This window comes from Anser brachyrhynchus (genome assembly GCF_964034855.1).
Source record: "Anser brachyrhynchus genome assembly, chromosome: 1".
Classification (NCBI taxonomy): domain Eukaryota; kingdom Metazoa; phylum Chordata; class Aves; order Anseriformes; family Anatidae; genus Anser; species Anser brachyrhynchus.
Window position 1 is genome coordinate 174697834 of NC_137694.1, and position 72089 is coordinate 174769922.

The window sequence follows — 72089 nt, forward strand, 5'->3', positions numbered from 1 at the left end:
TACACATATAGACATATATACACATATATATGTGTATATATATATGAGTAAGCTTAAAATGGAACGGGATTGTTCCAGTAATCAATAAATAAATAGTAAAAGACAATTAAACGCTCTTTAAAAAATAAAAAATAGAATTTGTCAGATCCCTGACAAATATTCTACCAGCTCTCTTTGAGAAAAATGAGAACAAAGTTAAAGGCCTTATTTAAACACACAAAAGGTAGGTTTTATAGTCGTGATGAGACTGCCATCTGTTAATTCTGTTGCTGTGGTATACAATATATAAGTCCATAAATTTTAACAAACGTGGCTAGGCAGGATGGAAAAATATGAATTTAACAGATAACTTTGTCTGAAAACTTATTTTTGTAGTATGTTACATCTTAGCTTCTTTGCTTCTAAAGGTTTTTCTTGCAATCTTCTTTAAGTCTACCATGGCAACTGAACTGCAAAGTATTGCATATATTTATTTAAGTTGGCTTTATTCCTGCAGTGGGTCAATGTTTTGCGCTTTTTTGCTGTGAAATATCTTAGTTTCTTTTTTTCTACAGATTTGTATGTATTTGAGTATGCTTCATTAATCTGGATGTACCATCAAAATAATTAAAATAAAAATCATTTTGCTCTAAATAGATGCTTATAGTCTTATGCAGTGATGATCTAGATGGAGCTCCAGGAAAGAAGGTAAATTCATTGTTTGATATTAAATACAGCTCCAGATTTAGGTATGCAAGTTTGCTGCCTACAGCTCGGTTTCCTATATGTGTGCAATGTATCTAAACTCCCATTACAGTCAATGAAGAACTATGTTTGCAGTCAATAGAGCTTATCTTTTTTGAAAGTTGGCATATCTGATCAGAACCAAATATGGTTCTAGTGGAAGGAGTCCTTGCCCATGCCAGGGGGGGTTGCAATTAGATGATCTTTAAGGCCCCATCCAATGCAAACCGTTCCATGATTTTACATGGAAAAAAAATCAAGCAGGCAAACAAGCAAAAGCAACACCTGATCCTCAGAACTAAGCTCTGTGATAGAATATGATCCAATTTCTTGTTCTCCTTTTCTTCAGAAAGATCACCGTTTTAATTCTAAATCGTAAGTAGAATTATAGAATCACAGGAGAGCTGAGGTTGGACAGCATCTCTGGAAATGGTATAGTCCAATGCTCCTGATGAAAGCAGAGCAGATAGATTATGTTGCTCAGTATTGTGTCCGGTTGGGTATTGAATATCTCCAAGGATGGAGACACAATCCTCTCTTCCAGTGGTTGACCCCTCTCACTGTAAAAAGTCTTTTATAATATGATGTGGTGTGATATGATGGTAGCTTTTTGTTTATGTTTTGTTTTGTTTTGGTAGGAATTAGGGTTCAGAACAAAACATTGCAGAACAGAGTTCTTATAATGTGGATTGCCACTCCTTCAGCTATGACAGACTTCTGTGAAGGCTCTTGAAGCATATTGAGTATATCCTTAGAGTCAGGTAAGACATTCAGGATTTATGCCATTGTTATGACATTGTTATGTTTTGGAATCAGTCTCTATATGCATCTTAATAACTGAATTGGATCAGAGATTATGCCTAGTTTTGAGTTTTGGAAGTGCTTATTCCCATAAAATTAACTCTTACCTCTCAAAATACACGGGTATATTCAAACTGCCCTGCTGCTAACAAAACTTTGTTTTGGGGGAAAGTGTAAGTTGGCCTTAGCAAACAAGTGCCAGATAAGCATTGAACAATTTCAGAATGGATGCTAGTGCTGAGCCCCGTACCCTTTTCCTATTTAGTTTACTATTATAAATGTAAACAGCAAAGCTTAGACAGAAGCTAGGATTCTTGTTTCTTAAGCAATACAATTATGTATATTTAAAGATCTTATTACACGGATTTTTTAGTATAAAGAAGTACTACTTAGGTTGTAAAGGTAAGTATTTTTCAGACTGTAAATTTGAACTCTGTCTTTCAATTCTAGCTATCTTTTTTTCTTCTTCTTCTTCTTCTTCTTTTTTTTTTTCTTTTTTTTCCCCAATCTGTCTTTTTACTCTTTAAATAGTTTTATGTTTTTCTTTAAGTTTTTAACAGAAAACAGGTCCAGTATGCTGTGGACTTCAGGAGACCTTGACTATAATCCCTATTGGATGCAGGATTCATTGCCTTGCTCAAGGCTCTTGCAGAGCTGCCAGAGATCACATCATTTTCTATTAATCTCTTAGGGGTGCTCAAAGGATTAATTAGTTAATGTTTTGTGAAGCACTTTGAAGATGAAAAGTGCTGTGTAAATGCTAAACATTATGAGAAAAAAGTTAGAGAGAGGAACTGGGGTTTGATGAGTAGCTCAAGTATAGCTTCAAAATTTCTCATTTATTATTAAGAAAAGAGCCTTAATTCTTTCTGAACTATGATCCGGTTTCCAGGACTGTAAGAAAACCTTTAAAACATCAACCTACTCCCTTTGAACCTAATGAAGATTACACATTTCCTCTATGTTCCTTCCTTTTAATTAATTGTGATAAATACTACCAAACTTGTTGGAAGGGCTTCAGCTGCCTAACTGTTACCTTGTAATGAATATAAAACACTGTATACTTGTGTGACTTTCTGACAGCTTTTGGAAAGGAGAAAAGAATTGGAAATGTTCTCCAAGGGTGAATGACAAGACTTTGAAAATGCCACTATTGCAGCTGGAGCTACTTCAACGTTGTCTCACATTTTGCTTGAAGTTTCTTAAATCAAAAGAACTTAAATCTCTTTATAGTCCCTCAGAAAACTTCTGCTTTTTCTGTGGGTGGACCATAGCATTTTGTTCAAATGCTCAAGTTATGACCACATGCTTCTGTCTCACACGTGACTGGTCTGAGTCAAATCAAATGTGCCCTCAGCCCAGAAATTTAACTCTAACTGTGACAGACAGAAGACTCTTGGGAATTGTCTTGTGTTGCTGACCTATTAACTCTAGGATGAGTTTTCTGAATGCACTCAAGATGAGTGAACCTGAACTGTTTTTATCTTCTTCCTATAATGTAATGTCTATATGGGATCATAGAATCACAGAATGGCTCAAGTTGGAAGGGACATTAAAGATCATCTAAATCCACCCCCCCGCCATAGGCAGGGATGCTAACAAATAGATCAGGTTGGCTAAGGCTCCATCTATCCTGACCTTGAAAACCTCCAGAGATGGGGCAACCACAACTTCTCTGGGATGCACCTTCCATTTCTTTTGAAAATGAATCACATCCTGTCTCTCAGATACATCTTGTCTCAGATTCTACTGGAGACTTTAATAGATGTAAAATCAATTAATGCACCATAAATCATGATATATTTGTAAAAAAAAGATAAATATTTTCTGTTCTGCAAGATGACTTTTTTTTTTTTAATATCATAAGTGAACTTCAAATTATGAATTCTTCATCCTTTTAAACGTTACAGAAAGACCAAAATTAAAATGAAAAGGCAGGAACTTTGGATATTCCCACATTACATAAACATAGACTTTTTTTTTTTCTTTTTTTTGTAGGTAGTGGCTATAATGTGGCTAGAAGCAGGCAAAAATTATTACTGAAAACACTTTGAACAATCACTTCTAATTTGTTCACAAGAGACAACAAGAAGACTATCACACCTCAGCCTGCTTAGGTGATAAATGCACTGAGTTTTTAATTGGGTTACAAGTAACACCACTACTAAAATCACATCTGTAAAATAATGATGTGTTTGAGTCAGTGAGCTGGTTATGATGACAAAAAAGCTACCCCTAAATAATGCTAAACAGTGAATTAAGTTAGTTTTACAAATACATCCTATCATTTTTGGATGGCCATGCTTTCCATCTGAGAATAGCTTAAGACCCTCTGTTTGCAAACCTATTAAGTTCCCACTACAGAAAAACAAAACAAAACAAAACAAAACAGCAGTTCTTATATTATTATATGTCCTCCTAGGCATTTATTTGTTTGGCAGCCTGGAAAATGCTTTTGTCCTATTAATTTAATTGGTGTTTTGAAATACACAACAATTATTTTATTGTCCGTAGTTTTTGTTTGTTTGTTTGTTTGTTTTATCTTTGCACAGTTTGGGAGATTTTATTTATCATTTATAATTATATTAACCAAAAATGTTGCTTTGTTCCAAGCTCAACAGAAATGCTAGGATAATCATATATAAAAAAGAAAGTCACATTATCATGTTTTCAACTAACAAAATAATGTAGGATCTAGAGAAAGATAACTTAAGCTATTTATGAAAATTTGATCTGTATGGTCTTGCATATCAAGAGATAAAACAGATAATTCATTAATATTAGAATGGTAATACAAGCTCAACAGAATAATTATCTGGCCTGCTGACTTTTCTCTAGCTTTGATCAGTAGCACTGAGTACAAGAACAGGCAATTACCCAAAGATAATTTCCATCAGTTTGCAGTCTAGGCACTTCTTGAACACTAGATGCTATAGCCCTTTGTGATTTTTTCTTTCATTAACTTGCTTGGTTCCTTTTTGAGATTACAACTTTGCTACCAACTGTATCTTCTTGACAAAATGCTGTGTGAAATACATGAAATCCCTCTGGTAGTTTTCTGTCTCTTGCATGTTACCAATCTACGCAGTCAAAGCTCTCATAAAGAAATTCAGATAAGTAAAATTATACAGTCATAGAATCATTTAGGTTGGAAAAGACCTCTAAGATCATCTGTTCTAACCATTACCCTAGCATTACCAAGTCCACCATTAAGCCATGTCACTAAGAACTACATCTGCACTTTTTCTGAAGACCGCCAGGGATGGTGATTCAACCACTTCCCTGGGCAGCTTGTTCCAATGCTGTACAACATTTTCAGTGAAGATTTTTTTTCCTAACATCCAATCTAAATCTCTCCTGGCACAACTTAATACCATTTCCTCTTGTCTTATCATTTAGTGCATGGGAGTAGAGATCAATCCCCACCTCGCTACAGCTTCCTTTAAGGTAATTATAGAGCACAATAATGTCTCCCGTGAGCTTTCTTTCCCCAAGCTAAACAACCCCATCTCCCTCAGCTGCTTCTCAGAAGACTTGTTCTCTAGACCCTTCACCATCTTCATGGTCCTTCTTTGGACAGGCTCCAGCACATCGATGTAGTGACAGGCCCCAAACTGAAGAGAGTATTTGAGGTGTTGCCTCACGAGAGCCAAGTACAGAAGGACTATTACTTCCCTAGTCCTGCTGAACACACTATTTCAGATGCAAGCCAGGATGCTGTTGGCCTTCTTGGCCACCTAAGCACACTGCTGGCTCATATTCAAACAGCTATTGACCACTACATCCAGGTCCCTTTCTGCTGGGCAGCTTTCCAGCCACTCTTCCCCCAGCCTGTAGCGTTGCATGGGGTGGTTGTGACGTAAACGAGGACCCAGCATTTCACCTTGTTGAACTTCATACAGTTGACCTCAGCCCATCAGTCCAGCCTGTCCAGATCATTCTATGGAGCCTTCCTAACCTCCAGCAGATCAACACTCATGCCTAACTTGGTGTCATCTGCAAACTTACTGAGGGTGCACTTGATCCTCTAAAATATACCCTTCTCATTAAGAATCACCAAAATGACCAAATGTTAAGTCAATTTCATACTAAGCAAAAGACACAAAGCTCAACAATGTAAAAGCATTCCTTTTCTTCTTTATTTTCTTTGTCTATCTGGTCAGTATTGATAATAACAGTAAACCACACTTTACAACTCATTGAGCAGTATGGCCTATTCCTGTCAAACATTTTACCTTGATGTCATGACCCCTACCTTCCTTTCCAAGTATTTTCCTTTCCAAAAATATGCCAAGGTCCAGTATTTCTCAAAGGGAAAGTACCATACATACCAGCCTGATGGATGAGAGGAGAGCAATGGATATTTTCTTGGACTTTAGTGATGATTTTGACACTGTTGCCAATAGGTCCTCATAGAGAATCTATCAAAGTATAGGCTGAATGGGCAGACAGTAATGTGGATTGAAAGCTGTCTGAACATCCAGACCCAGAGGTCAGTGACACAAAGTCTAGTTGAAGGCCAGTAGTAAGCAGAGTACCCCAGGGGTTGATACTGGGGTACTGTTTAACATCGTCATTAATGACCTGGATGATGGGGTAGAGTGCAATCTCAGCAAATTCACAAACAACATGAAACTGCGGACATCAGGGGATCATGTTGATATTTAGAGGACGTGGAAAAATGGGCTGACAAGACAAGCTGGAGAAACAGGCTGGAGAAATGGGCTGATAAGAACCTCATGAAGTTCAACAAGGAGAAGTGCAAAGTCCTGCACCTCAGGAAGAACAATCAGTACATGCTGGGGGATACCCAGATGGAAAGCAGACTGGCAGAAAAGGACCTAGGAGTCTTGCTGAGCATCAGCTTGAACATGGGTCAGCATGGTGCCCTTGCAGCTACGGTGGCTACAGCATACATACTTGGCTGTGATAAAGTATTTTCAACAGGTTGAAGGAGGTAATTCTTCTCTCATACTCAGCATTGGTGAGGCTGCACCTGGAGTATTGTTTCTAGTTGTGGTCTCCTCAGTACAAGACAGATGTGTACTATAAAGGGCTATAAAGATGATTAAGGGACTGGACAGTTTCTCCTACAAGGAAGGCTGAGAGAGCTGGGACTCTTCAGCCCAGAGAAGAGAAGTCTCAGGTGCAAAGAAGACAGATCCAGGTTCTTTTCAGTGGTGGCCAGTGACGGCCAGTGACAGGATAAGAGGCTATAGGCACCAACTGAAACACAGAAAGTTTCTTCTGAACATCAGGAAGCACTTCTCCACAGTGTGGATAACGGAACACTGACACAGGTTGACCAGAGTAGTTGTAAAGTCTCCCTCTTTGGAGACATTCAGAAGCTGGACATCATCCTGGGTGAGTGGCTCTAGGTGGTCCAGCTTGATCAGGGGATGGACCAGATAACCTTCAGAGGTCTCTTCCAACCTCAGCCATTCTGTGATTCTGTGATTAATGCAATGTCTTTCATCTCCGACATGATATCACAGATGTTTTGGGAAATAGAATATTATAATGTAATGTAATGTGAAGTAATATATAATATAACAATTTAATGTAATGTAATATATAACATAACATAACATAACATAACATAACATAACATAACATAACATAACATAACATAACAAACATAACTCATATCATCCAAATCAATTTGATGAAAATTTCCAGGCCAAAATATAAGGACCATACTAGATTAGTTGCACAAGACTGTATGAGTAAATGTGCAGACATGAATTGTAAGTTCCATATCCCCACATTGTTCCACAGTCTGCCTTTACCCACAACCGCCTATGCTGTTTGAAAACAGGAGTTATCTACTGTAGCAAATATTATAGATATAGCATATCTGAATCACTGTGCATGCTAAAGCAACTGAAGTTCCATGTATTTTAGTAATTGACTTAATTAATGGGTGCTAAAATATTAGCCAATATTTTAGGTCATTGTCATCATAAATATAACAAAAAGTTATTTCATCCGAATCAAGCAAAGTTTGATTCAGACAAAAACTTTTTTTTTTTCCAGTTAAGATTTCACTAACACATTTTAGTCTTTTACCTTATTATCGCCACAGATTCTGAAAAGATATTTGACAGAATTGACTGAATGTTCCTGTTGAAATTGGAATTTTTTAAGAGTCTAACTCTGGGAAAGCATTTTGCTCTTGTGTTGACAGCTTTATTCCAACCCTAAGGCATCCATGATAATTATTAATTGTGTCAGATCAGCTCATCCCAAGCAGATGTGCTGTGCAGGGTTTTTCCTTATCTCCCCTGTTCTCTACCTTGGTAAATGACCTTTATTAAATTATGTTTCAAACTAGGAACTCATGACATTCAGATTCTATAGGGCAAACTGAGAATGCCATTATCTTAGCTGGAACAGGAAGGTACTTTATTCTGACTGTATGTAATTCACAGACTTTTTGTTTTGTATTTTAATGCAGATTTCAGTGGAACTAGTGTTAAGAACAAATCAGGATAAATGATTCCTGTATGATTCAAGTTAATATCTTTTTTTTTCTCCTTTATTTTTCACTATATTATAAATGAAATGCTTTTATCTCCTTGGTTGTAGCATACTCATTCCCGTAAACCTTAATAATAAGAAGGATATATATATATATATTTTACTTTTGTTCTCAAGTACTCTCATGTTTGCCTAATTTAGAAAGCAATTACTACATTTTGAGATGTTTTTAATGATTTTTATTTTTATTTTTTCAGGCAGACTTCTGCTGCCATAATCACGGAATCATAGAATCATTTAGGTTCAAAAAGACCCTCAAGATCATCAAGTCCAACTGTCACTTAACCCTACCAAGTCCACTACTAAATCATGTCCCATGTATCATAAATACCTCCAGGGATGGTGACTCCATCACCAGCATGGACAGCATGTTCCAATGCCTAACCACCCTCTCCATGAAGAAATTCTTCCTGACATCTAATCTAAACCTTCCCTGGCACAACTTGAAACCATTTCCTTACATCCTATCATTTGCCACCTGAGAAATGAGACCAACATGCACCTTGCTACAATCTCCTTTCACATAGCCGTAGAGGGTGATGAGGTGGCCTCTCAGACTTCTTTTCTCCAGACTAAATGGCCCCAGTTCTCTCAGCCACTCCTCATATGTCTTGTTTTCTAGGCCCTTCACCAGCTTTGCTGCTCTTTTCTGAACACATCCCCGCAATTCAGTATTGTAGTGAGGGGCCCAAAACTGAGCACAGTGCTCAAGGCATGATCTCACCAGTTTCAAGTACAGAGGGACAATCATTTCCCTAGTCCTGCTGGACACTATTTCAATACAAGCCAGGATGCCATTGGCCTTCTTGGCCACCAGGGCACATTGCCGGCTCATGTTCAGCTGGCTGTCGACCAACACTCCCAGGTCCAGTTCTGCCTGGAAACCTTCCAGCCGTTGTTCCCCAAGCCTGCATCAGGCTTCATTCCCCTGCATCAGGTTATGACTCAAGTGCAGCACCCAGCACTTACCTTTGTTGAAAGACAGACAGGTGGATGCAGCCCATTGATCCAGCCTATTCAGATCCCTCTGTCTAGCCTTCCTACCCTGAAGCAGATCAATGCTCCTGCCTAACTTGGTGTCATCTGCAAACTTTCTAAGTGTGTACTCAATCCCTTCGTCAAAATTACAGATCAAAATATTAAACAAAACTGGCCCCAATACCAAGTGCTGGGGAATATCACTTGCTACCAACTGCCAAGTGGATTTATCTCCATTCACAACAATCCTTTGGGCCTGACCACCCAGACATTTTTTTTTTTATTATTTTATTTTTTACCCAGCAAACAGTACATCCATCTAAGCCATGAGCAGCCAGTTTCTCCAGCAGTATGCTGTGGGAAACAGTACGAATTGATTTGCTAAAGTTCAATTAAATAATATCCACATCCTTTCCCTTATCCACTAAGTGGTTCATCTTCTTACAGGATGAAAATGCTCTCATGAAATTCTTCCAGATTTTCACTCTGACAAAAAATATCCAGTAAGGACATTTCTGATCTTTGGGCTTATGTGAAAGAATAAAAGCAAAGCTAGGGGCAAGAGAGGTGTTCAAGAAGAGTTACTACCGCTCAGGGACCATTACTTCAAAATGACATTACGTCAGAGTACAAGAGTGTATTCTAACTATCATCATCTCTCATGGTCAGTGAATTCTGAGCTATCTTTCAGATAGGTGATCATCTGAAGTAAGATGCCAATACTTTTGAGATGGGTGATTTTCAAATAGCACTATTTTAAGTATTTTCTGACAGATCTTAGAAGCTGCATAAAGAACATATTGACTTTATTAATGTTTCTGGTCAGTTCTGCAGGTTTGGCCATTAAGATATGCCCTTTTCTCTCTGCCCTATGAGGAATGCCTTGATGAAGATCAGTTAACTCTTAGATGTAAATTTTCCTTAATAAATCTATCAATTTATCCAACTTAACAGCTATAACCTGAGCTTTAAATTGCTTATTTTTGTTGTATGTTTGGTCTATGTTTCATTACAGGTTTCTGTAATTCCCTAGAGGTGTGATTTTATTTAAAATGTAATCTTCTGCCAATACATACAATACTACTATTATCCCCAGAGGCATTCTGTCCTTTGCTCATTTTACAGTCTTCCTGGATCCCAGGACAAATCTTCTCCGATGGCCTGACTAAAGTAAGAATAGGACTTTTTTCTTTTCTATACAGGAGAAATTATTTTTAGATTTACAAGGTCAATTCTACTGCTTTAAACTTTCAGTTAATGTAATAAATGAAAAATGTCAGAGGAAAGATTGACTGTATGAGTCAGGCTGTAAAATCATTCTGTCAGGTAAAACAGCTGAAGAGACATGTCATTATCATCTATCATTGGATGTGCTAGTGATGCATATATGGGTGATATGTTTATATATTTTTTATTTTTTTTAAAATCATTACGGGCTATATAAAGAAAACAACTGAAATATTTTTGATCACATCAGAGTGTAAAAATCATATTGAAAAGAAAACATCAGTGCCTTAGAAACTGACATGGAAAACAATAAAAAATAAAAGGCAAAACTATAAAGGTTTGAAAATTATCATTAGTGCAATTGAGATAAGTATGAAATATCTATTTCAGCTCAAAGGAAAAAATGAGAACTTTCATGAGTTTTCAGTACTCTAGTATGTCATCAAATATACATGATTTAGATAGACTTTTTACACAGGCAAACAGTGATGGGTAAAGAGGGGTTAAAACTAAAAGAACGGATATTTGGATTAGATATTAGGAGGAAATTCTTTACTCTGAGGGTGGTAGGGGACTGCAACTGGCTGCCCAGAGAAATTGTGGATGCCCCATTTCTGAAGGTGTTCAAGGTCAGGTTGGATGGGGCCCTGGTCAACCCTGCCCAATGCAGAGGGGTTGGAACTAGATGATCTCTGTAGTCCCTTGCAATTCAAGCCATTCTATGATTTTCAGCATGAAACAAGCAAACAAAAGCCCTCAGTCTCAGCAGCAAGCAAATATTTGTAGCTTTAACAACCAATCTAATCACAAGAGTCTACTTATGTTACAGTATGTCTAACATCCACCTGAGGCATTTCAGTAATAGTTCCCAGTTCCCTGTCATTCATTTCAGCTTTTGTGTTACTTATATGCTGTAGGCAAATTTAATAAAACATTTAGGGATTTGAATTAATTATACTTTAAATAGTTAAATATTTGGTTACAGATTAGGTCCAGTCAGTATTCCCTACTGTTCTATTAATAGTCTTCTATTCCCATTCTTGAAAAAAAAAAATCTTTATGACTTATTACAAAGTCTCGGAACGATCTCACATGGATCATGGACTTGGAGCAATCTCACATGGACCGTCTTAACTAAGAAAAAATTGAATAGGCTTTTAACCAATGTCACCTCAATTATATCGTCATCACTGTTTTAACATTAGAACATGAAAGCTGGTGATAGGTTTGCTTTTCTCAGGGTTTATTTTTCAACTGTAGCGTTGACATGGAACTGAGCTACTGCATGAAAAGTATCTGACTTGATACATTGTCCTGGTTCCAGTCAGGACAGAGTTAATTTTCCTCTTAGTAGCTGGTAGGGTGCTATGTTTTGGATTAGGATGAGAAGAGCGCTGATAACATGCTGATGTTTTAATTGTTGCAGAGCAGTGCTTACACCAAGCCAAGGACTTTTCAGCTTCTCACACTGTCCTGCCAGCGAGCAGGCTAGGGGTGCAGCAGGAGCTGGGAGGGGACAGACCCAGGACAGCTGACCCAAACTGGCCAAAGGGGTATTCCATACCATCTGACGTCATGCTAAACAGTATATAGGGGTGGCTAGCCAGGGTGGGGGGGTTGGCTGCTCTGGGATAGGCTGGGCATTGGTCAATGGGTGGTGAGCAATTGCATTGTGCATCACTTGTTTTTTACACATTATTATTATTAATACTATTATCATTATCACTATTATTATTATTGTTATTATTATATTATTATATTCCTGTCTTAATAAACTGTCTTTATCTCAACTCACAGGCTTCACTTTCCCGTTTCTCTCCCCCGTGCCAGAGAGGGAGGGGAGAGGGTGAGCAAATTGCTGTGTGGTATTTAGTTGCCAGCCGGGTTAAACCACAACATACATCTAAAGTGATTGGGCCAGCTTCCTATCAGGAGTGGAATTAAAAATTTGCTATTACAAAGAATGACCTCAGTCATCCCCTAACATTACTAAAAATGATTACTTTTATGAAGTACACAGAAGAATATATTATTTTTAAGTTCATATTTCCATTTTAATGTGCATTTATGTTCCAAATGTTCCAAACTGGAAGGCCCATTCCAACATCAAATATCCCATGTAGATTGTTAATACCATATATTTCCAAATGATACTGAAATTAACAGTAGTTTCAATGTCTCTGTCTATATATATATATGTCATGTATATTTCATCACTTCTAATTCTGAACAGAAACCTCAAATTCTCATTGTTCTCTAGATTGAATGCAGACACTGTGCAAGATACTCCATTTCTTTTGGGAAAGAAGGGGAAAGAACAATATTCTAATAGCCAACAGTCCAATCTATGTTAAGTAATAAAGTACCTTATTGTATTTCTGAGATTATCTTTACCATTAGTATTAGAAATCATATAAAATAGCTCATATCCTTCAGGTTGCTGTATTGAGTTTGCGTGGCAAGGTTTTAGTAGTGAGGGGCTGCCTCTCTGAGAAGAATCCAGAAATGCCCCATGTTAGATAAAGGCCAGTTTCAGTCAGCTTCAAGGGGACCAGCCACTGGCTGGAGCTGAGCCACTAAAGCGATGTTGTTTGCACCTCTGTTAGAGCAGATCTAAGAAAGGAAAAAACAAACAAACAAACAAAAAAACCTGCTATGCCACAGCAACTGAGAGAGAGAGGAGTGAGAAACAGCCTTTCAGACCCCAAAGTCAGTGAAGGAGGAGAAGGATATGCCACAAGCACGGTAGCAGAAATTCCCCTGTGGCCTGTGGAGAGGCCCATGGCGGAGAAGGCTGTCCCTTTGCAGATACTATAAGATAAAATTATACATATATATATATATATATATTCTGTTCTGGCAAATATAACACTGAACTCATAGCTCCTCTGTATCCTTTGGACCAAACACTGGAGACCAATCAGAATGAATAAATATTGAGACATTTCAATTAGTATGAGATGTTTCTAGGTTTTAGGTAACTAAATGAAACTCATAGGCTGGATGTTTGTTTAATTAATCTCAATTAATTTCCAAGTAATGTGAAAAGTGATGTCACTGCTTTTCCAAATAGTTGACTTGCCACTGAAGTAACAAGAACTAAAGTAGAGGGCTAGTGGACTCTTAAGTGATTTTTCATTTTAGACACTCAGAAGTGAGTAAGCTGAAAATAGAGACTTTTTTTTTTTTTTCTTTTTTTGGACAAAAGTGATAAAGTAAGCAAGCAACCAAGAGTTTGCATTGATTTTTTTCTTAATGTATTCTTATGTTATAAGGCTACACTAAAATTTCAGATTTTATCTCAGATGTTAGGTTTTTTTCCTCCTTACAGACTTCCTTAACTCCCTTTGGAGTAATTTTTTAGCATTTTTTTTCCTTTTTCTTTTTTCTTTTTCTTTTTCTTTTTTTTTTTTTTTTTTTTAATTATTCTGCTTTCAGTAACTACTAAGAGAACTACCAATACATATATATATATATTTAGAATAAATGGTTCTACAAATAATAATAATAAAAAAAAAGGAATGAAAAATGAAACATCTGGAAACCCGTCCAATAATCTACAGGTTTCCTCCATGTGAGATAAATAATGTTTATTTATTTTATTTATTTATTTTCTCAGTTATCTCATTGGAGGCTCCACAGAGCTTCATTCAATCACTGATGATCTATTTCATTAGAGATTTTATTCCATAATTTTCAAGAAAACTTTAAAAATAAAAAGCCTACCAAAAAGTAGCAAACAACAATTTTTTGTATATTAGATTTCTATCACTGTTCTTCTTCACATTTCTCTAACCTTGAGCTTTACAAGCCAAGAAGATGAGCTAAATATGACTAGGGCAACAAGAAAAAAAAATGTGATAGGGAAAACAGTCTAAACATGGAAGTGCACAGATTTCAGTTAAAAATGAAGACAGCTACTAAAGCTAATGATCTGTACCTTTTAAAAATTCATGAAGGGATTATGTATGTGCAAACTCAGTAAGAAATGCTGCATACTCCTTCACTACAATCTAAGCAAACTACACTGGCTTTTTTGGCTCCCACCAGATCACCTACTCCTGTATGAGCTCCTCTCTACGGGCTACAGGATATAGAATCTGCTCCTGTGGGGGCTCTCCATAGGTTGCATCCTCCTTCAGGCCAGATCCACCAGGTCCACTGTGGTGTCCTCCACAGGCTGCAGTGTGAAGATCTACTCTGCCGTGGGACCCATGGGCTGCAGGGGGACAGGCTGCTCCATCAGGGACCTCTCCACAGTCCGCAGGGAAACTTCTGCTCCAGTGTCTGGAGCACCTTCTGTCCTCCTTCTGCACTAACTTTGGTATCTACAGGGCTGGTTCTCACTCCTTGCTCTCCCAGATGCTGTTGTGCAGCAATTTATTTTTATTTATTTTTATTTTTATTTTTATTTTTATTTTTATTATTTTTATTTTTATTTTTATTTTTATTTTATTTTATTTTTCCTTTTCTTAAACCTACTCTCAGAGGTACAAAGAACATCGCTTATTGGCTCAACTCTGACCAGCAACAGATCCCTCTTTTGGAGACTGATGGAACTGGCCCTTATCTAACATGGAACAGCTTCTGGATTCTTCTCACGGAGGCCAATCCTGCAGCCCCCCGAAACTCTTGCCATGTGAGCCCAGTACAGGGACCTTCATAGATCACCTAGTCCAACTGCCTGACCACTTCAGAGCTAACAAATTAGCGCATATTATTGAGGGCATTATCCAAATGCCTCTTGAACACTGACAGTCATGGGACATCAACTACCTGTCTAGGAAGCCCGTTTCAATGTTTGACCACCCTCACAGTAATGCAATTCTTCCAAATATCTAGCTTGAACTTTTCTTGTTGCAGCTTTGTGCCATTCTCGTGTGTCCTGTTGTCGGTCACCAGGGAGAAGAGATAAGCACCTCCTTATCCATGTCACCTCCCCAGGAAGCTATAGAGAGTAATGAGGTCACCTCTTAACCTTCTTTTCTTTAAACTAGACACCCCAGGTATTCAAGTTTCTTAACATGATTTTTAAATTGTGGAACCCAGAATTGTCCACAATATCCAAGGTGAGGCTGTACCAATGATAAATAGAATAAGGAGAATCATCTCTTTAGGCCTGCAGGCTATGCTGTATTTAATGCACCCCAAAATGCACTTTGCCCTCTTGGCTGCCAGGGCACACTGCTGACTCATGATGAGCCTACTGTCGACCAGCACCCCAGATCCATTTCAACAGAGATGCCTTCTTGTCTCCCTTTCTGTACCTGTGCCCAACATTCTGTTCCAGGTGCAGAACCTGACATTTTCATTTGTTGAACTTCATGCTGTTGCTGACTGCCCAATGCTCTAATCTATCTAGATCCTTCTGCAAGGCCTCTCATCCCTCCAGAGAGGCAACAGCACCTCGCAGTTTAGTATCATCAGCAATCTTGTTAATGATGCATTCAACTCCTTCATCCAGATCATTGATAATAACAGTGATCAGGACTGGCCCTAGAATTGAGCCCTGGGGAGCACCGCTAGTGACTGGCCAGATGTGGCAACCCCATTCCCTACCACCCTTTCAGCTCTGCCATTGAGCCAGTTCATCACCCAACATAGTGTGAACTTGTTTATCCTGGAGTTGGACAATTTATCCAGAAGGATGCTGTGAGGGACTGTATCATAGGCCTTACTAAGATCCAGAAAGGTTATGGCCACTACCTTTCCTTCATCCACCTATTGGGTGATTTTATCATAGAAGGAAATCAAGTTACTAAAAAAGGACTTTACTTTGATGAACCTATGTTGACTATGCCTGATAATTGTTTTGTTCTTTATCTGACTTTCAACACCCCCTGGAATAATCTTCTCCATAACTTCGTCAGGCACTTAGGTTACGCTAAGAGGTCAGTAGTTTCCCGTGTCTTCTCTCATGCCTTTTTTGTAGAGAGATATAACATTTGGTAGTTTCAAGTCAGCAGGGACCTACCCAGACTCCCAAGACCTGTGGCAAATTTTTAAGAGGTGTACAGCTATAAAATCTGCTAACTCCCTCAGTACTCTGGGGTTATTCTTGTTGGGCACGATGGATTTATGAATGCTGAGTTTTTCCCTTACAATTCCGCCATGAATGGAAAGTCACTGTTCCCTCAGTTATGGTCCTCTATCTCTAAGGACTGAGTAGGCCAAGATCTGTCATTACTATTAAAAACTGAGGCAAAAACAAAACAAACAAACAAACAAACAAACAAAAAACATTAAATGCCTCTGCCTTTCCCTCATCCTTACTTGTTAGTTGATCATCTGCTTCAAGTATCAGTCTACTGCTTTCCTTTGACCTCCTGTTCCTGTTGACACACTTAAAAAAAACTTTTTTGTTGTCTGACAGCTCACTGACCGCTATTCTTTTAGTCTGCACTGAGAATTGTGTGTGTTCTTCCAGTAAAGGACTGTCCATAACTGTAGAGATCAGGTGTATTCTTTACTGCTTATAATTCTCTAGAATGGTTTATTCTAAGGGTTTATTCAGACTAAGAAGGTTGCAGAACTAGGCGGGGATGGCTAGTGTGTTCCTGTGATATAATGAACTAATTCAGCATCCAAACTCCTGTTTTCCTCTAACTCTATTATTTCACAGGGGGAAAACCAAATCAAAATAAAACAAAATCCAAACATAAAATAAATCTAAAAGATGGAATCACGTTTTTTTAAAAAAAATTGCTTTCCAGTGTTTTGTTTTCACATTACATATCTTTCACTTTGTTTTTGCATGCACACAGATGGTTGCTGATGACAATGGTGAGAAGTGGTTACAATGGTGTGAACTGTATACAGATTCTGTCACACACAAGGGTTTTTGTTCACAGTTTAAAAATAAATATTTTTTAAAGGTTTCCAAATAATGGAAATTAATACAATTGCATTTTAAAATAATAATAATGATTAATACTACTACTAATAATAATAATAATGCTTAACATCTGAAATATATATTCTAATACGTTAAATATATATATATATAGTAAATATTCGGCAGTTCTTGTTAGCTATGGCTGTGAGTGTCTTCACTTGATGACTGTTTGACATTCTTATTTTCCCTTTTCAATTTTTCCAGCCTCAATTTTTCAAGGTATAGATTATACATAATAAGTAAAAATAATATTCTAAAATGTGCTTTATTTAGAATGCATCTTTTTAATATACATATTCACATTACAGACAGAAGTTACTAATTATGATGTCTCACAAATAAAATTGAGACCTCAACAAAAGAAAAAACTGCTTTATAATAATTGATTATGCAAGATTCATGTTTAAAAGGTGGTTTAATGGGTTTACATGGCAAGATTTTAGTAGTGGGAGGCTGCAGGGGTGGCTTCTGTGAAAAGAATTCAGAACCTGCCCCATGTCAGATGTGAAACAGTTTCAGCCAGCTCCAAAAAGGAACCCGCCACTGGCCAGAGCCAAGCAAATGAGCAATGTTGTTTGTGCCTCTGTAAGAGCAGATTTAAGAAAGGGACAAATGATAATAAAATGCTGCACAACAGCAGCTGAGAGAGCAAGAGACAGCCCTGTAGACACCAAGGTCAGTGAAGAAGGAGGGCAGGAGGTGCTCCGGGTGCTGGAGCTGAAGTTGCCCTGCGGCCTATGAAGTGGACTGTGGGGGAGCAGGTAGATATGTCCTGAGGGAGGCTGCAGCCTATGGAGAGCCTCCACAGGAACAGACTTTGGGTTGGAGCTGCAGCCCGTGGAGAGGAGCCCATGCAGGAACAGGTGATCAGGGGGGAGCTGCTGCCTGTGGGGGACCCGTGTTGGAGCAGTTTGCTCCAGACAGATGGACCCCATGGTACGGAGCTGTGCTGGAACAGTTCTTGAAGAGCTGCTGCCTGTGGGAAGCCTATGCAGGATCAATTTGGTAAGGATGGCACCCCATGGGAGGGACCCCACACTGGAGCAGGGGCAGAGAGTGACCATGAAGGAGCAGTGGAGATGAAGTGTTACAGACTGACCACAGTCCCCATTCCCTGTTCGCCTGCGCTGCTCTGGGGGAAGAGGTATAAGAGGGTGGATAGGGGGAGTGTTTTTAGTTTGCTTTTAGTTTCTCACTGCTCTAGCTCGTTAGTAATAGGAAATAAATTACATTAATTTCTCAATGCTGAGTCTGTTTTTTCCATGATGATAATTGTTGAGTGATCTTTCTGTCCTTATCTCAACTCTTGAGCCCTTTCCATCGTATTTTCTTCCCCTTTCCCTTTGAGGAGGAGGAATGAGAAAGCGGTTGTGGTGGAGTTCAGCTATGTAGTAGGGTAAAACCACTGCAGATGGTAAAAATGATCTCTGAGCACTACTTCATATTTGTTTCATATATTTTCAGCTATGTTACTCTTGACTCATGAACTGAATTCCCAATAATGTGAAAAGGAAAATAATCCTCAAATCCTTATAATTTCAAAATGGGTTTCAGATATAAGTATCTTTCTGTCTGTAGCAAACTACTGCAGCAATAAAAAAAAGATAGAATTAATAGATTTTTAACATACATTAGTTATTCTTAGAAATCCAATATAAAATTAAACTCATGTGGAAATTGGAGATTTTTGCATTTTAAACGTAAAAAATAGTGGAAATAATAGCCAAATACAATGGATAAAGTTGGTGTAAGGTTAAATTCAGATATTGCTATAAGATGGCATGAGTCTTTGCAATATAAAAAATATCTTTATTAAACTTTTTTATAATATACTGCATTGATTTTGTTACAATACTTCTAGTCTTTGTATATCAGAATATCTGGGATAACATTTACAGAAATATGTGGTCAAATAGCCACTTCCCATTGTACAGAAGAAAGTGAAGATCTAAACTTGTTCAAAAAAAATTCTTATGTAAATTACGAAACAGAGCTGAAAGGGTAACACAAGACAAAAAATAATTAGATGTCAAAACCACACAGTAAAATACCCAGTAGTTTAGACCTGTGAGACACGTGTACCTGTATATCAAACCACAGTTTCTTCTAACATACCTGAGAATTTTCTGAATATATTAACTAGTAGTTCAGCTTCTGAGAATTAAGCAGAACTTCATTTTAGAAAGATGTAAAGGTTATAGCTCCATTCAAAACTGCTTCATAATATAGCATGCCATACAGGCATGCATAATGTCATTTAAATGTATCTGATGACAAATTTTTACCCTGATTCCCCAGTCCTTGCTATCTGTAAGGTTTTTGTTTGTTTGTTTGTTTGTTTTGGAAATGCTAGATTTATTTTTCACTGCATTTGAAAACTTGGCTCAAATGCCGTAAGACTAGATTGAAAAGAGAAAATGAGATAAGAATTTTATTCCAATAAATAAACTATTCCCACGTTAATAAAATGCTTAGAATGATCAGTGAGATCAGTGACAAATTACAAAGCAATTTTATACAAAGCAGCTTGTAGGTATTCATTAAAAAGAATAAGAATAAGAATTAGAATAAGAATAAGAGTAAGAATCAAAGAATAAGTACAGGAATTTGTCTGAGATAGGGCAGATTCAAATCCAAAATGTAGACATCACACCCACCCTTCCTTCCTTCCTTCCTTCCTTCCTTCCTTCCTTCCTTCCTTCCTTCCTTCCTTCCTTCCTTCCTTCCTTCCTTCCTTCCTTCCTTCCTTCCTTCCTTCCTTCCTTCCTTCCTTCCTTCCATGCTGATTCTTTAAACAACAATGAAACCATTGTCTTCTCTTCAATTCCCATATACGAATAACAGGCAAGCAACTATCTACATGGGTAACCATAGAATATTGTGCCAAATTTCAAAATATATCACTGAGTTGTGCTCTAAGTATCTCTCAAAATATGTCACTGAGTTGTGCTCTAAGTATCTCACAATTCTTCCAGTGATTGCACATTTGAGGGAAGAATTTGGCCTATATGATATAAGTGTTCTACTCGGTATGCCGATAGCACTAAAGAACCATAAAAGAACCTGTAAAACTCAAAATTATCTCACAGAGCTATGGAAGACCTTTTTTTTTTTTTTTGATCACTTTCAATTTTTTAAAATGTTTCCTGTAAGACACTTTGTCAACATTACTCTTCATTATATCTCCAAGTGTTGACACCAAATCAAAGCTGTAGCAGTTCATGTGTCCCTTAAGAAAAGAAATGACTCCATTAACTTGTTCTATTGTTGCTGAAGGTGAACATAAATTCCATAAAAACAGGGAACATAACAACTGTTTTTTCAATCTGAGATAAGTTTGCAGTTGTATCTTTTTGATGCTGATGTCTTTTCACTTCAGTAATGAAAATAAAACAAACATAACGCTTGTGCTAGATACTGTGCTGTCATCACATCAGAATATTTACAAGGAAAAACTTGTTTTCTTTGGGCTAGTGTTTGAAAATTATCTAAGTCAAATGAGAATAGCAAGAACAGTACAGCATCTTCTGTTCCTAGTGCTGGAATTTCAATGTCAGAATTAAAGTGTTCATCTTTTAGTTATTTCAGTCTGATATAACCACATGGGAAATGTGCTTTTTGGACAGATTACATAACCCTTGTATAAGGACTTTTCACCTTGTATAAATTACATGGTTAATAATATGCAAACTATCAGTTACTCCACAGATTCTCTGTTACCATTTTTCTCAGTCTTTTCAAGATAGAGTCCTGAAAACATTGAATCAGTTTTTAAGGAAAATAGTAAATAAATAAATAAGGTGTGTGTGTATGTGTATGTGTTCTTTCTTATCTTACTGTAGTGTACAGCAAGTTCACATAGCACAGGAGGAAATTTATCTTTCTCTTTTTTTTTTTTTTTAAAGAAATCACTACTGTGTGTCAACATTGACCACATTGAGTAGGAAATTGCTTTTAACCGGACACAGTATCTGGAACTTCCGCTTATACTGAGTTTGGGGAGATAAAAAGGCAGAGAGACACCCTTTTCCTTTTGGCTGCTCTCCCCAGAAATGATTCAGTAGTATCTTTGAATCTTATATGAGCACTGAAATTTGGAAAACTTGCATTCTCTTTCAACTCTAGAGCTGTTCCTTTTTTTTTTTTTCTTTTTTTTTTTTCGCTTCAAATATTTAAAAACATAAGCAAACATGAAAAATATGAAAAAAATGACTAGCATTTTTTTAGGTGTTATTTTTCAAAATCTATGTTTTAAATATAGAAATACTGTTGATTTATATGTATCTTTTTCCAAGAACATTTATATAAACAGAATGTTTCTTCCAGGAACTGTTACGTTCTTTATCCATCACTTATAATACTGTCTTAGTGAGTATTATTTGCTAAAGGCAGATAAAAATGAAAGAGTCATAGTGATGCTTTTCATTGGAACACAGCAAATTAAAGACTTGTTCAGTAAATACTTGATAATATATCATAGTTCCAGTTAATTTCTAAGTTATGTTTTCACTGCCTCTTAAAATGGGACATCTGATGTGATACTGCCGAAAAGGAGGAGATTCAGGCTCAAAAAGAGGTACCAAACAACATATGTGAGAAATGTCTTACAATACTTGCAAAGCATCTTTATTCTTTGTAACTTTGATCACAAAATACCCAGTCACCCTTTAGCTGTGGATGACAAAGTTGAAACTTGCATAAGCAAACTTTGTCCATTGCTTATCATATATTACATTACATACCATGCTTCTGGCTTTTTATCAATATCCAAATACTAAGTTCTGGGAAAACTTTATACTTCTTAATTTAAATTGATTTTTTTTCCTAATCTTTAGATAGGGCAATGAGGCAGTTCTTTTTTAACAAGAGTATATGTGTTTAAATGTCCTTGAAGTCATTAGTTTCTCTACATTTCACAAATGTAATTGACAATTGCATACATTCTTTTATTGTGAATTAAGAGGTATTTAATCTTACAAAATGAATGTTTAGAGTTTGCCAGTTACCTTATTTTTAAATGCAGATTTATACTAAACTACTTCAACTTTAAAGTCAGAATATAAATCTTGATAAATTCAGTTTGACTGAAAATATGAATTAATTTATTTTCAGAAGTCATTTTATTGTATCTGTTTTAATAATGAGGAAAATCAAACCTATTACTACATCTCCCAAAGTTAAAAAGTAGCAAGCCAATGAATTTTTAGTATTATTAAATTGGATGTGAAAGTGACAACTAGAAAGAAAAGAAGTGACAGGTGTATGATTAAGGTAGTTAACGAATTTCAGTTTTGACTGCTTGCAAATTTAACAATTTAGTACTCACTCGAAATATATTTTTCCTAGCAGTTGCCTGAATAGTTACTGACGTAACACAAGACTTAAAAAATCTTTCTGAAAATGTTGTAAAGTAAAAAACAAACAAACAAACAAACAAAAAAAGTAATTGTATTTTTTTCCTTTTTTTTTCTTGTTTTTATTTGGTAGGTTGGTTGGTTTTGTTTCCTAATACATAGAATAAGTGAATATGTAGATAAGTGAAATGTGTAATGCAGTTCTTCGCTCCATGGCTAGTGGTCTATATGCAGTCTATAAGTCTATAATGTACAAATACCAGATGAGAAAGAACAGAAAATACAATTCTGTGTATAGATGAAAGTTTTTGTTTTTGTTTTTGTTGTTATTGTTGGTTTATGATTCAAAATGAGAAGCAAATGGTTTATATATATACGTACATATATATGTATGTATATTTCACAGAGATGCACACTATTGTCTGTGAAAACAGTAAAGATAGGTATGGGGTAAGGGATTTTCCTGCTTGAGCAATATCCTCCTTTTCATTTCTTGTTGGGTTTATGTTTACAATGTATACACTGTGGCAATACTCAGAATAACAGTTCTCTGTATACTGCTGTGATTCAGGATTTTCAGAATATCATTCAGTTATATCACCCATCATCATCGTAGTCATCCACTTGTAATCTATATAAAATTTATTTATGGTACTAAAATACTACATTCATTTGAATTTTATGATTTCTTGGCATGACAGATAAAAGAAACTGATTGAAAAGGAAATGAAGGAAACTACATCAAACACAGAGAAATGCCAGTAAACAATTTCTTCACATCTATTATTGACAAAAATTACTCTGAATAAAAATAAGACTTACTATTTCAATCTAATTGTCATAGAAATGTTTCTGGATACTGGCATGTATACAGACAATCTAGTAATTTTGGAATACATGAATTACTGTTGTTCACATTCATTTAATATTTGTTGGAAAGAGATTCCCTGGCTTTTTTTTTTTTTTTTTTTTTTTTTAGGGGTGAGAGAGAGGTTTAATTGTTTGACTTTATTTCTTGAAAATAAAAAAAATAGCTTCTCGCTTGAGTGCTAATGTGAACAGCATGTTTATCTTTTTCAGATTATACATTTGAAAAGGATCCAATGAGAGACCAATGCAGAAATCACAGTATGAAATCTTGCTAGAGACCAGCTACAGCTTGACAAAAGACTGATAAAAATATATTTAGTATCAGTTTTGACTATTTATTTCCATCATCATCTTTTTATACTAAAAATAGAGGCTATTTCTAAAAAGCTTTCTTGCTTACAGTATTATATCCCTAGCTAGTCATAATCATCTGCTTGTAACCTCACAACTGGCTGTGGAGTAAATGCCTGTGATGTCAAAGCAAAGGTTATTCAGTTGATGTGCTATCACTGAGAATGGTTTAAAATAAATAAATAAATAAACAACAGATTTTGATTTCATGCAAATGTGCTTACCATCTGAAATTCAATAGGAAGATGGACAAAGATGTAGGAAAAATTAAAATAATAATAAGAAAAAAAAGTGAATTTTAAAAGAAGAATTTTTCTCTGGAATATTAATTTCTGCTTACTATTAAGGAGGATTTTAAAGCTTGAAATATATTTCTTCTCTGTTGTGTCTTATCTTAATAAACTCCTCATCTTTTTCCCTCAGAAATAATTTTTACATAGGACGTTTCCCTCAACTTTTTGAAGATAGGACCATCTCTTGTGTTTTGCTCTCGGATCCGTGTGCTGTACTTGTGTACACACATGATGAAGAACAGTAATAACAAGTAACTTTTTTTTTTTTTTGAGAAGTGCAAGCACATGCAGAGATCCAAAGATAATGTTTAGACTATGCAATGTTCAGAACCGCAAAGCTTAAAAGGCATCTGATTGCAGGTCTTAGGTTCTGTTAGGTTCTCAGATTGGGATACACAACAGCTAGAATGATAAACCATGGGTCAAACAATATTGCTTTTCCCTGTATAAAATAAACCAAACCTAGATTTGGAACAGGAAATCAGAGGGTGGAACTGATTCCTGTGTTCCTAAGATAGCTTTGCCTCCTATATATTTTATTTATTTTAGGATACACAAATGAATAAAGTGAAAGAAGTAGAGGAGACAAAGCTCCTCTTGCCGTCTGAGTTTTCCTATGTTTATGACAAAGTGACTTGGTATATGATGTGCTTCTTTTTCACCTGCTTCTGGCAGGTGAAATGAGAAGAGTCTTAAGGCCTTCCTAGCTAAGTTCTGTTTACCACCCCTATGTAGTCAACATAACAGTTGGAAGATTTATTTTTATTTTTGAGTAGCCAAGAGTGGTGTTTTCTAAAATATAAGTGTTTTGCTAGATGTACAAGTGTTCACTGCCTGCTAAGAGGCTTATGCCTCTGGTCCAACAGTTTCTTTTTTCATCAATAGGAAATTGGATTAATAAGTAAATGAATATACTGAAAAAATCTTCAGAGTAGCCTGCTGATTTGTTTTTGTAATATAGTATCACTCTGATTGGTGCCCCCTTCTTGATGTGTGTCCTGGTTCCAGTTAGGACAGAGTTAAGTAGCTCATAGTAGCTGGTAGGGTGCTATGTTTTGGATTAGGATGAGAAGAGCGCTGATAACATGCTGATGTTTTAATTGTTGCAGAGCAGTGTTTACACCAGGCCAAGGACTTTTCGGCTTCTTGCTCTGTCCTGCCAGCGAGCAGGCTGGGGGTGCAGCAGGAGCTGGGAGGGGACAGACCCAGGACAGCTGACCCAAACTGGCCAAAGGGGTATTCCATACCATCTGACGTCATGCTAAACAATATATAGGGGTGGCTGGCCGGGGTCGGGGGGCCGGCTGCTCGGGAATAGGCTGGGCATCGGTCAGCGGGTGGTGAGCAATTGCATTGTGCATCACTTGTTTTCTTACACATTATTATTGTTAATACTATTACCATTATCACTATTATTATTATTATTGTTATTATTATTTTCCTGTCTTAATAAACTGTCTTTATCTCAACTCACCGGCTTCACTTTCCCGTTTCTCTCCCCCATCCCAGAGAGGGAGGGGGGAGGGTGAGCGAACGGCTGTGTGGTGTTTAGCTGCCAGCCGGGTTAAACCACAACAGTCTTTTTGGCGCCCAACGTGGGGCCCGAAGGGTTGAGATATCGACAAATCTGACCAGAGTGTGTTAAACTAAAATTGGTATAAGTATTGGACCTGCTTAATAGTTGCTAGTCACGATGTTGATTGCCTTAATCTCCAGTCTGCTGTACCTGTATTCCAAATTGAGTTTTATGGTGCGTTACTTTCTGTATGTGCTCCCTGTTGCACTGTTTATCCTTTCCGGGCCCTGGTTTAAGATTGTTATGGTACTGTGCGGTGTAGCAATGGCTTATGAAATGATGAAATATCTGGTCACGACTCTAACCTGGTATTTGTACTCAGCACTGACGTCGACTCTATACTTTGGAACCCATATCTCGGAAACTATTAGCAATTACACCTATTGCCTGTTTTCGTTAGGGAGCCAATCTGTGAAGGGGACAGGGGAAGACATGTTTCCCTACCTGTTCACTCTCCCTTTCTCCTTCACCACCACCCTCTTATCCCCCGAGTTAGTTACGGTGGTTCTCCGAGATGTTGAATATCCTTGGGATACTCAGACCAGCCTGCTCTTGTTGTTATGTCTCCTGAATGCGCTTCAGATTTTGTGGAGGGTTAAACAACTACTTAGGAATCTCATCCGGAGATCTGTCTTGAGGCGGGATAGTTGCGAGTGGCAGGGAGTGTGGGAGGATATGGGCAGGTTTCTAGAGCAGTGGTCACCTCCAGTGTTTTGGACATTCACCCCTGAACAACTGCAAAATCCTAAAAAGCTGGCAGAATGCTTGAAAAAAAGGTGTCATGACTCTGGCAGTTCCAAAGTGACTCAAATCACTGTAGCGTGCTGGGGTCTGGCTTGTGCCTATCGAGCTGCAATTGATGCTACTAGCAACCTAGTTCCAGCTCCTGCAGCCACTCCAGCTGCAGCTCCTGCGGCCGCTCCAGCTCCAGCTCCTGCAGCCGTTCCAGCTCCAGCTCCTGCAGCCGTTCCAGTTCCAGCTCCTGCAGCCGCTCCAGCTCCAGCTCCTGCAGCCGCTCCAGCTCCTGCAGCCGTTCCGGCTCCAGCTCCTGCAGCCGCTCCAGCTCCTGCAGCTGCCCCAGCTCGTGCAGCTGCTCCCACTCCTGTGTCTGGGTCAGAGAAACGAGCTGTAGCAGTGCAAGTTGACCCCGCAGAGGGTATTCCAACCCCTGTGGCAGACCCTGTGTCTGGGTCAGAGAAACGAGCTGTAGCAGTGCAAGTTGCCCCTGTAGACAAGGTGAAAAAATGGTATAGAGGCTCAGGTCGTTTAAAACGCAGACAGTCTTCTGCTAAGTCTGGGCATAGTGAAGACGAGGCTGGGCCATCAAAGGTGCAGGAGACTGAAGATGAGGATGAGGATGGCGAAAAATCAACAGTAACTCCCCGGACTCCATACCAGCGTGAGCTACGAGATGTGCGAAAAGATTTTGGTCGCTGTATAGGCGAGCAGCTTGTCACCTGGCTGCTCCGGTGCTGGGACACGGGAGCCAATTATGTGGAATTGGAGGGCAAGGAAGCCAGGCGGCTGGGATCCCTTGCTAGGGACGCATGCATTGACAAAGCAATTGGAGATGGAGCACAATCTCGCAGCCTCTGGAGGCGTCTCCTGTCAGCTGTGAAGGAAAGGTATCCCTTCAAGGAAGAACTTGTATGTTTACCAAGCAAATGGACCACCATGGAGAAGGGAATTCAGTACCTGAGGGAATTGGCCGTACGGGAAGTAATTTATAAGGACCTAGACGACGCACAAACATCCGCAGATCCAGATGCAGTCCGGTGTACACTACCCATGTGGCGGAAGTTTGTACAGAGTGCCCCATCATCATATGCCAGCTCATTGGCAATACTAGCCCGGAAAGCGGAGGAGAATCCCACAGTGAATGAAGTGACTAAAATACTCTGGCAGTACGAAGGAAATCTCTCCTCTTCCCTAAAGGCCTGTGTCTCGGCTGTGGAGAAACTCTCTGAAGAGGTCCACCAACTTAAAGAGAATTTATCTTCCCCTCCACCTGAACGAACCAGTGTCCACCAGCTAAAAGAGAATGCTTTGGAGAAACTTTCTGAAAAGATCCACCAACTTGAAGAAAGATTATCTTCCCCTTCACCTGAACGAACCAGTGTCCACCAGCTAAAAGAGAATGCTTTGGAGAAACTTTCTGAAAAGATCCACCAACTTGAAGAAAGATTATCTTCCCCTTCACCTGAACGAACCAGTGTCCACCAGCTAAAAGAGAATACCTTGGAGAAACTTTCTGAAAAGATCCACCAACTTGAAGAGAGATTATTTTCCTCCCCACCTGTACAAACCAGTGTCTCAGCTATTAGGGGTAAACGTTCATCTATGCAAGGAAGACAATATGGTGGGCACACACACCGCGCCACCCTGTGGTTTTACCTACGTGACCATGGAGAGGACATGAGAAAATGGGATGGAAAATCTACTGCGACCCTAGAGGCACGGGTACGTGAATTGCAAAGGAAAACAATTGGGAAAAAGGAGTTCTCTGAAAGGTTTGCTGCTCCAACTTCCAGCAGGCAGTCCTTTAAACACAGAAATGAAGATTCTGACCAGGACTAGAGGGGCCCTGCCTCCAGCCAGGGGGAGGAAAGGGACAATCGAGTTTATTGGACTGTGTGGATTCGATGGCCTGGCACGTCAGACGCACAGAAGTATAAGGCTTTGGTAGACACCGGTGCACAATGTACTCTAATGCCATCAAGCTATAAAGGGCCAGAGCCCATCTGTATTTATGGTGTGACGGGGGGATCCCAGCAGTTAACTGTATTGGAGGCTGAAGTGAGTCTAACCGGTAATGAGTGGCAAAAGCACCGTATTGTGACTGGCCCAGATGCTCCGTGCATCCTTGGCATAGACTATCTTAGAAGAGGATATTTCAAGGACCCAAAAGGGTTCCGCTGGGCTTTTGGCATAGCTGCTTTGGAGACAGAGGACATTAAACAGTTGCCTACCTTGCCTGGTCTCTCAGAGGACCCTTCTGTTGTGGGGTTGCTGAGGGTTGAAGAACAGCAAGTGCCGATCGCTACCACAACTGTGCACCGGCGGCAATATCGCACCAACCGAGACTCCCTGAGTCCCATCCATAAGCTAATTCGTCAACTGGAGAGCCAAGGAGTGATCGGCAAGACTCATTCACCTTTTAATAGTCCCATATGGCCAGTGCGAAAGTCTAATGGTGAGTGGAGACTAACAGTGGACTATCGTGGCCTGAACGAAGTCACGCCACCACTGAGTGCTGCAGTGCCGGACATGCTAGAACTCCAGTATGAACTGGAATCAAAGGCAGCCAAGTGGTATGCCACAATTGATATCGCTAATGCATTTTTCTCCATCCCTCTAGCAGCACAGTGCAGGCCACAGTTCGCTTTCACTTGGAGGGGAGTCCAATATACTTGGAATCGGCTGCCCCAGGGGTGGAAACACAGCCCTACCATTTGCCATGGACTGATCCAGTCTGCGCTGGAGCAGGGGGAAGCTCCTGAACACCTGCAGTACATCGATGACATCATTGTGTGGGGTGACACTGCAGAGGAAGTTTTCGAGAAAGGGAAGAAAATAGTCCAAATCCTTCTGAAGGCCGGTTTTGCCATAAAACAAAATAAAGTTAAAGGACCTGCACGAGAGATCCAGTTTTTAGGAATTAAATGGCAAGATGGACGTCGTCAAATCCCAATGGATGTGATCAACAAGATAACAGCTATGTCTCCACCAACTAGCAAAAAAGAAACACAAACTTTCCTAGGTGTCGTGGGGTTTTGGAGAATGCATATTCCAAATTACAGTCTGATTGTAAACCCGCTCTACCAAGTAACCCGTAAGAAGAATGCTTTTGAATGGGGCCCTGAGCAACGACAAGCCTTTGAACAAATTAAGCAGGAAATAGTTCATGCAGTAGCCCTCGGGCCAGTCCGAACAGGACCAGATGTAAAGAATGTGCTCTACACCGCAGCCGGAGAGAATGGTCCCACCTGGAGCCTCTGGCAGAAAGAACCTGGGGAAACTCGAGGTCGACCCCTGGGGTTTTGGAGTCGGGGATACAGAGGATCTGAAGCCCGCTATACTCCAACTGAAAAGGAGATATTGGCAGCATATGAAGGAGTTCGATCTGCTTCGGAAGTGGTCGGTACTGAAGCGCAGCTCCTCCTGGCACCCCGACTGCCGGTACTAGGCTGGATGTTCAAAGGAAGGGTCCCCTCTACGCATCATGCAACTGATGCTACATGGAGCAAGTGGGTTGCACTGATTACTCAGCGGGCTCGAATAGGAAACCCCAGTCACCCAGGAATCTTGGAGGTGATTATGGACTGGCCAGAAGGCAAATACTTTGGGATATCACCAGAGGAGGAGGTGGTTCGTGCTGAAGAAGCCCCCCTGTACAACAAGCTACCGGAAAATGAGAAGAAATATGCCTTGTTCACTGACGGGTCCTGTCGTATTGTGGGAAAGCATCGGAGATGGAAAGCTGCTGTATGGAGTCCTACATGACGAGTTGCAGAAGCTGCTGAGGGAGAAGGTGAATCGAGTCAGTTTGCAGAAGTAAAAGCCATTCAGCTGGCTTTAGATATTGCTGAACGAGAAAAGTGGCCAGTTCTCTATCTCTATACTGATTCATGGATGGTAGCAAATGCCCTGTGGGGGTGGTTACAGCAATGGAAGTAGAACAACTGGCAGCGCAGGGGCAAGCCCATCTGGGCTGCGGCATTGTGGCAAGATATTGCTGCCCGGGTAGAGAACCTGGTTGTAAAGGTACGCCATGTAGATGCTCATGTGCCCAAGAATCGGGCTACTGAAGAACACCAAAACAACCAGCAGGTGGATCAGGCTGCTAAGATTGAAGTGGCTCAGGTGGACCTGGACTGGCAACATAAAGGTGAATTATTTATAGCCCGATGGGCCCATGACACCTCAGGCCATCAAGGTAGAGATGCAACCTACAGATGGGCTCGTGATCGAGGGGTGGACCTGACCATGGACACTATAGCACAGGTTATTCATGACTGTGAAACATGTGCTGCAATCAAGCAAGCCAAACGGTCAAAACCTCTTTGGTATGGAGGACGATGGCTGAAATATAAATATGGAGAGGCCTGGCAGATTGATTACATCACACTCCCTCAAACCCGCAACGGCAAGCGCCACGTACTTACAATGGTGGAAGCAACCACCGGATGGCTGGAAACATATCCTGTGCCCCATGCCACCGCCCGGAACACTATCCTGGGCCTTGAAAAGCAAGTCTTATGGCGACATGGCACCCCAGAGAGAATTGAGTCAGACAACGGGACTCATTTCCGAAACAACCTTATAGATACTTGGGCCAAAGAACATGGTATTGAGTGGGTGTATCACATCCCCTATCATGCACCAGCCTCTGGAAAAGTTGAACGATACAATGGACTGTTGAAGACTACACTGAAAGCAATGGGTGCTGGGACATTCAAAAATTGGGATACACATTTGGCAAAGGCCACCTGGTTAGTCAATACCAGGGGATCTGCCAACCGAGCTGGACCTGCCCAATCAAACCTGTTACGCACTGTAGAAGGGGATAAAGTTCCTGTAGTGCACGTAAGAAACATGCTGGGTAAAACAGTCTGGGCTACTCCTGCCTCAGGAAAAGGCAAACCCATTCGTGGAATTGCTTTTGCTCAGGGACCTGGATGCACTTGGTGGGTAATGCAAAAGAATGGGGAGGTCCGGTGTGTACCTCAAGGGGACTTGATACTGGGTGAGAATAGCCCATGAGTTGAATTGTAGTATGTTAATTATTATATAATAATGTATGTCATCACTACCATGATTGCTATATATCATAGATGAAAATGGTGATTAATTAGAATGTATTGGACAGAGTGTAACCTGAGCATGACATAAATGGTATGGAATAAGGGGTGGATATCTGTCCTGGTTCCAGTTAGGACAGAGTTAAGTAGCTCATAGTAGCTGGTAGGGTGCTATGTTTTGGATTAGGATGAGAAGAGCGCTGATAACATGCTGATGTTTTAATTGTTGCAGAGCAGTGTTTACACCAGGCCAAGGACTTTTCGGCTTCTTGCTCTGTCCTGCCAGCGAGCAGGCTGGGGGTGCAGCAGGAGCTGGGAGGGGACAGACCCAGGACAGCTGACCCAAACTGGCCAAAGGGGTATTCCATACCATCTGACGTCATGCTAAACAATATATAGGGGTGGCTGGCCGGGGTGGGGGGGCCGGCTGCTCGGGAATAGGCTGGGCATCGGTCAGCGGGTGGTGAGCAATTGCATTGTGCATCACTTGTTTTCTTACACATTATTATTGTTAATACTATTACCATTATCACTATTATTATTATTATTGTTATTATTATTTTCCTGTCTTAATAAACTGTCTTTATCTCAACTCACCGGCTTCACTTTCCCGTTTCTCTCCCCCATCCCAGAAAGGGAGGGGGGAGGGTGAGCGAACGGCTGTGTGGTGTTTAGCTGCCAGCCGGGTTAAACCACAACAATGTGTGAATAGATACACACAGAGAAAACAATGACAGACTATGAAATAAAAGAAGAAAAAGGAATGTATGATTGTTCCAAAATAATTAAAAAGTTTCATGGTAATGATAGAAATCTTTGGATCTGGCAATTTTATGTCTAAATATTGATGATCTGATTTGCTCAAAGCCATACTTTATCTGTGACCAAATATCAAAGTGATATTGGTTTTAGTGATTTGGTTTTAGTGTTAGAACAAAGCTTTAACCATGTTGTCATACACAGTTCCATCATCTCCTTCTTATTTTAATAACTCATATTCTAATAATGTAATACCAGTTCAAAATGTGCCTTAGTATTGCTATTGTCTTCCCTGGCTGAAAAACTTTACTTTTGATTTCTAAGTGTTTTTGTTGTTGTTGTGATCCCCCACACACACATTCAGAAGAACACTATATATATTTTTATATACACAAACTGACTTTTATTGTACAACCTGTTCTGGGTTGTTGAAATATTAACATATAAAAGCTGCTGTGAACTGAAATTGTCAAGTTTCACACCACTATTTAAAGCCTGATTTTCACTAAACAAAATATTCCACTAACAGCAGTCTGGAAAGATTGTAGTTTGCTTTCTGACACTATGGGGTGATGGTAAGAATAAGAACAAAAAGATCAGGAAGGAGAAAGTGTTAACTTTACCAAAATATATTTGTTTTCAATAAATAACTGTGTATTATCTGTTCCGTGAGACAGAAAGAGCTACCTTGGACTAAGTTCACAATTTTCAATGTCATATTTCTCATGATAGGTAAAAAAAGGACATAAATTTATGGGTACAGTTTGGTTGCCTCAATTCTATCAGTTAAAGACTGACATAATATGAGGAGTTAACAGTGAAAGGAATGAAAAAGTAAAGTTAAGGCTTTGCCACTGGAAATGACAAAGACTTCGAAACTCTGGCAAGCAAAATGAGATGATAATTCATTCACACACACACACCAAAAAAAAAAAAAAAAAAAAAAAAAGCACTTTGTAATAAAGTGTCCTGGTTTTAGCTAGGATAGAGTTAATTTTCCTCTTAGTAGCTGGTAGGGTGCTATGTTTTGGATTTAGGATGAGAATAATGTTGATAACACACTGATGTTTTAATTGTTGTAGAGCAGTGCTTACACCAAGCCAAGGACTTTTCAGCTTCTCGTTCTGTCCTGCCAGCGGGCAGGCTAGGAGTGCAGCAGGAGCTGGGAGGGGACAGACCCAGGACAGCTGACCCAAACTGGCCAAAGGGGTATTCCATACCATCTGACGTCATGCTGAACAATATATAGGGGTGGCGAGCCGGGGCGGGGGGGGGGGGGAGAGGGTCGGCTGCTCGGGGATAGGCTGGGCATCGGTCAACGGGTGGTGAGCAATTGTATTGTGCATCACTTGTTTTGTACATTTATTATTATTATTATTATTATTATTACTATTGTTACTATGATTTTATTTTCTGTCCTAATAAACTGTCTCTATCTCAACCCACAGGCTTCAGTTTTCTCGTTTCTCTCCCCCATGCCAGAGAGGGAGGGGGGAGGGCGAGCGAATGTCTGTGTGGTGTTTAGCTGCCGGCTGGGTTAAACCACAACATAAAGTTAAGGATCCATCCACATACACAGTATGAATGAAGCCAAGATCTCTCTCCCTCTCTCTCCCCCTCTCCCTCTCTCCCTCCCCCTTCTCCCTCTCTTTCCCCTTCTCCCCCTCAACCCTCCCACTTACTCCCTCTGTCACTCTCTCCCTCTCCTCTTTCCCCCCACCCCCACCCCCTGATGCTTCTTCTTCTTTCATCAGAGTTGTAGTTACTGTGATTCAAGGAACTTTTAATTTTCATGAGATCGCAGCATAACAACTTTGCAGATTCCCCGGATCCTCCCTTATTTTTCAAAGATATGTGTAATACTTGCCTTTTTACAGTAATCGGGAAACTTCTCCAACTGCCATGATCTTTCGAAGATGATCACCAGGCAGTTCCTCTCTGTGATGATGTGTTGGTTGGTCAGAGGTCTCTGATTGATGCTTCCTTTTTGGTCACTTGATCTTCCATGCCTGTTAACATGGCACTTCACTTATTCAGTAAGTGAATATCTTCAGATAGACAGAGACTTCTTTCTGCTGATAGAATTCATAAGCTTCTAGCAGCGTTTTACACTGCTGGTAAACATTCAAAGGCTTCATATTGAGCATCTAACTGTGGAGACCTCTCACAACCTTTCTGGGATTATGTTGGCCTGAGCTGGTTCGAACAAGTTCCCTAGTAGTAAAATGGCCATTGCCTCACTTTTTGAGGTTGAAGCCCTGGAAATACTGTATTGGGTGAAGGTGTGACAACCCAAGGTAGTCCCTGCATAATAGACAGTAGTTCTTCGTGCTCAATGCGAGTGTGGAAGGCTGTTCTAAGTTTTCCAAGCATTGTCTGGAAACTAGTGAGACTGAAGCAGACTGTTAGAAAACCCAAGCAGACCCAGACTGAGAAGAAGGAGGAAGAAACCCACATTCTGAACAGCATACTGCTGGTAAATACCTCAAGATGTTGCTGACTTGCTGTCATACTCCCTTACCACCTTCCATGAGGGAGATTGAAACTGTCACTCTTAGAACTCAGAGGCGTGGGTAAAACATAACACTGGAGAAACAGGGTAAATACTAGGAAGGTTTTTATGTTTGTTTGTTTGTTTGTATTTTAAAAGAAATCTTAACAATATTATTAATATATCTTTATATGTTAGTTTGGATAAAGAGTGTTAATATTACTGCAACTTAGATTGATAACTATTCTTTTTTGATTACACTGATAAAACAGTAATTGGACTAAGAATAAATTATAGTTGTATATAGTTAGTGTGTTCCCGTCTGTCTAAAAGGCAAAAACTTGCAGACACCCCACTCACAGTCTTCATTCATGCAAACACAGCCTTTCATGGTTCCTCCTTACCTGCTATGATGGGTTTGGACATTTGCTACTGCAGGGTCTCAACATTAAATTGGGTACCCCTGTTTATTTTCCCTCATACACTGTTGTCTGTCCCTTCTCCCACTGGTATTTCATTTGGTTGCTCAGCGCTTCCACTACAATGTGCCTGACATAGTAAAGGCCGCCAGTACCTTCATCCTCAGTATAAGGCACCAAATATTTCTTGTGGCCTAAGACCTGTATGGCTATGCCCTTCTGTATAATGTCTCCAGAATGCTGGAGCTATACCCACGGCCTACCTCTACCATGATCACAGCAACTCATCTCACAATACTGGTGGGCTACCAGCCACATCAGTTTCTCTGTTAATTCTCTGTTTGCTAGCCCTGTTGCCACATTCCTCTGGTCACTGGTGCTCTGAAGCAGCAGCTATGTAAGTGCTCCCCATATAACAAGAACCTGTCACTCTCTTACTGGTAAGACAACAGAGTCTGAAGGTGTTCTCACTCCCAGGCAGAAAACAGCAATTAGAAGCAGAATACCAGCTATGTGTGTGAAGAGTATATAACCCCTGTGGACAACTGCTGGTCCCTGTGCAAACCATTCATTAGTTTACTGAGGGATGTGATAGCGTAACACTCTCCTCCTCAGCTGAGGGGCTGAGGATAAGGACTTCTCATAACAGTTTCAGAAAGTTCTCACTTTTAAAAATATTTAAGAAAGAGAATCACAATGTAATGGATTTGAAACATTATTCCACTGCTTATGGCATATAAAATGCATGTACAAATTCATTCTTTGTGCTTTCCTTAATGTAAATTTGAAAATGAAGAATAATGCTTTCTTTTTCTTCTTTCTTTCTTTCTTTTTCTTCTTTCTTTTTCTTTCTTTCTTTTTCTTTCTTTCTTTCTTTCTTTCTTTCTTTCTTTCTTTCTTTTTCTCTTTCTTTCTTTTTCTTTCTTTCTTTCTTTCTTTCTTTCTTTCTTTCTTTCTTTCTTTCTTTCTTTCTTTTCTTTCTTTTTCTCTTTCTTTCTCTTTCTTTCTTTCTTTCTTTCTTTCTTTCTTTCTTTCTTTCTTTCTTTCTTTCTTTCTTTCTTTCTTTCTTTTTCTCTTTCTTTCTCTTTCTTTCTTTCTTTCTTTCTTTCTTTCTTTCTTTCTTTCTTTCTTCCTTCCTTCCTTCCTTACTTACTTCCTTCCTTCCTTTTCTTTTTTTCTTTCTTCCTTTCTTTCTTTCTTTCTTTCTTTCTTTCTTTCTTTCTTTCTTTCTTTCTTTCTTTCTTTCTCTTTCTTTCTTTCTTTCTTTCTTTCTTTCTTTCTTTCTTTCTTTCTTTCTTTCTTTCTTTCTTTCTCTTTCTTTCTCTTTCTTTCTCTTTCTTCCTTCCTTCCTTTCTTCCTTTCTTCCTTTCTTCCTTTCTTTCTTTCTTTCTTTCTTTCTTTCTTTCTTTCTTTCTTTCTTTCTTTCTTTCTTTCTTTCTTTCTTTCTCTTTCTTTCTCTTCCTTCCTTCCTTCCTTCCTTCCTTCCTTCCTTCCTTCCTTCCTTCCTTCCTTCCTTCCTTCCTTCCTTCCTTCCTTCCTTCCTTCCTTCCTCCCCCTCCCCCTCTCCCTCCCCCTCCTCCTCCTCCTCCTCCTCCTTCTTTCTGCTAATATAGCTGCAGCAAGGGAATAAATGACCCTCAAAGCTTTCTCTTTGCAATCCATGCATCCACTTTTCATTCATACTGAAAGACATGTTGAAGATGAGTCTGAATGAGTAAGTATGAAACTGTTAAAGACTGTTAAAGACTGGCAGAGGAGTTATGAATTCCATCTCTTCTAGAGCAAAAAAATAATATATATATATTTATATATATATAATATATATGTATTTATATTTTTATATATTTATATTTATATTTTAGTTTTTTATATATATATTTATATACATATATATATTTATATATATATTTTTCTGAAGTTTAAATTCAACATTCACCTGCAGCAGCATACAAAAGCATTTCCCCATGCTACTAATTTTAACATATTAACCACAGACAATAATGGACAGCATCTTCTATTTGAATAGACATTTTATGGGCATTCACAGAACTCTGAACAAAGATATGAATACTACTGAAGAGCTGTGAGGTACAGCAATAAAAGGGAATATTTATGGAGATTTCTGTCCTTAATTGTCCATGGACTGTATGTAGTCAATTTCTTTCAGTTATAAAGGGTAAACACTATATTCGTTATTATAATTGCAAGAGTGGGTCTATTTTATAAAAGCTACCCTATTTTTTTATATTTTTCACAATGTAAATTTTATTTGTAAAAAACAGCTAAGTTAACAGTAAATTTAAGTCAGAATCAAAAGAGTGTTCAGTTAAACTTGCTTTTGAATATTTTTTCATGAAAAACTTTGATCTTCATGCCATGCTTGAAACCTACAGGAGGCAATAGAAATTTTCCAACTCACTTTGATGGGTTTTAGAGCAAGCTGGTAACTTTAATGAGCCTATTCAAGTTTCTTGGGCTTAGTAATAGAGAGATTTGTAACTAAATTCTAATAGCAGGTTATGATTTAATTACAAGAACAGTTGTCCCAAGTTTAATCTGTCACTTAAAGCTGTGCCCCAACCCCCCATCCCCACCCCCCTTTATTTTTCCCCACTTCTATGGATATTCTTCATAACCTATTTTTCTTAAAGTGGAACTGCTTGCCCTGAGAGTGCCTTGACATGACAGCAGGCTGCACACCATGACCTCTATTTGGGCAGGAATACCTCTCAAGTTTACTTTTGCAGATTGAGAGGACCCTTATTGCTACAGATAATCAGTAAGCAGACTGGGAAAATAACAGCATGATAATGTGCCATAATGGTGCTTTGTGATCACACTTTATAATCTTAGTTAAGTAGCATAAAGAATTTGTGTAATGCATATAATCCTTTAGACACAAACCTTTGACCAAGTCTGGGACTAGGAGTGAATTCAGCTGCACCTAGGCTCCTTATCTTGTAGGTTCAGGGAGTTTAGAAAGCCAGGAGGTCAACTCTCAATCTTGTGACTCAAGAGGAGGGTTTGTTTCCTTGATGCAATGTCATCTAACCCAGTTTCTTATGCAGTCTGTATGTAGTATATAATGTCTTTCATTTAGTGACTTTCAGTAGTATATTGCATCTTTTAAATAGTGTGTTTTGGAGTGTATCTTCCAATTATAATCAAGTGTCCTTTTACATCACTGAATCTTTGTTAAATTACATAAGCTATGTTATCAATAAATCATACTTCTGCTTCTTCATAAGACGTAAGTTCTACTTTCTCCCACTTGTCACTAGGGGAGACTTAGGTGACCATCTCATAGGCCTATATATATAATATAACATATTGTAATGTAATGTTGTAATGTATTGTAAAGCACTTGCCGAGGCGATCGGCTCCAGGACAGACGCGTTCTGCAGCGGAGTGGGGGATCGGGACCGGCAGGGCTTTTTTTCTGGCATCGAGGCTGCTCGAGGGAGCCGCCAGGACCCGGCAGCCCTCGCGAGGGAGGCTGACGAGGCGTAGGCGGAGCCAGCAGCGCCCCCTCCCCGGCCGTTCAAAGCAGCCCCTAGGGAGCGCGAGAGACCAGGAGCGCGGCGACCAGGGCGGGCAAACAGGGCGTGGCGCGTCAGAAAGGCAGGGCGCGGCAGTTCGCGCAGGCAGGATGAGCAGGGAGGGCACCTCGCCCGTCTTTTGCAGTGGTCTTTCACTTTGGTACTAGTAACCTGCCTGCGAGGAACCTGGCCATGTTATCAACCAGGCAGAAAACCATGACCTCCACATCTCTTGAGGCCTCTCCAGCCACAGTCACCGATGTGGCTACTCAGATGGAGGGCTTGGGGAAACACACAGTTGTCCAGGTCTTGGGCTGCAGGGTGTGCCCGAGTCTTCTGTCAGTATCCGACAGCAGCGGCGAGGGGTATGCCTGTGGGAGGTGTGCTCAGGTTGAAGATCTGCTCAGCCAGGTAGCGGAGCTTTGGAAGGAGGTGAGCAGGCTCAGAAGCATCAGGGAGTCAGAGAGGGATATTGACTGGTGGAGGTGTACTCTTCCCTCTCTGAGACAGACTCACGAGCCTGCCATAGCACAAATGTCTCCTGCTACGCAGAAGACAGAAGTTCCCTCATCCCGCCAGGCAGCAGGAGGGGACCTAAGCCAAGGGGGGGAATGGAGGCAGGTTCCTGTTCGGGGGGGTAGGCGAGCCCTGTCCCTGCCCACCTCACCTTCCCATCTACCCTTATATAACAGGTACGAAACCCTAGAACATGACAACCAGAACAACGAAGCAGGCGAAAGCCCGTCCCGGTTGGTGAGGATGCCTAAGGCAAGGTCCCCTACCCCCCACATTGCTACATCAGCTCTCATAAAAGAAAGAAGGGTTATTGTCATGGGGGACTCCCTTTTGAAAGGGACAGAGGGCCCAATATGCCGACCAGACCCTACCCACAGGGAAGTCTGTTGCCTCCCTGGGGCTCGGGTGAGAAACTTCACTAGGAAAGTCAAGCGCCTGGTACGGCCCACCGACTACTACCCACTACTGGTCTTTCAGGCTGGTAATGACAAGGTAGCAACGAGAAGTCCGAGAGCGATCAAAAGGGACTTTAGGGCTTTGGGGCGACTACTTAAAGGATCAGGGGCACAGATTTTGTTTGCGTCTGTCCTTTCGATAGGAGGGATTGAAGCTGACAAGCAGACTCGTCACATTAACACGTGGCTTCGGGACTGGTGCAACCGGCAGAATTTTGGGTTTTTCAATCACGGGAAGGTCTACAGGACCCCGGGCCTGCTGGCACCAGATGGGATGTGCCTCTTTCAGAGAGAGGTGAGGATTTTTGCTCAGGAGTTGGCAGGGCTGATAGATAAGGCTTTAAACTAGAGTCAAAGGGGGAAGGGGATAGAACTAGGCACGCCGGTGACGAGCTAAGAGATGTTGTCCTAGAATCAGAGGGACTGTGTGCTAGTGAGGCCCTTCGGTCAACTACACAAGGTGCTGCGTGTAGGGAGGTGCATTTGAAGTGCTTCTACACAAACGCACACAGTATGAGGAATAAAATGGACAAGCTAGAAGTCTTGGCCCAGTCCCACAGCTACGACATCATTGGCATAAGCGAAACGTGGTGGGATGAGTCCTGTGGCTGGTGTGTTGCAATAGATGGTTACAGGCTCTTCAGGAGGGACAGGCAGGGTAGGCGAGGTGGCGGGGTGGCGATGTATGTGAAGCATGGGCTGGACTGTGTGGAACTTCAAGTTGGCGATGGCAAAGTTGAGAGCCTCTGTGTAAGGATTAAGGGACAAACAAATAAAGGGGATGTCATTGTGGGAGTCTATTACAGACCACCTGGCCAGGACGACAACGCCGATGAATTATTCTTTGCAGAACTAAGAGATGCCTCAAGATCAACTCCCCTTGTCCTTATGGGAGATTTCAACTTGCCAGACGTCAACTGGGATCACCACACGGCTGACACGAGCAAGTCCAGGAGGTTCATAAAGCACCTAGATGATAACTTCTTGGTGCAGGTGCTAAGTGAGCCAACTAGGAAAGGCGCCTTCCTAGATCTGTTGCTGGAAAACAGAGAGGGTCTTGTGGGAGACGTGGCAATTGGCGGCCGTCTCGGTCATAGTGACCATGAAGTGGTTGAGTTTAGAATTTATGGTGACAGAAGGAAAACTGTCACCAAAACTTCAGCCCTGGATGTGGGGAAAGCAGACTTCAGGCTGCTCAGGGAATTAGTCAGCAAGGTCCCCTGGGAAACTGCTTTTGAAGGCATTGGTGTCCATCAGTGCTGGTCCATCTTTAAGCACTGCCTCCTATAAGCACAAGATCAGGCAATTCCAAAATATTGGAAGTCAGGCAAGTGGGGCAGAAGGCCGGCCTGGCTGACCAGGGATCTTCTACTGGAGCTAAGGCGAAAAAAGAAAGAGTACGGCTGCTGGAAGGAGGGTCAGGTGACGAGGAAGGAATATAGGGATGCTGTTCGTGTTTGTAGGGAGAAAATTTGTGTGGCCAATGCCCAATTAGAGTTGAAGCTGGCCATGTCTGTGGGAGACAATAAAAAAGTTTTTTTTTAGATATGTGAACAGAAAAAGGAGAACTAAAGAAAACATAGGTCTGCTACTAGGTGGGGAGGGTCTCCTCACAGACAATGATATAGGCAAAGCAGAGACGTTTAATGCCTTCTTCGCCTCTGTCTTCAACACTGATGATGGGCTTTGGGACCCAGGGTACCCTGAGCTGGAGGACCATGACGTCGGGAATGACAAACTCCCTACCGACCCTGAACGTGTGCGGGATTTGCTGCTCCACCTGGATCCATACAAGTCCATGGGTCCGGATGGGATTCATCCCAGGGTGCTTAAAGAGCTGGCTGACGTCATCGCGGGACCTCTCTCAATTATTTTTCAACTATCTTGGGAATCTGGTGACATCCCATTGGACTGGAAGCTGGCAAATGTTGTGCCAATTTTCAAGAAGGGTAAGAAAGAAGACCCTAGCAATTACAGGCCTGTCAGTCTCATGTGAGTGCCTGGTAAAATTATGGAGAGGATGATCCCTGAAGTTATTGAAGCGCACCTGGGGGACAATGCAGTCATTGGTCCCAGCCAACATGGGTTCATGAGGGGTAGGTCCTGCCTAACAAATTTGATTTCCTTTTACGATAAAATCACCCATCTAGTCGATCAAGGGAAACCAGCTGATGTGATCTTTTTGGACTTCAGCAAGGCTTTTGACATGGTTTCCCATAGGATCCTACTGGACAAAATGTCCAGCATACAGCTAAACAAAACCATCATACGATGGGTGAGCAATTGGCTGACGGGCAGGGCTCAAAGGGTTGTGGTAAATGGGGCTACATCTGGCTGGTGGATGGTCACTAGCGGGGTCCCTCAAGGCTCCATTTTAGGGCCAGTCCTCTTCAATGTTTTTATAAATGATTTGGATATAGGACTAGAAGGTGTTTTCAGCAAATTTGACGATGACACCAAACTTGGAGGAGTTGTGGACTCGGATGAGGGTGGAAAGGTCTTGCAGAGAGATCTGGACAGATTGGAGAGCTGGGCGATCACCAACCACATGAAGTTTAACAAGAGCAAGTGCTGGGTCCTGCACCTGGGAAGGCTCAACCCCAGCTATACGTACAGACTGGGCGATGAGACGCTGGAGAGCAGCCCCGCAGAGAGGGATCTGGCAGTTGTGGTTGACAGGAAGTTGAATATGAGCCAGCAGTGTGCCCTGGCAGCCAGGAGGGCCAACAGTATCCTGGGATGCATCAAGCATGGCATTGCTAGTCGGTCGAGGGAAGGGATTGTCCCGCTCTACTCTGTGCTGGTGCGGCCTCACCTCGAGTACTGTGTGCAGTTCTGGGCACCATACTACAAGAAGGACATAAAACTGTTGGAGAGTGTCCAGAGGAGGGCGATGAAGATGGTGAAGGGCCTAGAGGGGAAGACGTATGAGTAGCGGCTGAGGTCACTGGGCCTGTTCAGCCTGGAGAAGAGGAGGCTGAGGGGGGACCTCATCGAAGTCTACAACTTCCTCGCGAGAGGGAGTGGAGAGGCAGGTGACCTATTCTCTGTTATCACTAGTGACAGGACCCGTGGGAACGTTGTGAAGCTGAGGCAGGGGAAGTTTAGGCTGGACATCAGGAAGAGGTTCTTCACCGAAAGGGTGGTTGCACACAGGAACAGGCTCCCCAGTGAAGTAGTCACTGCACCAAGTCTGTCTGAATTTAAGAAGAGATTGGACTGAGCACTTAGTCACATGGTCTAAACTTTTGGGCAGACCTGTGCAGTGCCAGGAGTTGGACTTGATGATCCTTATGGGTCCCTTCCAACTCAGGATATTCTATGATTCTATGATTCTATGATTCTATGAACATAACATAACATAACAAACAGGAGGAGCTGGAAGCCATCATGCAGCAGGCTAGCTATGACTTGGTTGCCATCACTGAAACGTGGTGGGACCACTCCCATGACTGGAGTGCTGCAATGACTGGCTATAGGATCTTCAGAAGGGACAGGCAGCACAGAAGGGGCGGGGGGGGGGGGTGGCTCTCTATATTAGAGAGTGTTTTGATGTTGTGAAACTCGAGGCTGAGACTGGGAATGACAAGGTTGAGTCCCTGTGGGTTAGGATTGTCGAGAAGGCCAACAAGGAAGGCATTCTGGTGGGGGTCTGTTATAGACCGCCGAACCAGGATGAGGAGACAGATGAGGAATTCTACAGGCAGCTGGCAGAAGTTGTGAAATCGTTGGCTCTTGTCCTCGTGGGGGACTTCAGCTTCCCAGACGTATCCTGGACACGCAATACAGCTCAGAGGAAGCAGTCTAGGAGGTTTCTGGAGGGCGTGGAAGATAGCTTCCTGACGCAGCTGGTTAGAGAGCCTACCAGGGGAGGTGCCCCACTAGACCTTCAGTTCACAAACAGTGACGGACTGGTGGGAGATGTGGTGGTCGGGAGCTGTCTTGGGCAGAGTGACCACGAAATGGTAGAGTTCTCTATTCTTGGCGAAGTCAGGAGGGGGACCAGTAAAACCGCTGTCTTAGAATTCTGGAGGGCTGACTTTGAGCTGTTCAGGACACTGGTTGGCAGAGTCCCTTGGGAGGCAGTCATGAAGGGCAGAGGAGTCCAGGAAGGCTGGGCACTCCTCAAGAAGGAAATCTTAAAGGCTCAAGAGCGGTCTGTCCCCACGTGCCCAAAGATGATCTGGCGTGGAAGAAGACCGGCCTGGCTGAACAGAGAGCTGTGGCTCGAGCTTAGGAAAAAAAAGAGGGTTTATGATCTTTGGAAAAGAGGGCAGGCCACTGAGAAGGATTATAAGGATGTTGTAAGGATGTGTAGTGATAAAATTAGAAAGGCCAAAGCTCATCTGGAGTTCAATCTGGCTACTGCCGTTAAAGATAACAAAAAATGTTTTTATAAATACATTAACACGAAAAGGAGGACTAAGGAGAATCTCCATCCTTTACTGGATATGAGGGGAAACTTAGTGACAAGAGATGAGGAAAAGGCTGAGGTGCTTAATGCCTTCTTTGCCTCAGTCTTTAGCGGCAAAACAAGTTGTTCTCTAGATACCCGGTACCCTGAGCTGGTGGAAGGGGATGGGGAGCAGGATGTGGCCCTCGCTATCCACGAGGAAATGGTTGGTGATCTGCTACAGCACTTGGATGTACACAAGTCGATGGGGCCGGATGGGATCCACCCGAGGGTGCTGAGCAAACTGGCAGAGGAGCTGGCCAAGCCGCTTTCCATCATTTATCGGCAGTCCTGGCTATCAGGGGAGGTCCCAGTCGACTGGCGGCTAGCAAATGTGACGCCCATCTACAAGAAGGGCCGGAAGGTTGACCCGGGAAACTATAGGCCTGTTATTTTGACCTCAGTGCCAGGGAAGCTCATGGAGCAGATTATCTTGAGGGTCATCACGTGGCACTTGCAGGGCAACCAGGCGATTAGGCCCAGTCAGCATGGGTTTATGAAAGGTAGGTCCTGCTTGACGAACCTGATCTCCTTCTATGACAAAGTGACGTGCTTGGTGGATGAGGGGAAGGCTGTGGATGTGGTCTACCTTGACTTCAGTAAGGCTTTTGACATCGTTTCCCACAGCATTCTCCTCAAGAAACTGGCTGCTCATGGCTTGGACTGGCGTACGCTTCATTGGGTTAAAAACTGGCTGGATGGCCAGGCCCAAGGAGTCGTGGTTAATGCAGTTAAATCCAGTTGGAGGCCGGTCACTAGCGGCGTTCCCCAGGGCACAGTGCTGGGGCCGGTCCTCTTTAATATCTTTATCGATGACCTGGATGAGGGGATCGAGTGCACCCTCAGTAAGTTTGCAGACAACACCAACTTAGGTGCGTGTGTCGATCTACTCGAGGGAAGGAAGGTTGTGCAGGAGGATCTGGATAGGCTGGACCGATGGGCTGAGGCCAACTGTATGAAGTTCAACAAGGCCAAGTGCCAGGTCCTGCACTTGGGGCACAACAACCCCAGGCAGCGCTACAGGCTCGGAGATGAGTGGTTAGAAAGCCGCCTGGCAGAGAAGGACCTGGGAGAACTGGTTGATAGTCGGCTGAATATGAGCCAGCAGTGTGCTCAGGTGGCCAAGAAGGCCAACAGCATCCTGGCCTGTATAAGAAGCAGTGTGGCCAGCAGGTCTAGGGAAGTGATTGTCCCCCTGTACTCGGCTCTGGTGAGGCCGCACCTCGAGTACTGTGTTCAGTTTTGGGCCCCTCGCTACAAGAAGGATATCGAGGTGCTCGAGAGAGTCCAGAGAAGGGCAATGAAGCTGGTGAGGGGTCTGAAGAACAAGTCTTACGAGGAGTGGCAGAGGGAGCTGGGATTGTTCAGTCTGGAGAAGAGGAGGCTCAGGGGTGACCTTATCGCTCTCTATAGGTACCTTAACAGAGGCTGTAGCGAGGTGGGGGTTGGTCTATTCTCTCACATGCCTGGTGACAGGACGAGGGGGAATGTGCTAAAGTTGCGCCAGGGGAGGTTTAGGTTGGATATTAGGAAGAACTTCTTTACTGAAAGGGTTGTTAGGCTTTGGAATAGGCTGCCCAGGGAAGTGGTTCAGTCACCATCCCTGGAGGTCTTTAAAAGATGTTTAGATGTAGAGCTTAGTGATATGGTTTAGTGGAGGACTTGTTAGTGTCACGCCAGAGGTTGGACTCAGTGATCTTGGAGGTCTCTTCCAACCTAGATGATTCTGTGATTCTGTGATAATATGGTATGATATGATATGATATGATATAATTAATATACAATATAAATGAACTACCGGGCAAACATTTAAAACAAGTTTAAATGAACCCACCACCTTGATCTTGCATTTCTTATGAATACAGGTATGGGTAGCCTTGGAAAGCTGGGGCCAGTGAGGAAGGGGAAGAAAATAGGACGAAAAAGCTTGTGGTCAAGATAAAAACAGGCAGATCATTTACCAGTTACTATCACAGTCAAAACAGACTTAACTTCAGGAAAATTAATTTAATTTATTGCCAAATGTAGAGCTGGATGGTGAAACACTATATTCATGCCTTAAAACAACACCCATTCCTTCCCAGGCTCAACTTCATTCCTTTGTTCCAGACTCCTGTACACTCCTAAGTGGGGTAGGGGAGTAAGGGTGGTGTGGAAAGGGACGTTGCAGTCAGCCCGTAACAGTTCTCTGCAACTCGCCCCTCACACTTTTCCCCTTCTCCAGTCTGGGTTCTTCACAAGCCACAGTTCCTTCAGGGGATATGCACATGCTCCAATTTGTTCTGGTACCTGGAGCACCTCATCCCCTCTTTCTACTCTGTCCTTATTGCTTACATGGCTGTTTCTCTCTCTCTCTCTTTTTCTTTTTTCCCCCTTGGTCCTCATTATCATACAGTGTTTTGCCCCTTTGTACTTAAGTTTTCCCCCAAGGTGCCACCATTATGGCTGCTGGGCCCAGCCATACCCTCAGGTGGGGTCGTTAAAGCTGACTGGTACCAGCTCTGTCCGGAACAGGACAGCCCCAATCCCCTTCACTGAGGCAACCCTGAGCCTCCTCATTGCCAACACACTGACACCTACTCCTAGTGTGACAGTAACATGTTTTACTGGAATAAGCAATAAGCTTTATCTACATCTTTTCAGATAATAAATTAATACTGAAATATTTGTGTGAACAAAATAAAAATGTTCAATGTTCTTAGCTATTTTTATATCTGATATCAGATCAATGGATGGGCAGATGGACTAAGCTTGCTTGGAAGCTCCAAAGTAATGTTCATTATCTGCAGAGTGCTGAGACATTAGGATTTTATTCTGTTTGTCACATTTGGTAGATGGACAGAAATTATACAGCCAGCTTCAGATTTTAGGCTGGTGGAATTCTCCAGTAGGTGGTTTTGTTTGTTTGTTTGTTTGCTTTGTTTTGTTTTGTTTAAATTTCTTGTCATTACTAATGTATGTATGCAAAGAATTTGCTTTTCTCTGTAGGATTATCTAATTAAGTAAACTGAACGTTATTTAGTCTGGTTATGTGTATTTACATACATAAATATATTAAATACTTCTTGCTAGTGAATAGGTGTCTTCTAAATAAAAATGTCGGGAGACAAGGTGAAAAAAAAAAAAGAGGTGTAAATGAAGGATGTTTATCATTAGTATATGTACAGTGAAATACAAAACATTATGGAAACTTGATACTTAGACAGAAGTGTTCCAATAAAGAGAAGAAAGAATAATCTCAAAATAATACTCATTTATTTTGTTTTAACAGAAGTCATTACTGAGTTTGGAAGAAAGTAAATTGTTCTGTGTATCTTGACAAGAGCATTCTGAAGAAGGCAGAGTTCTATTTATCATGCTATTGTGTTTTAACTCAGTTTGCTGCTGTTGAGCATCACATCCCATGGTACAGAGTATTCCTTTGGTCAGTTTGGGTCAGCTGTTCTAGTTGTGTCTGCTCCCAGCTTCTTGTGCACCCCCACCCTCCTCACTGGCCCATCAGCATGAGAAGCAGAAGAGTCCTCGACTCACTGTAAGCGCTGCTCTGCAGCAACTAAAACATTGGTGTGTTATCAACATTATTTTCCTCCTAAATCCAAAGCACCAGCTACAATGAAGACAACTGACTACCTCAGCCAAATGCAGAACATATGCTTTAATGGTTCATATTATTTTCTGTGAGATTGTACTGACTTGGCAACATTGTCAGCTGTTAGACATATGGGGTCATGTTTCCTGGGTTTTATTTCTGTTTAGTCCAATGATTCACCATGTCACAGTGGAACTAAGAAAGATCCACAAGTAGATTAGACATGGTGACATTTTGAAGAAGAATCTCCGGGTATATTGGTCTTAAACACTTAAAAATATTGAAACATTTTCAATTACAAGAAACTTTGACCTCAGTGGTCCAATCCTACTAGCAGACAGACAGATAAAACTCACTCTTACTAGGAGTGAAGCATTAGGCACTTGAACTTTAAGTACTTGAGTAGTCACAATGATTACCTTGACACAGATGTCAAAACAAATTATTGTGAAAGTCATGTTACTAGTTTCTTAAGGCTACATTTTTTTTTTTTTTAACCTCTTTGTCTGAAGTTTTGATGTTTATACCTTTACTAACTTTTCTCTTGATGCTTTACTTTCCAATGGTAGATTTGTTTTCAGAAAACATAAAATTTTAAATCTGTGTGCAGCTCAGTTTCCATGTACTTGTGAGCCACTAGCAACTATGTATTTACCTCTAATCACTGCTGATGTTTCTAATATCCAAATGACAAAAAATAAAGAAATCTAAAGAAAAACTAAAAATTCCATGTGTAACATAAATGATTTGTTAAGTTCCTTAAATTCTAACTGTTTAATTGTTAGTGACTATGAAATTATTTTTGGCAAAACAATGTTTGTAGCTGTACTTCAGTACTCATGATATACAGTAAATATTGTAGTACTTGAGAAACATTAAGGCAAAGGCCAAATGCATTGAACCAATCAAGAACTTATTTTATTCTTCTGTGATATATGACACATATTCTACTGATTTTATGATAATTTACATTTTATAACAGTGGAATGTTTCCTATCCTGGATCTCAATTACATGAAGCAGGTTAATTAGAAACATAATGGAATTTTCATCCTTCAGGATATTAAAAACTCACCTCTCAGGCTATGAACCTGAGATCTTCAGACTTTAAAGCTGGACCAGACTTCGAGTTGGGTTCTTCTTTAAGCGAGGTGCTGACTGGATGACGTCTAGAGGTCCCTTCCAACCAAAATTATTCCATGAATCTGACATATTTATTTATTTATTTATTTATGAATCTCAGAACAGGAGATCACCCTTTATATGATCAAATATGACATATATTAGCAGTGCAAGTCATTATTTTTCATCATTTTTCTTAAACTGTCAGAATTTTTTTAATAGAAACTCCATAGGAAAATAGGAAAATATGGCTATGCAAGACCACAGGCTTGTCTTGAAAAACAGCAAAACAAGAAAAACAAATATATGTTTCTGAAATGCGAAGCAAGAAATTGCAGCTGCAAAAAAATGCAGTAGACTTTTTTTTTTTTCTTTAATTAAGTGGATTATTCACTTTATTGGAGCAATACAGCAGGAGTACATAAAGAGTTTATTTCTACTAAAAATCAGTAGTAAGAATATATCAGTTGTCTATAAGTAATGCAGTTGAATACTTTGATAACATAGGTAGATTAAAAAAAAAAGTTATAATTTCCTAGATGCTTTAAGAAAAAAAAAATATATATATATAAGGTGATAGAAGAAAAAAAAAAAAAGGGAAAGAAAAGGAATGAAGCATTTATTGTAAATATAAAACTTACAAAGTTCATGAAATGCCATGATCACAGTCAGCAGACTTATTAAAACATGATATGCATTTCTAATAATATAAAAATACTAAAGTTTTGAAGACAACGAAAAACAATATAAATTTGGTCCAAATATATTATTTCTTAGATATTATAGTTTCCAAACTCTTCAGTCCCCATTCTTATATTTGACAATTGTGTCACCTTGTATTTCTAAGACAGGCTCTAATCTAGCAAAAGATTCCAATGAATCAAAACAATTATTCTAATTTGAACAAAATGGAAAAAAAAAAAAGTAGCCTTACATAAATCAAAGTTGACTCGTATATCTACTCTGAAATATGAGCATGGAAAAAACAAATATTACATCTGACATGATTCAGGAAAAAAAGATTTTTTTTTTTTCCACCAGTGGAAAATCAGAAATTAAATTAGCATTATTTAAAAAAAAAAAAAAAAGGTGGTGGGAAGGATATTTTTTCCTTTCCTTCTCCTGTCTTATTTCAAATCTTTGAAAGATAAATGAGCTTCTAACTGTCTATAATAGTGATATTGTAACATAAAAATGACTGCTGAATTGTTTCTTATATCAAAAGTATATTTGATGTATTTTTTGCAAACCTTTTTTTTTTCCAAAAATGAAGAATAAAATGAAAAACAATTTCCAAATTATTTTAAGAGATCTTCCATATTTTCTGTTCTTGCAATTTCAACTATGAATATCAGATGAGAAACAGTATGTATTTCAGTGATACTGTGCATGGAATTGCACTCTCTTCAATAAAGGAAATACCGTATTTCTTCCCCCTTCCTGCTCTTCCTTCTCCCACTCTTTCTTCATAATGTGAGATCTCTTTAATACACACTTTCTGTTTCTAACGTTGTTACTAATAAACACACTGAAGTGCCACTCCTAGTCATGGATCTGACATTTTAGGTTAACCACTGCTTTCCTGAATTATCATTTCAAATATCTTCACTATGGATCTGTGTTTGTGGTTTTTATTTAGTTAGTAGTTAGGTAGTAAGTTAGTTTGTTTGATTGTTTGGTTTGGTTTGTTTGTTTGTTTGGTTATTTTATTTTATTTTATTTTATTTTGAAATGTGGAGCTCACATAGGCTGATTTTTCCTGTTGTTTGTATCTTATAAAGCGCATAAACCTGTCAGAAGCTGATCAGAATCATAGAATCATAGGATCATAGAATCATAGAATGGTTTGGATTAGAACAAGCCTTAAAGATCATCTAATTCCAATCCCCCTGCCATGGGCAGGGACACCTTGCACTAGAACAGGTTGCTGAAAGCTCCTCTGGGCAACCTGTTCCGGTGCCTCACTACCCTCTAAGTAAAGAATTTCTTCTTTATATATAATCTATATCTACCCTTTTTAACTTTAAAACCATTACTCCTTGTTCTATCTCTACACTCCTTGATACAAATTCTCTTTCCTGTAGGCCTCCTTTAGGTACTGGAAGGATGCAATGAGGTCTCCGCAGAACCTTTTCTTCTCCAGGTTGAACAACATCAACTTCCTCAGTCTGTCTCCATAGGAGAGGATACATGATAGTTGGATACATGGTTTTAGTTTGTTAAGCCCTAACAAAGATTATGTAGTTTGATAGTAACTTTTGACATTGTAAGTCTACTTTTATCAAAGTCCATCTTGATTTATAATTAGTTTCTGACAATGTAGAATGCTTTGATACATTCCTAAAGCACAGTTAAGTTTTGTCTGTATTTCATGGTTCATAAATGGAATAAACAAATAAGCATAATTAAGATTTGTTATAATATGCATGATCAGTGTCACTGTCAACAACTAACAGATGCGTTCTTTCATACCATTTAAATAATTTATAAAAACATCTGCCTGAGAGAGAAAATATGTAACTGAACCAAAGTCTATTTTTCCCTATGTGTTTGTTTCTGTGAGAACAAGTATACTGAGGTCAAACAAAAAGAAATCCCTTGCAGACAATGGGACATTACTATGGAGAATTTACTCTGAAGTGAGTGATGCAGCAAATAACTGGTGAACAGATAAAAATAAAAAAAAAAAAGGAATTAAAAAATATATTTAAAAAAATAAAATCGACTCTCTCTTCTCAGGGAAATAATTAATTTAGTAATGAAATTAGTCTCTCATATTTCATGGGAAATAATTCCTTGAATATGTTGCATGTTAATTATTTTGAAAATATGTTATTATTTGAAGCAGCAAGAATTAGGCTTTTAGGAAGTGACTGTGTCCACATTCCACCAGCTCTTTGATGTCGGTGAGCATCAGGTCAAGTAACACTTCTCCTTTGGTTGGTTTGTTTAATACCTGGACCAAGAAGTTATCTTCAACGCACTCTGGGAATTTTCTGGATTGCTTACAGCCTGCTGTGTAGTTATCCCAGCAGACATCTGGGTGGCTGAAATCCCCCATCAAGATGAGAGCATGCGAGCGCAACGCCTCTTGAAGTCAAAGCAAGAATGCCTCATCCACAGGCTCCCCTTGATCAGGCAGCCTGTAGTAGACCCCAACTACAAGTTGTCCTTTATTGGTGCAGTCTTTAACTCTCACCTACAAGCTCTCAACCTGACCATGGTTGTTTCTCAGTGGAAACTCTTCACAATCAATCCCTTCCCTAATGTAGAGGGCAACACTCTTGCCCCACTTGGCAACACTTGCCCCACCTGGTCAACTGTGCCCCATCCAGCACCAGCATGCCTGGTCCTTCAAAGGCATGTCCAAGTTCATAGAACCCAAGACTTTGAGCACAGCCCCAGCCTCACAGCCAATCATTCACTCAGCGCATTTGTCTCCTTCTTCCTGGGTCCCAGTCACCAACTTGGAGGACAGAGGAGAACACTACTTGGGCTCCCAATCCCTTCAACATCTTCCCAAGGGACATAAAATCCTTTTTGATATTTTGGATTTTCCTTGGTACAGCTTTTTTTGGTCCTACTTGAAAAAGTAGGAAGGGGTGGTAGTCTTTGGGACCTACCAGACTCGGTAGCCTCTTCATAATATCATGAATACAAGTCCCAGGCAGGCAGAAAACCTCTCTGGAGAGATTGTCTGAATGGCAAATGGGAGCCTCGGTGCCTCTCAGAGGGGAGTCTCCAATGACTAACACCCTTCACGCATTCTTTGTGGCACTGGTTTTGATGCAGTTGGGAGACTGAGCCAACCTTGTGTGGCTGATCTTTCTGATTTCAGTTTGGTCTTTCTGAGGATTTTACTAGTTCTCCCGGAGTCTCCTCCTTAGAACCTTGTATCTATTGTGCACAGGCACTTCAGGGGCAGAGGGGAGACTCATTCTCCGGCTCCGATCAGAGACAAGGGTCCACTCTCCCTCATCCTCTGAGTCTTTCAAATGTGCTTGTTTGGGGCTGCATGCTTGTTTCCCTACCCCTTGCCTGGACTTAAGGCAGGGCTGCCGTGTCAGCATATAATACCATTTGTCAATCTCCTGCTCAGATTCCTGAATGCTACGCTGCCTGGTGAACTCCTCTCGCAACTGAGCCACCTGTTTGAAGAGCTCATCCAGCTGGGCACACTTGCACCCATGACACCATCCTCTGCATTCAGGCCCCAGTGGGACTTCCAGAGACTGGACCTCCCCGGAACTGAGGGTCTGGGCCACTCTCTTGATCCTTGGGAGGTCTGTTTGGTTGGAGGCATCTGCCCAGGAAGGTTGTGGCACAACTGTCTGGGTTTCAGCTGCAGACCAGCAGGTTCAGCAGGTGGACACCATTTCTTCAGTAGAAGGTCCTTCCCAGAGGACAAATATGACCAGCGCTGCTCAGTCTTCCTACTCACCCCGCCTGCGTGCACTGCCACGCAAACTTTCGTGGCACACCCTGCCTGACATGCCACACCCTGTTTGCCAGCCCTGTTTACTGTGCTCCTGGTCACTTGTGCTCCCTAGGGGCTGTCTTTGTATGGCGGGGGGGCTGTTGGCTCCACCTGCGCCTCATCAACCATCCTCGTGAGGGCTGCTGGGTTCTGGTCGCTCCCTTGGATGCCTCAAGTGGCCTCAATGCAGGAAAATGCGTGCCTGCTGCAAACCCCTGCTCCGCTGCAGAATATGCCTGCCTAGGTTCTCCAGTCCTCTAATCATCTTAGTAGCCCTCCTCTGGACTCTCTCCAGTAGTTCTATGTCCCTCTTATACTGGGGAGCCCAGAACTGGACACAATACTCCAAGCGTGGCCTCACCAAGGCTCAGTAGAGGGGGGAGGATCACCTCCCTTGACCTGCTGGTAACACTCTTCCGAATGTACATCAGGACACCGTTGGCCTTCTTGGCCAATATACAGAGGTTCATTCCATATCTTCACAATTTAATTTAAAATTGTAGACATTTACAGCACATGTTAGAATAGAACAAAAGTTTGATTTAAATAATCAGAGATAATGACACTTATTTAGAAATAACTGAATTCAGATGTTCAAATATTTCAAATATTTTGGATGGCTAATTCTGATACTCTTCTGTTTCCCAGAATGTGGGATAAACCAAATTGTGTTCTCTTTCCTATTGCTTTTAAGAGCAAGAATGTATTTTGTTTTGTTTTGTTTTAGTTTATCACAAAAAACAAAGAAACAAAAAAACAAAAACAAACAAAAAAAACCACCTTACTCTGAGATGCTTCCACTTCAATAGAGTTGCTTTGCTCATTTTTTAAGTACTATGAGCCCTTCTCTCCTTGCAGAACTAAAACCTTGCAGAACCAGCATAAGGATCTGTATGGAACACATGCAGAAACTACAACATAATAAAATGCACTTGTTAGCTGTCTTCTATCAGCTGCCCCTGAATGTGAGGCAGTGTGCTATGCAGTGAAATGGCTGTACAGTAATGTATTTCCCACTTTTTTTTTCTTTTTTCTTTTTTCTTTTTTCCTTTTTTCTTTTTTCTTTTTTCTTTTTTCTTTTTTCTTTTTTCTTTTTTCTTTTTTCTTTTTTCTTTTTTCTTTTTTCTTTTTTCTTTTTTCTTTTTTCTTTTTTCTTTTTTCTTTTTTCTTTTTTCTTTTTTCTTTTTTCTTTTTTCTTTTTTTTCTTTTTTCTTTTTTCTTTTTTCTTTTTTTTCTTTTTTCTTTTTTCTTTTTTCTTTCTTTTTTCTTTTTTCTTTTTTCTTTTTTCTTTTTTCTTTTTTTTTTCTTTTTTCTTTTTTCTTTTTTCTTTTTTTTCTTTTTCCTTTTTTCTTTTTTCTTTTTTTTTTCTTTTTTCTTTTTTCTTTTTTCTTTTTTCTTTTTTCTTCTTCTTTTTTTCTTTTTTTTTCTTTTTTCTTCTTCTTTTTTTTTTTTCTTTTTTTCTTTTTTCTTGTCATTGGGAAGTTAATTCCAGAACCCTTATTTGGAAAGTTTTTAAATTAGTTAATGTGTGTATCAGGTTATAAAAATTTTCCTGCTGTACATTACAAAACTAATAATAATCAGAACTTGTATTAGATACAACCCTTTATTTTCTGTATATGTAAAGTGTTAATTAATGTCTGAGTTTTCAGGAGTTACTGCTTAGGCATATGAAGAAAGGTTCATAAAACATTTTAAGACCAACAAATCTTTTTGTCACTGTCCTGGTTCCAGTTAGGACAGAGTTAAGTAGCTCATAGTAGCTGGTAGGGTGCTATGTTTTGGATTAGGATGAGAAGAGCGCTGATAACATGCTGATGTTTTAATTGTTGCAGAGCAGTGTTTACACCAGGCCAAGGACTTTTCGGCTTCTCGCTCTGTCCTGCCAGCGAGCAGGCTGGGGGTGCAGCAGGAGCTGGGAGGGGACAGACCCAGGACAGCTGACCCAAACTGGCCAAAGGGGTATTCCATACCATCTGACGTCATGCTAAACAATATATAGGGGTGGCTGGCCGGGGTGGGGGGGCCGGCTGCTCGGGAATAGGCTGGGCATCGGTCAGCGGGTGGTGAGCAATTGCATTGTGCATCACTTGTTTTCTTACACATTATTATTGTTAATACTATTATCATTATCACTATTATTATTATTATTGTTATTATTATATTCCTTATATTCCTGTCTTAATAAACTGTCTTTATCTCAACTCACCGGCTTCACTTTCCCGTTTCTCTCCCCCATCCCAGAAAGGGAGGGGGGAGGGTGAGCGAACGGCTGTGTGGTGTTTAGCTGCCAGCCGGGTTAAACCACAACAGTCCTTTTGGCGCCCAACGTGGGGCCCGAAGGGTTGAGATATCGACAAATTTGCTAGTTGCTAGTCACGATGTTGATTGCCTTAATCTCCAGTCTGCTGTACCTGTATTCCAAATTGAGTTTTATGGTGCGTTACTTTCTGTATGTGCTCCCTGTTGCACTGTTTATCCTTTCCGGGCCCTGGTTTAAGATTGTTATGGTACTGTGCGGTGTAGCAATGGCTTATGAAATGATGAAATATCTGGTCACGACTCTAACCTGGTATTTGTACTCAGCACTGACGTCGACTCTATACTTTGGAACCCATATCTCGGAAACTATTAGCAATTACACCTATTGCCTGTTTTCGTTAGGGAGCCAATCTGTGAAGGGGACAGGGGAAGACATGTTTCCCTACCTGTTCACTCTCCCTTTCTCCTTCACCACCACCCTCTTATCCCCCGAGCTAGTTACGGTGGTTCTCCGAGATGTTGAATATCCTTGGGATACTCAGACCAGCCTGCTCTTGTTGTTATGTCTCCTGAATGCGCTTCAGATTTTGTGGAGGGTTAAACAACTACTTAGGAATCTCATCCGGAGATCTGTCTTGAGGCGGGATAGTTGCGAGTGGCAGGGAGTGTGGGAGGATATGGGCAGGTTTCTAGAGCAGTGGTCACCTCCAATGTTTTGGACATTCACCCCTGAGCAACTGCAAAATCCTAAAAAGCTGGCAGAATGCTTGAAAAAAAGGTGTCATGACTCTGGCAGTTCCAAAGTGACACAAATCACTGTAACGTGCTGGGGTCTGGCTTGTGCCTATCGAGCTGCAATTGATGCTACTATCAACCTAGCTCCAGCTCCTGCAGCCGCTCCAGCTCCTGCAGCCGCTCCAGCTCCAGCTCCTGCAGCCACTCCAGCTGCAGCTCCTGCAGCCGCTCCAGTTCCAGCTCCTGCAGCCGCTCCAGCTCCAGCTCCTGCAGCCGCTCCAGCTCCTGCAGCCGCTCCAGCTCCAGCTCCTGCAGCCGTTCCAGTTCCAGCTCCTGCAGCCGCTCCAGCTCCTGCAGCCGCTCCAGTTCCAGCTCCTGCAGCTACTCCAGCTCCAGCTCCTGCAGCCGCTCCAGCTCCAGCTCCTGCAGCCGCTCCAGCTCCTGCAGCCGCTCCAGCTCCAGCTCCTGCAGCCGCTCCAGCTCCTGCAGCTACTCCAGCTCCAGCTCCTGCAGCCGCTCCAGCTCCTGCAGCCGTTCCGGCTCCTGCAGCCGCTCCAGCTCCAGCTCCTGCAGCCGCTCCAGCTCCAGCTCCTGCAGCCGCTCCAGTTCCAGCCCCTGCAGCCACTCCAGCTCCAGCTCCTGCAGCCGCTCCAGCTCCTGCAGCCGTTCCGGCTCCTGCAGCCGCTCCAGCTCCAGCCCCTGCAGCCGCTCCAGCTCCAGCTCCTGCAGCCGCTCCAGCTCCTGCAGCTACTCCAACTCCAGCTCCTGCAGCCGCTCCAGCTCCTGCAGCCGTTCCGGCTCCTGTAGCCGCTCCAGCTCCAGCTCCTGCAGCCGCTCCAGCTCCAGCTCCTGCAGCCGCTGCAGCTCCAGCCCCTGCAGCCACTCCAGCTCCAGCTCCTGCAGCCGCTCCAGCTCCTGCAGCTACTCCAGCTCCAGCTCCTGCAGCCGCTCCAGCTCCTGCAGCCGTTCCGGCTCCTGCAGCCGCTCCAGCTCCAGCTCCTGCAGCCGCTCCAGCTCCAGCTCCTGCAGCCGTTCCGGCTCCTGCAGCCGCTCCAGCTCCAGCTCCTGCAGCCGCTCCAGCTCCAGCTCCTGCAGCCGCTCCAGCTCCAGCCCCTGCAGCCGCTCCAGCTCCTGCAGCAGCTCCAGCTCCTGTGTCTGGGTCAGAGAAATGAGCTGTAGCAGTGCAAGTTGACCCCGCAGAGGGTATTCCAACCCCTGTGGCAGACCCTGTGTCTGGGTCAGAGAAACGAGCTGTAGCAGTGCAAGTTGCCCCTGTAGACAAGGTGAAAAAATGGTATAGAGGCTCAGGTCGTTTAAAACGCAGACAGTCTTCTGCTAAGTCTGGGCATAGTGAAGACGAGGCTGGGCCATCAAAGGTGCAGGAGACTGAAGATGAGGATGAGGATGGCGAAAAATCAACAGTAACTACCCGGACTCCATACCAGCCATCAAAGGTGCAGGAGACTGAAGATGAGGATGAGGATGTCGGAAAATCAACAGTAACTACCCGGACTCTACACCGGCCATCAAAGGTGCAGGAGACTGAAGATGAGGATGAGGATGTCGAAAAATCAACAGTAATTACCCGGACTCTATACCAGCGTGAGCTACGAGATGTGCGAAAAGATTTTGGTCGCTGTATAGGTGAGCAGCTTGTCACCTGGCTGCTCCGGTGCTGGGACACGGGAGCCAATTATGTGGAATTGGAGGGCAAGGAAGCCAGGCGGCTGGGATCCCTTGCTAGGGACGCATGCATTGACAAAGCAATTGGAGATGGAGCACAATCTCGCAGCCTCTGGAGGCGTCTCCTGTCAGCTGTGAAGGAAAGGTATCCCTTCAAGGAAGAACTTGTATGTTTACCAAGCAAATGGACCACCATGGAGAAGGGAATTCAGTACCTGAGGGAATTGGCCGTACGGGAAGTAATTTATAAGGACCTAGACGACGCACAAACATCCGCAGATCCAGATGCAGTCCGGTGTACACTACCCATGTGGCGGAAGTTTGTACAGAGTGCCCCATCATCATATGCCAGCTCATTGGCAATACTAGCCCGGAAAGCGGAGGAGAATCCCACAGTGAATGAAGTGACTAAAATACTCTGGCAGTACGAAGGAAATCTCTCCTCTTCCCTAAAGGCCTGTGTCTCGGCTGTGGAGAAACTCTCTGAAGAGGTCCACCAACTTAAAGAGAATTTATCTTCCCCTCCACCTGAACGAACCAGTGTCCACCAGCTAAAAGAGAATGCTTTGGAGAAACTTTCTGAAAAGATCCACCAACTTGAAGAAAGATTATCTTCCCCTTCACCTGAACGAACCAGTGTCCACCAGCTAAAAGAGAATGCTTTGGAGAAACTTTCTGAAAAGATCCACCAACTTGAAGAAAGATTATCTTCCCCTTCACCTGAACGAACCAGTGTCCACCAGCTAAAAGAGAATACCTTGGAGAAACTTTCTGAAAAGATCCACCAACTTGAAGAGAGATTATTTTCCTCCCCACCTGTACAAACCAGTGTCTCAGCTATTAGGGGTAAACGTTCATCTATGCAAGGAAGACAATATGGTGGGCACACACACCGCGCCACCCTGTGGTTTTACCTACGTGACCATGGAGAGGACATGAGAAAATGGGATGGAAAATCTACTGCGACCCTAGAGGCACGGGTACGTGAATTGCAAAGGAAAACAATTGGGAAAAAGGAGTTCTCTGAAAGGTTTGCTGCTCCAACTTCCAGCAGGCAGTCCTTTAAACACAGAAATGAAGATTCTGACCAGGACTAGAGGGGCCCTGCCTCCAGCCAGGGGGAGGAAAGGGACAATCGAGTTTATTGGACTGTGTGGATTCGATGGCCTGGCACGTCAGACGCACAGAAGTATAAGGCTTTGGTAGACACCGGTGCACAATGTACTCTAATGCCATCAAGCTATAAAGGGCCAGAGCCCATCTGTATTTATGGTGTGACGGGGGGATCCCAGCAGTTAACTGTATTGGAGGCTGAAGTGAGTCTAACCGGTAATGAGTGGCAAAAGCACCGTATTGTGACTGGCCCAGATGCTCCGTGCATCCTTGGCATAGACTATCTTAGAAGAGGATATTTCAAGGACCCAAAAGGGTTCCGCTGGGCTTTTGGCATAGCTGCTTTGGAGACAGAGGACATTAAACAGTTGCCTACCTTGCCTGGTCTCTCAGAGGACCCTTCTGTTGTGGGGTTGCTGAGGGTTGAAGAACAGCAAGTGCCGATCGCTACCACAACTGTGCACCGGCGGCAATATCGCACCAACCGAGACTCCCTGAGTCCCATCCATAAGCTAATTCGTCAACTGGAGAGCCAAGGAGTGATCGGCAAGACTCATTCACCTTTTAATAGTCCCATATGGCCAGTGCGAAAGTCTAATGGTGAGTGGAGACTAACAGTGGACTATCGTGGCCTGAACGAAGTCACGCCACCACTGAGTGCTGCAGTGCCGGACATGCTAGAACTCCAGTATGAACTGGAATCAAAGGCAGCCAAGTGGTATGCCACAATTGATATCGCTAATGCATTTTTCTCCATCCCTCTAGCAGCACAGTGCAGGCCACAGTTCGCTTTCACTTGGAGGGGAGTCCAATATACTTGGAATCGGCTGCCCCAGGAGTGGAAACACAGCCCTACCATTTGCCATGGACTGATCCAGTCTGCGCTGGAGCAGGGGGAAGCTCCTGAACACCTGCAGTACATCGATGACATCATTGTGTGGGGTGACACTGCAGAAGAAGTTTTCAAGAAAGGGAAGAAAATAGTCCAAATCCTTCTGAAGGCCGGTTTTGCCATAAAACAGAATAAAGTTAAAGGACCTGCACGAGAGATCCAGTTTTTAGGAATAAAATGGCAAGATGGACGTCGTCAAATCCCAATGGATGTGATCAACAAGATAACAGCTATGTCTCCACCAACTAGCAAAAAAGAAACACAAACTTTCCTAGGTGTCGTGGGGTTTTGGAGAATGCATATTCCAAATTACAGTCTGATTGTAAACCCGCTCTACCAAGTAACCCGTAAGAAGAATGCTTTTGAATGGGGCCCTGAGCAACGACAAGCCTTTGAACAAATTAAGCAGGAAATAGTTCATGCAGTAGCCCTCGGGCCAGTCCGAACAGGACCAGATGTAAAGAATGTGCTCTACACCGCAGCCGGAGAGGATGGTCCCACCTGGAGCCTCTGGCAGAAAGAACCTGGGGAAACTCGAGGTCGACCCCTGGGGTTTTGGAGTCGGGGATACAGAGGATCTGAAGCCCGCTATACTCCAACTGAAAAGGAGATATTGGCAGCATATGAAGGAGTTCGATCTGCTTCGGAAGTGGTCAGTACTGAAGCGCAGCTCCTCCTGGCACCCCGACTGCCGGTACTAGGCTGGATGTTCAAAGGAAGGGTCCCCTCTACGCATCATGCAACTGATGCTACATGGAGCAAGTGGGTTGCACTGATTACTCAGCGGGCTCGAATAGGAAACCCCAGTCGCCCAGGAATCTTGGAGGTGATTATGGACTGGCCAGAAGGCAAATACTTTGGGATATCATCAGAGGAGGAGGTGGTTCGTGCTGAAGAAGCCCCCCTGTACAACAAGCTACCGGAAAATGAGAAGAAATATGCCTTGTTCACTGACGGGTCCTGTCGTATTGTGGGAAAGCATCGGAGATGGAAAGCTGCTGTATGGAGTCCTACACGACGAGTTGCAGAAGCTGCTGAGGGAGAAGGTGAATCGAGTCAGTTTGCAGAAGTAAAAGCCATTCAGCTGGCTTTAGATATTGCTGAATGAGAAAAGTGGCCAGTTCTCTATCTCTATACTGATTCATGGATGGTAGCAAATGCCCTGTGGGGGTGGTTACAGCAATGGAAGCAGAACAACTGGCAGCGCAGGGGCAAGCCCATCTGGGCTGCGGCATTGTGGCAAGATATTGCTGCCCGGGTAGAGAACCTGGTTGTAAAGGTACGCCATGTAGATGCTCATGTGCCCAAGAATCGGGCTACTGAAGAACATCAAAACAACCAGCAGGTGGATCAGGCTGCTAAGATTGAAGTGGCTCAGGTGGACCTGGACTGGCAACATAAAGGTGAATTATTTATAGCCCGATGGGCCCATGACACCTCAGGCCATCAAGGTAGAGATGCAACCTACAGATGGGCTCGTGATCGAGGGGTGGACCTGACCATGGACACTATAGCACAGGTTATTCATGACTGTGAAACATGTGCTGCAATCAAGCAAGCCAAACGGTCAAAACCTCTTTGGTATGGAGGACGATGGCTGAAATATAAATATGGAGAGGCCTGGCAGATTGATTACATCACACTCCCTCAAACCCGCAACGGCAAGCGCCACGTACTTACAATGGTGGAAGCAAACTCCGGATGGCTGGAAACATATCCTGTGCCCCATGCCACCGCCCGGAACACTATCCTGGGCCTTGAAAAGCAAGTCTTATGGCGACATGGCACCCCAGAGAGAATTGAGTCAGACAACGGGACTCATTTCCGAAACAACCTTATAGATACTTGGGCCAAAGAACATGGTATTGAGTGGGTGTATCACATCCCCTATCATGCACCAGCCTCTGGAAAAGTTGAACGATACAATGGACTGTTGAAGACTACACTGAAAGCAATGGGTGCTGGGACATTCAAAAATTGGGATACACATTTGGCAAAGGCCACCTGGTTAGTCAATACCAGGGGATCTGCCAACCGAGCTGGACCTGCCCAATCAAACCTGTTACGCACTGTAGAAGGGGATAAAGTTCCTGTAGTGCACGTAAGAAACATGCTGGGTAAAACAGTCTGGGCTACTCCTGCCTCAGGAAAAGGCAAACCCATTCGTGGAATTGCTTTTGCTCAGGGACCTGGATGCACTTGGTGGGTAATGCAAAAGAATGGGGAGGTCCGGTGTGTACCTCAAGGGGACTTGATACTGGGTGAGAATAGCCCATGAGTTGAATTGTAGTATGTTAATTATTATATAATAATGTATGTCATCACTACCATGATTGCTATATATCATAGATGAAAATGGTGATTAATTAGAATGTATTGGACAGAGTGTAACCTGAGCATGACATAAATGGTATGGAATAAGGGGTGGATATCTGTCCTGGTTCCAGTTAGGACAGAGTTAAGTAGCTCATAGTAGCTGGTAGGGTGCTATGTTTTGGATTAGGATGAGAAGAGCGCTGATAACATGCTGATGTTTTAATTGTTGCAGAGCAGTGTTTACACCAGGCCAAGGACTTTTCGGCTTCTCGCTCTGTCCTGCCAGCGAGCAGGCTGGGGGTGCAGCAGGAGCTGGGAGGGGACAGACCCAGGACAGCTGACCCAAACTGGCCAAAGGGGTATTCCATACCATCTGACGTCATGCTAAACAATATATAGGGGTGGCTGGCCGGGGTGGGGGGGCCGGCTGCTCGGGAATAGACTGGGCATCGGTCAGCGGGTGGTGAGCAATTGCATTGTGCATCACTTGTTTTCTTACACATTATTATTGTTAATACTATTATCATTATCACTATTATTATTATTATTGTTATTATTATATTCCTTATATTCCTGTCTTAATAAACTGTCTTTATCTCAACTCACCGGCTTCACTTTCCCATTTCTCTCCCCCATCCCAGAGAGGGAGGGGGGAGGGTGAGTGAACGGCTGTGTGGTGTTTAGCTGCCAGCCGGGTTAAACCACAACAGTCACCATCATATGCAAATTATTAGTGTACAGTCACATGAGGAAACTGTAAATTCCTGTTTCTACTCTTTTTTTTTTTTTTTCTTTTAAGGACACGGTTATAGTGATAAAGGTGCAGTGAATGATGGATAGACAGGCTGAGCAAGAAAGCAAATGGGACTAGACAGAAAAAGTACATAGGAGAACTAAAAATGCCAAAGAAAAAGGAACGCTGAGGGAAAAAATATGACTATTTTTTTTCTTTTCTTTCCTTTTCTTTTTTTTTTTTGAGATAACAGCAATTTTACCATATGTTCATATAAAAACATTTATTTGCCTGTTTGTATATTAGCAACACTAATATACACCTTATGATGTATAAAATTCTTATTGATGGAGACTAAAACTTCCCAGGCATAGATGGCATAATTTTATTACTATTAAATTATTAATGGAAGGATGGGAATGAAAACAAACACTCATAATTTTCAAGATGATAATTTTCTCAATACTTTCTCAACAGGAAGACACTTGTACTATGAAGATTTATTGTGTTCTTTGGTGTACAGGCCAGCTCCACTTCATAGCAAAATATATTATTTCTCTATCATTCTGTCAGATTGGGGTTCTCTTCAGCATGATAGAAGTGGGTAATACAACACCTCTGAAAAATAAATTTAATTTGAGTAATTTTTTTTCACATTTTAAGATTACCTTAGCTGAAATGGTGTGAGGTTTACAGTAAAATACAGTGTTCCACCACTTAACACCCATGAGCAAATATCAATGTAGACCCAAAGTACTTACAAGAAGATGAAAGTTAATAAAAGAAGAAAGTGAAATATATCTATGTGAGTGCATGAATATGTAGGAAAAACATTTAAACCAATTTGATTATTTCTGCTACCTTACAGCACCAGTTCCCTTTTTCCTGCCAGGATTTCTGTGGCATGTTATTTAGTGCTTCAGTAGTTTACAGTCCCACATGCTCTTCTAGGAGTCTATGATGTATATTTCAGAATTGTGAGTAGGAAGCAGATCTGCCAATCTCATTAATTTACTTTCTAATGGCATTTTTATTAACAATAGCCAGGTGCTATTATAGCTAGTAATGTCCTTATAAAAATGGGGGACTACATTTTTCTTCCTGCTGCACTGATCTGTGTTTCCAAAAAGACATTGTACCAGCATACCTATATTATTAAAAGTAGAAAAGCATCCAGGCTGGTTCCATGTAGAGAAAACATTAGCCTTGTCTACGAAATTCTTTTCAGCTTTAGAGATATTTCCTTTCTTTAAAGTGGAAGATGGTTAGAATAAGTTCAAGCTCTTTTGCTTTAAAGAAAAGGTAGTATATAGTACCATGGCCCACCATGGAAGTATCAATTCTCAGCAGTTATATCTAGATTACTTTGGATGTCTGCTGTCATCTAACATATGTAAAATTTGATTCTCTTTGGTCTAATGGATAAATAACATAGCTTTTATTACCTTTGGCAGAAAAAAGGATTCAGTGTATACACAAACAAAATTCAAACTTTATTACAATATGCTGGCTTTTGTTATATAATAACACAGGCAGTATCAAGCAGGGAAAATGATTCATAATTCTTTCTCACTCAATTGGGTGGAGCTGTTGACTCTGACGAGGGTGGTGAGGCCTTGCAAAGAGATCTAGACAAATTAGAGATCTGGGCAATCACCAACAATATGAAGTTTAACAAGAGCAAGTGACAGATACTGAACCTGGGAAGGGGCTATACATATAGACTGGGGAATGAGATGCTGGAGAGCAGCCCAGCAGAGAGGGATCTTGGTGTTTTGGTTGACAGCAAGCTAAACATGAGCCTGCAGTGTGTCTTGGCATCCAGGAGGGCCAGCTATATCCTGGACCATGTCAAGCATGGCATTGCTAGCTGGTCAAGGGAAGCAATTGCTCCATTCTGCTCTGCACTGGTGTGGTCTCACCTGTATTAGTGTGTGCAGTTTTGGGTGACATAGTATAAGAAAGATATAAAACTGTTAGAGAGTCTCCAAAGGAGGAATATGAAGATGGTGAAAGGTCTGGAGAGGAAGACGTATGAGGACCATCTGAAGTCACTTGGATTGTTCAGCTTGGAAAAGAGAAGAATGAGGGGAGACCTCCTTGCAGTCTACAACTTCCTCACAAGGGAAAACAGAGGGGCAGGTGCTGATCTCATCTCTCTGGTGACCAGAGACAGGACTTGAGGGAACAGCCTGAAGTTGTGACAGGGTCGATTCAGGCTGGATTTCAGGAAAAACTTCTTCAACGAGAGGGTGGACAGGCACTGGAATAGGCTCCCCAGGGAAGTGGTCATGGCACCAAGCCACGTTCAAGAAGCGTTTGGACAATGTTCTCAGGCACATGGTCTGATCTCCCTCACTTCTGCCTGCTTTATATGTTATCAGGATAAGGCATCAGTGTTACAGTAATCTTATAAATATGTGTATATATATATATATTTACACAAGGTTAGAATAATATACATGTGTAATCACAGGTGATTTTCCCTGAAGATTCCTTGATAATAACACTGCAAGTACATATCTGTAATGTAGTTTTGGCTGTCTTTTCCCTACACTGGCTAGGGTTTATCCTTTCTTTTTATATTTACTTCAATATTTATTTTAAATATCATGACTTCTTTCCCATCTTTTCTAAAAATAACTTGGGAGATGAGAGTCATACTAGAAGGAACTGATCAGGTCATAATTATTTTCTTTGCTTTTTCAGTGACATATATTGTAATGCTTTGTAACCTGGGAAAGCCTGAGTGTAGCCTAATGAGGCTCATTATTAATGGAACTGTCTGGTTCTGATACCAATGAAAATTTTTACCATCTTTGGATTGTTATTCTTGTATGTTCAGCATATAATCATTTAGAAGAGAAGATAAAAGACAGGTAAAGTATAAACAGAAGAAAAAAAAAGTGATATCAGAGCGTTATTAAGGTAACATTAAGATAACATTGTGCTGTATCAGAAGATAGGAATGGCAGTTATAGATCATATTTCTTGTTTTTCATAAATACTGATAATTTTCCTGCTTCTTAAAAAGAAATAGTAAGTGCTGTTGTTATGTCAAATGATATATGGTGTAGGCCTGTGTTTTTCTAGGATCATATTGTAGATTTGTTTCATGACAACATTTTATGGTTGAAGACTTGTTTTTAAAATATTTGATTTTATACTTATTTTAAAACATAGATATTCTGGCTTTCAAAATATGTATTGTCTAGTCTTCTTCAAAACATTATTTAATTATTTTTTCCCACATATTTTTCTTCCCATACATAATGTCCATCTGAATAGTGTTCATGTCATAGAATCATAGCATGATAGAATATCCCAAGCTGGAAGGGACCCACAAAGATTATCAGTCCAACTCCTGGTTCCACACAGGAGCCAAGGACAGTCAAGCACTAATGTGGGACAGGTAACTAATTTCTGATCACCCCATTAAAATTCTGAAGAAGAAACTGGATTTTCTGAAAACAGTTTAATTTTGAGCTATATTTCAAGCTAAGGACTTAGTGAGAATGTAGAAGTTTAAAGGCATAAGAGACAACGCAGAGAATGCAGTGAAATAATTGTGTAGAATTGAACAGTTTTAATAACAATAATAAAAAAAATCAAATTGTTTATTATGTTTCATTTAACAAAATAAATATCATGTTCTGATACTTTGCAGCCATTGTACCACATAGCCTTTGCTGATTATAGAAAGTTCTAATCATTAAAAAACATGCTGAAAGGCATATTTTGTATGCTTGCAGTCTCCCAGGCATCTTCTTAGACTCTGAAATGTGTTTATATTCTTTGGAAGACTGATCCCATATTTTTTGATCAATCACTTTAGTAATAGCAGTCATAATAATGTAGCCTACCCTGAAGAAGTTCATGCTCCAAATTGTTCTTGACAAGTGGATTTACATTCTCTCAGATTTAAGAGTTGACAGTGTGGACTACTCATATGAATTACCTATGCTGGAATAAAAACGGAACACATAACTGTGAATGTTACGGAAGCCAAAATACAAATTTGACCATATTACCATGAAGAGAAACATAGCATTCAAAGTACTAATATTTCCTTCAAAAGAGGAACTCAATAAAATTCACACATTCCTTTATCATGCTTAACTGGCATCATTTCTTGCCACTCTTCATATTACATTAATTATCTATTATATATGTTTATTGAAAGAGAGGTTAAATATACTACTTCATTCACAATTAATTAACCTATCTTCACTGAGAACGTCATTTATCAAGACCAACCTATTTCAATGAGATGTGTACATCTTCTGTAGTATAGATGGAGCCAAAAACATTTCTGTTTTCACAGTCAGAATGGTTTTGGTTTTTGCTCTTACTGACCTAACAGAAATAAAAGCATCCTTCTCTTCTAACACCAGAAAAATGTGGATGTATTTTATTCTATATGATGTATAAGAGAAGTACCACTATATACTTTTATATATAACAGAGCAGATCCAGAGGGAAGCCATGAAGATAGGCAGAGGGCTGGAGCACCTCGCCAAGAGAGAGCCTGAGAAAGTCTGAGTTACTTAGCCCAGCGAAGAGGCTTTAGGCAGACCTTACATCAGCTTTCCAGCTCTTAAAAGGGTCCTAAAGGAAAGATGGGGAGGAAGTCTTTCTCAGGAAGCGTTGTGATAGGCCAAGGGTAATAGTTTTAAACTATAAGAGGGTAGGTCTAGATTATATATTAGGATAAATTCTTCACTATGAGGGTGGTGAGGCACTGGAACAGGTTGCCCAGAAAAGTTGTGGATGCCCCATCCCTGGAAGTGTTGAAGGCTGGGTTGGATGGGGTTTTGAGCAACCTGGTCTAGTGGGAGGTGTTCCTGCCTATGGCAGGGGGGTTGGAACTAGATGATCTTTAAGGTCTTTTCCAACACAAATCATTATATGATTCTATGGTTCTGTGATTCTATGATTCTAAATATGACGATTCTGAAGAATAGCCATAAAAAAGGATGTGGAAGATATACAGATAAAGGGTCTTCCCCAGTAAGTTTACCGTTTGTTAGTGATGTTTATATCTGGAAGAGGAATGAGACATATACTCCTTCCATTTCGCAAACTTGTGCCCATAGTTTAGGGATGCAGGTCAACAGACCTTTTCATATGTATATATGTGTGTGTCGGGGTGTACTACACCTTCCAAACAATGTCTAATAACACACTCTAGTCCCATCATTTTCTGCTAGAAAATGTTCATTGAATCTGCTCACTGCACCTGTTTTTCTTTTTTTTAAAATTTTCCTTTTTTTTTTTTTTCCTTACGATTGTGTCAGATTAAGGAAAATAAATTTTTGTCCTAAAATCATTAAAGTGGTAAAATATCACTTCAGAATTTCCTCTAATGGATGATCACTTTTTAATAAAGTAAGAATATAAATTTAAAAAATCCAAAATAGGAATTATTATTATGTTTCTAACTCACCCAGATTTATTTATTTATTTTCAGTCTGAATAAAGTCAGATTGTAAATGGGTTAAAGAGGGCTGTCATGATTACACATCCACATATGTCTTCAGTATATTTCTTCCTCGATATTAACAAAATAATTTATAACATGTTCCTAAAATTAGGGTATTCAGTACTGTTCTCTAGCACCAAATGTTAGAAAAATAGTCTGTAAATACCTTTAAAAATGTAGCAGTTACAGAGAGGGTGTTAGAAGACATTTTACTTCTGATCAACAAAAATAACTCAATGTCGCATGTGAATAATTTTTAAAATAACACTTTAATAAGTGACTTCTACTGAATGTCACACAAAAGAACAAATGAGCAGATGAAGATCTGTTGCAAAGACTCACATGTATGTGATTAGAAAGATGACAGTGAAAATACAGAGAATTAAGGAATCCAAAGAACTTAGGCTGAGAGATGAATGAATGGACAAAGATCAATAATGTCGAAATCTCCTAAGTTGTCAAGCACCAGCAAAGAATTGATTGATCCGTAGCCTGAACTAATTAAAATGTCATTGGTCACCTATAACACTCCAGTTTCAATACTGTGTAGATTTCTAAAACAAGCCTTGATCTTTGCATGTAATAAATAGATGGTAGCATGATTCAATTAGATAAGTACTCAACTGTCTGAAGGACTTAATTTTTCCTGTGAAGGTAGGTTTACAGCAAGCTTTCAGATTTATTCCTAATCACCATTCACAGCCATTTATTCTTTACACACTACACTAAAGGTTTATTAAAAACAAAAACATGAAAATAATCCTAATCCTAATACTAATACTAATACTAATCCTATCCTAATACTGTTTTTCTTAATTGTCACTTTATTTTTCTGACAGACAAAGGTTTTCTCATTTGTTTGCCTTCTTTACTTGAGCCTAATTTAATACAATATTCATTAAATTTGTGTCTCACTACATTCTCATTGACATGAGTTAAACTTGTAAAATACACTCATTTTCATATGTACATATTATACATATTTTATTATTTTTATTATTATTATTTTTCAGAATCTCTTCTTACTTATAAATATGTTGAGCTACACTTTCTATTTCAGATCATTCCTGGAGGTGATGTCTAAGTCAGATTATTTTTGTTTGAATGTTCATTCCATGTGAAATTGTATGGGTTTGCAAAGCTGCATAAGAGGTTTAGGTCCCTTTATGTTAGTTAAAGTTTTGTTATTGGCCAGATGTCTAGGAAGACTTATTGACATCAAAACCCTGTATTATAAGGATGAAAATACTTGCTTTAAAAAAATCTTAGAATCATTAAAGGGCACCGACAGGATATCCAAGTTAAGTTAGTCAAGAGAATGTTCTTGAGTATGTATATTTCTAACTAGAGTCTTCAGAAATATTCAGTAGCATCAGTCTTCTCCATACAATCAGTATGGGACACAGGGATTTTCTCTAAGAGTGTTCCGAGTATGAAGATGCTGAATTAAAAGAAACTGGGAGTTGTTTTTTTGACTGCTATTGTTGTATGTGGAACTCGTGTCAGATATAAGATTCATAGTCAAGTTCTTTAGATACATCTAGTGAGAGAATATCTTATTTATTTAACCTCTGTATTAGTTTTAGGTGTAAGTATAGAGCACTTTCATACTCATGACATTTCAAATAATGCTCAAAAATATGTACTAATGAAAATAAAAATATGAAGACATTCAATATATGTTTAGTGAGATCAAGATTACAGTGCATGAGTTTAAGTGTAACAAGACATATGGCTTGAATGTGAACTGAAATCACTGGTATGCCTTGAATGCATCCAAATTCAGAGGGGTTAGGATACATCTGCCCAAATTAAGATGTTTACAGCATAATATCAATAACAGAATTATTCAGCCTAGGTTACCTATATAGTTACTGGAGGTATTTGGGCATATTTACAACACAATTTATCCTATTTTTAAGAGGGTGTTTAAAGCAGGTAGACTGAATCACACTGTAAGATTGAATTTTTTTCTGCATTTTTTTAGGAAAGGAGCCTAGATGTAGATGTCTGTGTAGAATATTCTAACAGTTAAATTAGAAGAATCCCACCCAAGACAATAGTCAATGAGTTTCAATATCACTGTTTTATTTTCCCTTTCAGAGTTCTTTCTTACTTTTCTTAAAATTTTTCTCTCTCTCTCTTTTTTTTTGGGGGGGGGGCAAGAAAATTTTTGTTTGTTTTCCTTAATTTAGATTCTTAGATATCGTATTATTATTATTATGTAAAATTAAATGTTTTTGCAGTTCTTCTACCTACAGTATAAAATAAAACAGAGGCCCCATTATACCATATACAAATAAAGTTAAGAAAGTTTATTTTTCCAAAGTTTTTATTCTAATATATTAAATTGAGTGCATTCTGTTGAATTTTGTCTTTAAAACTCAAACAATTATATTAACAAAACATTTATTTCCAAGATAAAAATGTGAGTTACACCTGAAGTCAGTAAAGATTTCTACCCTGATGTTTAAAATTGTTTAAAATTGGACTTCTATAACAGAAAGCATAAGAAATAAACTGAGTCATCAGTTCAGATATATATTGGGAAATGTATAATTTAAAAACATTTCTGGAATCAGAGCTATGAATAGGGTTTGCTATCTCTCTCTATTATCTCTCAGAAGAAGGAAGATTTAAATATGACAATTTTACATGAAAATGTCTTACATATTCTGAAAGTTTAAAACAACTAAGGCTAGCATGTGTTTGCTTTGAGATTATAGTGTTTAAAAATACATTTTGATACATGCTTCCAACAGAGACCTTAATGACTACAGGAAGTATCTGTTCCAAAACAGATATACAACTTGACACCTGTCATGTCAATGTCCATGATATTAAGTATTGCTTTCATTTATTTTTTCTGTTGTTTTTACACTCTTAATGGAAATGACCTTTTCTTAGTGGATATGACCTTTTCTTCCCTAAAATTAGTAAAATAAAATAACGCTTCAGAAAAATGTCCTTACTAGAATTAATGCAAAATACTTCAATCTAAATTCACATCACTGAGATATAATTATTGGATTATCTTTCTTAAAAATAAAACCATGTTGTTTTGTCACCTACATATTTTCCTTCATTTCTTTGCTTTATTATTATTATTATCTTAATATTTTAAAGCAAGTTTTAGGTATTAACAGTTTTCTTATTTGACAGAAAAGATTGAGCCGCAATTTAATACACTTTACATAGCTGCAAGAGGCCTTATAAGGAAATGAAATTGTTAATGTTCAGAAAAAAATTTCCTCTATAAGAGATTCTCATATCCTATTCTCAATCCATATCACTCTTTTATCTAATGATTTTGAGAATGAATTTAATTCTTTTGAGTTTTTTTTGTTTTGTTTTTGTTTTTGTTTTAATTGAATGAATAATTAATTTAATTACACTTTTAACAGAATCTAACATAAGGTATGTTCAAAAATGTACCTCTGAGGAACTACAACATTAACATCTTTTAAAGAGAATTCCTAGTGACCAGCCAATCTGAGGTTGCTCTGTTGTCCTAGATATTTTACAAGTGGTATACCAGTCTTGAGAAATATGAATATGATAACATATGTATTTTGGGTTAACTTTTCTGTTCTGATTGCCTTTTTATTATGTTTTGTGATAAGGAATCTTGATTAGAAAATTAAT